Source organism: Armigeres subalbatus, chromosome 2 (genome assembly GCF_024139115.2).
Source record: "Armigeres subalbatus isolate Guangzhou_Male chromosome 2, GZ_Asu_2, whole genome shotgun sequence".
NCBI classification, from domain to species: Eukaryota; Metazoa; Arthropoda; class Insecta; order Diptera; family Culicidae; genus Armigeres; species Armigeres subalbatus.
The window spans coordinates 115246418-115318506 of record NC_085140.1 but is presented as its reverse complement, the minus strand read 5'-3'; the positions used below and the strand labels follow the sequence as shown (position 1 = coordinate 115318506).

At 41.4% G+C, this 72089-nt stretch overlaps 1 protein-coding gene across 1 annotated transcript; it reads left to right on the top strand.

The window, feature by feature from the left end:
• Positions 1–14508: 14508 nt before the first annotated feature.
• On the top strand, positions 14509–69816 carry LOC134210694 (uncharacterized). The gene is made up of 5 exons (XM_062686907.1): positions 14509–14735; positions 42186–42360; positions 52294–52522; positions 68297–68503; positions 68794–69816. Exons 2-5 carry the CDS (start codon positions 42251–42253, stop codon positions 69106–69108), a joined length of 861 nt encoding a protein of 286 aa, XP_062542891.1. The 5' UTR covers positions 14509–14735; positions 42186–42250; the 3' UTR covers positions 69109–69816.
• Positions 69817–72089: the final 2273 nt, after the last annotated feature.

Genomic DNA, 72089 nt, shown 5'->3' with positions numbered 1-72089 from the left:
ATTTTCGACAATGATTAACGATTGTGATTGATGAATAAAACATTTGAAGAATAATTAACGATTACCGATCGTTATTTAATGTTGGCACAACATGTGTATGATTAATGATTAACGATCGATATGATTAATAACCAATGATTATGAATAATAAAATAGAATGAATTGCATAGTGATCAATAATCAAAAAACCTTTCTTCCAAATTGGGTAATTAAAAGGTATAAACATTATATGATTATGATTGAAGATTAATGAATAAAAGCGATGTATGCAATGATTAAAATTGATGATTAATGAATGAACTCAAAACAATTTTGAATATGATTAGTGATTAATAATTAAACATAAAATTCTATGATTAACGATTAGTGAATAATGATTAAATCATATTTTTCTTATAATTATGATTAATGAATAATGATTAAATATCCCATTATTCATTAATCATGATTAAATCTATGATTAATCATTAATGCTCTGGTTGCCATACTCCTAGGTGCAGGGGCCTATGGAGTGTCAATTGGCCCATGATGAATACCAGTGAAGTCCTGATTATGGCATTCTGGCCGCGTGTTAACGGCAAGATATCGCAGTAATAGTAATTGGATTTTATAATATTGTGAAAGCGAAGGATGGCAGTCGGACATTCTACTATTTTAAAGCCGGGTGACTCTGACTTGAATCGGCGAGTGGGCTAATGGCTAGTCTGCCTTCCGCCCGTCCGTGGCGAGCCTTGCAGCACGCTATCTAATTCTGGCACCAAGCTTTTCCTGCTGGGTGGGAGTGTTCTGACTTGCGCTGATATGGCTCTGAACGTGTAAGTATAAACCAATGCATGAACACCTTGCATGATAGGCATGCAAAGATAACGATGGGATCTTTGAGGGCGAGTAGGATTCGACGACAGCCACATGGGGGGCCTAACAATAATGAGTGTTTCCCCAGCAGTGATGGAGTATAGCCCTATAAACACGCTCGGCAAATGACTACGGGATGCGGGTGGTCGCCGAGCATCTCGATAATATCATCGAGAACCTTCGGATGCTTCGCCCGAGTCGCAGGACAAGAACAGGACGCGTTTATCAGGGTGGTGGAAAGAGAGAAGGCCGACAAAAGTGCCCAAACTGATGCTTTCTGCTTCCTAGGAAGAGCGACTATGGCCCAAAAGGCGATTGATTTCGCCCTGACGGCCTCATTGGCCGGCCCGAAACAGCTAAGGCAGCAATCCGGCGAAGGCACTCAGAGCAAAGCCAAACGACGTGCGACCATAAAGGCCAAACGTTGCGTTGTCTGGACAGAACAGATTGGGATACATACGGCATCGACCCAAGAAGGCGACTTCTCGGCCCAAAAAGGCGAAAGGCACCTACCAGATGCAAGTCACCGGGCCAGAAAAGGGTACCAGTCGTCCGGTGCCATCGGCATAAGGGACCGAAAATCCATGGCAGCTGGTCAGTAGGGCAAAGCGGAAGTCGAGCGTATCTCGACCTGCAAAGAAAGCAAAGGATAAAGACGAGGCCTTGTTGGTGAAAATAGATAAGGAAAAGTGCACCGAAGTCCTTGAATCGATGCGGGCGGCAGAAAAGCTTTCGGTGCTAGGTCAGGACGTGCGAAGCGTCAGACGCACCAAGACCGGTGAAATGATCTTGATTCTGAAACGCGGAGCGCAAGCTAGTGGGACGGACTATAGGAAGTTGGCCCAAGAGATCTTGGGTGACGACGTCAATGTGAGGTCGCTGGGGGCGGAAGTGACTCTCCAGTTCAAGCAACTGGACCTGGCTACGAACGCGGACGATGTCGTCTCTGCCATCAGAGAGCAGTGCGGCACAGATGTTGAGAAGACCTCTGCACGCCTAAGAGGTGGCACCTTCGGCACGCAGGTAGCCGACCTTAGATCAGTCACGGAAGCAAAAAAAAAATCATAGAGAATGGAAGTTGAAGATCAGCTAGTCAGTATGCCCAGTAAGCAAACTCTAGCTGCCATCAGTGACCAAGTGCTATTCGTGCTTAGAGTCGGGGCACAAGTCCTACGACTGTATGGACCCAGACCGTAGTAACCTGTGTCATCGTGCGTTGAGGTGAGGAAGAGCACAAGGCGCAGGAATGCAATAAGGCACCAAAGTTCCTCATCTGCGCCAACAAAAAGCAAGCCTGTAACCACGTTTTGTGTGGGCCTTCATGTCCTATCAGAGAGACAAACAAGAAGAGGCCGTGCTAGTAATACAATTGAATTTTAACCACTGTACATCTGTTTAGCAGTTTCTGTGGCAGTCGTCCTCCTGTTCGACCCGTACAACGTTCCTGTCGTCAATTAGGTGACGAACGGATCTAGGATGGCGGCTATTTGCACAACGGGACGGTATCTGGTCCAAGAGGTGGTACACTCTTCCGCTGAGGGTGTCGTGATTGCCAAGATCAACGGTGCTTACCCATACGCTTAAACCTGGTTTAAGCACTAAGCGGAGGGGAAGAAATCGGCCCTAAGACTCATTGGCCAATTTGTAATAGTTTCTGGGTGATCTGCGAAAGTTACATCTGTTCAGGGCCAATCCCAGACCGTTTGGAAATGGCCATATTTCTGCGTATACCTCACGGATTTTTGATCAGCCAGCATTGATCATCAAACTAGTTCTAGTTTCTGGGGAAAGCAGAAAAAATGATGAGAGAAAACGTCACTTAAAATGATAAACAGAAGAAAATATGCATTAACATACCCTCGAAAACCCCGGAACATCTCCGGTGGCCAAGGACCAATCTGAGGTTTTGGATGGGGACAAAATACTAGAAAAGTTTCCAATCCGCCAGTGTGTTGATCGCGTATGCTGCCACAAGAATTGAATCCCCGTAGACTTCTAAGGTCATAGGCGAAGCCGACGATCTTGACATCAGAAGGGAACTTTAGTTTCAGAAGTCCGCCGTACATAATATTCCATAATACCGGGTCCAATAATGAGCCTTGCGGTACTACTGCATTAATTGGAACACTTCTCTGACTGGCATCGGTGTCGTATAATAGTATACGGTTCTGAAAATAGCTTAGAATATATAGAATACCTCGCCTTTTACATTGGATCGCTATCTCAGCGGTCTTTACCACGCTGTCAACGTCAAACGTGGACTTATCCTTACGAAACCCGAACTGATTGCTTGCGAGGCCGCCCGTACCCTCTGAGTACGGGGTCAGCCCGTCATGTTAATTAGACGGTTTCCCGGCTTTCGGTAACAGAACCAACTTCTGCCTTTTCCATCTATCGGGAAAACTACTACAGTCATGAGACATCTCTGCATAGATGTTCGCAATGATTCCTGCCTTGAGAAGGGTGTTCGAAACTCCATAAGGCCCTGGAGCCACCATTTTGGCCTACACGCACCCGAATACTAGAATAGAACGACTAACTCATGTCAAAGACTTGGGCGTAATTTTGGATTTCCAACTAATGTACAAGATGCACATCTCGTACGTTGTAGACAAGGTTTCCAAAAACCTTGGCCTTTTTTTTTTGGCCAGAGAATTTTCTGACATTTACTGTCTGAAGTATCTGTTTTGCTCACTGGTGCGGTCTATACTGGAGTATTGCTGCGCCCCGTTCGGAATCCCAATGAATGGTGCAGAACAAATTGAGTCCGTGCAACGACGTTCCCTACGATTTGCTCTGCGTAGACTACCGTGGAGAGATCCATTACGCCTATCAAGTTATAAAATCTGCTATCGGCTTATCGATCTGGAGCTGCTAAGGAATCGCCGTAACACCGCTTGGGCCGTACTGGTTACAGTTGTTATATTGTAGATATTTTGGAGCAAATTAATATCATCGTACAGCCGAGGGTACTTCAAAATAACGCTATGCTAAGAATGCCATTTCGTCGGACTAACTACAGTATGAACGGTAGTATTGAAGGATTACAGTGGTTATTTATTAGGGTATCAACAATCTTCAACTTCAACTTGCCTTGTCAGACGCTGCGTCGGAGATTCAAAGATTTTTTCTCATCGCGTCAGGTTATGTTTGAACTCAAATTTTTACTGCAGGCACCTCCATGCTGGTCAATGTTTGGACTCAAATTTGCTCTGTAGGCGCCTCTATACTGGTCACGTTTGGACTCAAATTTTAACTGCAGGCGCCTCCGTGCTGATTGATAAATACTTGTATAAACGCCTCGACAGGTTATGTTCGAGCTCAAATGTACACTATGAACGCTTTTTTGATGCGCAGATTGGTATTCAAATATGTTTTTTTCATCACATTCTGTATGTAAACAATTCGTTCATTTGGAATCATCTATAATTTTAATATTCCTCTTTGTGGATCACATCATATCCGGCAACGGAAAGTGCTTCACATCGTCTTGCATAAATTAAGTAAGCTAATGTTACACTGCTCTAGCATTTTAAGAAAATTTAAATTATAATTTTGAAAAAAAAAATTAACTCGAAGCAAAATATAAAGCTTGTTAGTCGCCGACTAACTCCGACCCCCCGCAACTACAGCACTGAAATGTAGACCATGTAATCGTTTTTTCAATGTAGTTGTGCGTTAAAAATCATGCACATAAACAGAGCATGAAATAAGCTGTATAAACACGTCACCTTTCCATTATAATTACACTATATTGAAAACAATACTTTATTTACACTAAAGATCTAAAAACCATTAACATGAAATAATATTAACCGAAACAAAAGATGGCCGCTAGAGTGGGGCATCATGATCATTTTCAAATCAATATTTTTCCGTCACCATTTCCGCATCGCATTTTGAATTTATATGAAAATTAGTATGGAGAAACATACGTTTTTGCATTTTTGTTTTGAAAGGTTTCCACTTATGTTAATCCATGTCACTTATTACGTTAAAATATTGTCTATGCCATGCTGAAAAACTTTGTCGAAGAAGTTACGGTTCTAGAACGTCTTCAAAAAAAATATTACAGTTCGAATATTGATTGTTCGAAGTATATGCGAAAAATCATTTTTTCTGCCAGCATTGCCATGCTACCTATGGGTGCATAACTAAACATTGCAATTGCATCGAAATCATTCGTCTTATCGAGTTGGAATGTTCCCATGAGTAACTTAAAATCTGTTCCACATCTTGAATAGGACAGGGTGATTACTCGATTGCCCGACTTATTGGATGCTATCGCTCGCTTGCCGACATCATGTGGCTGAACTTGTCCTAAAACATTGCTTTGAGTTGGATGGAGATAAGTCTCAGTCAAATAAATTGGACAAATTAAACATTTCCAAGAAGAGAACAACAAAAATCTTCTTTCTGACGCAAATTTAAAAACTAGTAACATTACAACTGTCCCTTTATTGGACAAGTTGACAAATATCATAGCGTTTTGCTTGCAGCAGCTCAACGAACATCAACCAAGAGGAGATTACGTGGAACTTATGGCTTTGGAGCTTGTTTTTCTTTTTTTGGATCCAATACGCAAAAAGGAATCAAATTAAGGAAAGCAGAGCATCAGCAGAGCAATATGGATGACACGTGCAATATATGTATCGAAAATACTGAACTTATACGACGAGTTTGGATATCTCTTCGACGAAAAGCTCATAAGACATTTTGAAAAACTGTGCATTTTTTTTAAATGCTACACCCAGTACTGGTTTAGTCTAAATAATCCGGCTCGAAATGTTTATTATTAAACAGCAGTAATTTTTTTTTTCTACAGATAACTGCCCCTCGTATTGACATTGAATTTGATAATCTAATCTGCTGCTAAGGCGTTTGAAAAACATCTGTGGTATCTATCACCTCGAAATATGGCTCTAGCGTTGTTTGACGATGGCGTAAGCTTTAGTGAGAAGGATCTGACGAAGTCTGAGTATTTTTCAAAAAACCGCAACGATTGGCGAGCAAGCCATCAAAATCAATAATTGCCGAGAAAACGCCAACCAGAGCAGACAGTATCAATTTGGCTAATACGCTATCTTCAATTGTCACAGAAAAAATAAAGGAATTCTCCGAAATCATGAGAGTTTCTGAATGATAACAACAATTATCTTGATGCCAAAAAAACGTGTGGTCGCTTTGGTGGAGGTCAACAACGTGGCAGAATGAAAAGTTAAGTTCATTTCAAATTTCAACAGCAAATCAACGCGAGACCCATTACAACAACAATACTTACTCCAAGTCATAGAACATCACAGAAAGGAACATCCTATGATATCTTAAAAGGAATGAAATCAAACAAGATTTGCAGCTTACGGTCCTAAAAATAACATTTCATTAAAATATCTCACGTGCTCTATATCACTGCAACAAATTCAATCTCTTAAGATAAACTTTTATATTATTCCTGCATATTCTTATTACTATGAAAAGTGGGAAGGGGTGCATAGATTATGCCGTCCCCCACCCCTTTTTTAGGAATCTCATCCGAGTACAGATTGACAGGTATACGCACGTATCAAAAAGAAAACTCAAAATGAAACCTTATATAAAATAAAATGTATATTTCTATCATTTCTTATGCTCCAATTATGTGCCTGATATTTGATGTAAATGTACATGATTCTTTCCAACAGTGTAGGTTCTTATGCAGAATTGTTAAAAAATCTAACAATCGCCGGTTGGGAGTAGTTTATTAAATTAGAACTACCTACTACATTAGCATTGAATTGTATAGCTACAAGACGTTCTACCAAACTCAAAGAAATTCTCCACCAACGCAAACATTAGGAGGCACGTACGTAAAGCGCTTGTGATATCCAAACGACGTTCTTGGAATTGGCGATAAAATCCAACTGACGAGTGGCTTAAGAGATAACAGATAAGCGATGTTCGTCGAACAGCAATTTAAGCATCTAGCATTACACCTAAATCCTTTACTTGTTTTACCGAGTAAAGGATTTAGGTGTCAGCGATACTCCGTAGTGCATTAGTCGAATACAATTGGTGATGCAAATCGATGCAACGTTATCACCACCCATTTGGGGACAAAAAAAATCAATTTTATGACACCCACCTTCAACTTCTGAAAATATTATAACGGTTATAGGGGAACTGTTCGGCACTTCATCACATAGCTCCCATTTCCATCCCATCAAAAAGAAGAAATTTGATTTGTTTTTTATTTTTGAGATTTTTTCAGCAGTGAGCACGCATGTAAGCAAAAAGAAGCGACAAGATTGGTGCTGTATTTCTTTGTCATACGATGAGATGAATATATATTCAGTGAGATTGATAATGGAACAGTTCCCCTGTAAGTATAAGCAAAACTTTGCCAAGTATAGCAACTGGCCTTGAAACAGTAGATCACTCAGCATGGCGGTTAAGATAAGTTATATAATCATAACATTGTTTTAATTAGAGAGTACGAATGCTCTCAGAGTTAACAGAATGTCGCATGAGAGTTATTGTAGATAGCGTGCAACAGTCTTCATTAGAGTAGGCAATATTGTTGGACCCGAGAGAAAAATAGTAAAACAATAGCAAATATTTATAAATAGCATTTTTGTAAATAAACAGTCGAGTAGTATTTTGAACTTGAAGTAACCAAGTCGAAAGTAAATTGTTCGTGTGTTTTGTTATTTCCAACATATGACGATTTTCAGTAACTAGCCGCTTAGTTTAGTGCACATCTGTCTGTATAAATATTTGACGGGTTGTTTCTTTTTTTGACTTGTCAATCGATTACCTAGTTGATTGCAGCGTCGCGCTCTAGATCTATTTCAGTTGGAGCTTCATGGTTTTCTTCAAAACTCATGCCCGCTGGTCCCGACTCACAGAGATACATAACATTGACGGGAGTCATTTTACTGCTCTGGTTCTTTCCGTTTTATCGCAGCCTTTACTTCAATACGCATCTTCCATCAGATTGCATCAGCTATCCTCTGCGCTGTCACCTTCCGGAACATCCACTACCTGAGTTTCAAGTTCTTCAACGATCTCTTCGCAGCAGGATCTTAAAGACTGTGTTGATTTGTCTCCCGAGCCTCCACTCTCACCGCTGAATCCTATCAATGCGGGACGGATCAAGCAGCGTGGGTATATTCTACTGCCGACGAAGGGGAAACCCACAACAATCAGCTATATTAGCCTCCTCCAAGATATCTCATTACGCAAGGATAAATCCGTGAATGCCGGTGAATGACGCAACGTGTCAGCCACTCACTTATCCAACTGATCAGCTGAAACGTTGGCTTAAGCACTTCGAAAAACTACTTTAAGTTTAGACGTCCGACCAACTATCAACATCTCTGCGAGTGCAAGTCCCGAAGAAGCGCGATAAAAACGATGTGTAACGTAATCACTTTACCACAGCACATTACAACATGTTCTGTGCAAAGTTATCCTATGTCTGATACAGGGAAAGACAGAAACGATTCTCCGACGGTAGCAGGCAGGATCCCTCCCGGAATATCATGTAAGGAGGATTGTCACGCTCCGCCTCATCCTGGAGCAGGAGTTCGAATTCCAAGAGTCCCTTTATTAGGTAATCATTGCCTTCGCGTATTATTTATTTACTCAGACTAGGTCGAATTGGCCACTGCAGTACATAAAAGTCGTCTTCAGTTTGCTCGGTCCATGGCTGCATGTCGCCAACCACGCAATCTATGGAGGGTCCCAAATCGTCTTCAATCTGATCGATATACCTTGCTCGCTGCCCATCTCACCTTCTTGTGTCTGCCGAATCGTTGTCGAGAATCATTTTCAACGTGTTACTGCCTGACATTCTGGCTACGTTCGCTGCCCACCGCTGTCGTCTGAATTTCGCCTTGGTTCATTCGATTCCTTCATGTACCGGCTTTTATCTGCACCCCGCCACAGATAGTTCGCAACACTTTTCTTTCGACGCGTTGGATCTCCACGAGCATCGCCCAAGTCTCGGAATACCGGTCTAATGAGCGTTTTGTAGATAGTCAGTTACGGCGACGATCTCTGGTCTCGAGGAGTCCAAAGTACGTACGATTTCTAGCCATGATGCGTCTTCAAATCCCTAGTAACATTTTAGTTTTATACTGGTTTTATAACACTCTTGAAGAGTAAATTATGGTCTTCAAGAGCGTTATAAAACTTAAAATGTTACTTAGGATGTCTGTGTTTTTAGTGTTTCCGGCAGCCATCAGCAAACGCATATATTTATTTATTTATTATCAGACTAAGGCCGAAGTGGCCTGTGCGGTACGTAAGAGTCTCCTGCATTCGGCTCGGTTCAAGGCTACACGTCGCCAACCAGGCAGTCTACGGAGGGTCCGCAAGTCATCTTCCACCTGATCGATCCACCTTGCCCGCTGCGCACCTCGCCTTCTTGTGCCCGTCGGATCGTTGTCGAGAACCATTTTCACAGGGTTGCTGTCCGACATTCTGGCTACGTGCCCGGCCCACCGCAGTGATCCGATTTTAGCGGTGTGAACGATGGATGGTTCTCCCAGCAGCTCATGCAACTCGTGGTTCATTCGCCTCTTCCACGTACCGTCCGCCATCTGCACACCACCATAGATGGTACGCAGCACTTTCCTTTCGAAAACTCCAAGTGCGCGCTGGTCCTCCACGAGCATCGTCCAGGTCTCGTGTCCGTAGAGGACTACCGGTCTAATGAGCGTTTTGTAGATTGTCAGTTTGGTACGGCGGCGAACTCTATTCGATCGGAGCGTCTTGCGGAGTCCAAAGTATGTACGATTTCCAGCCACTATACGTCTCCGAATTTATCTGCTGGTATCATTTTCGGCAGTCACCAGTGGGCCCAAGTACACAAATTCTTCTACCACCTCGATTTCGTCACTACCGATGCCAACTCGCGGTGGGTGGCTCACATTGTCTTCTCTTGAACCTCTTCCTATCATGTACTTCGTCTTCGACGTGTTGATGACTATTCCGATCCGCTTGGCTTCCCTCTTCAGTCTGATGTAGGCTTCCTCCATCTTCTCAAAGTTACGTGCCATAATATCTATGTCGACGGCGAAGCCAAATAGCTGGACGGACTTATTGAAAATTGTACCACTCGTGTTAATCCCTGCTCTTCGTATTACCCCTTCCAATGCGATGTTGAATAGCATACACGAAAGACCATCACCTTGCCGTAACCCTCTGCGGGCTTCGAAGGGACTCGAGAATGCCCCTGAAACACGAACTACGCACATCACCCGATCCATCGTCAGTTTGATCAACCGTGTCAGTTTATCCGGAAATCCGTGTTCGTGCATAAGTTGCCATAGCTGGTCCCGATTGATTGTATCATATGCGGCTTTGAAGTCGATGAATAGATGATGTGTGGGCACGTTGTATTCGCGGCATTACTTGGCGAATGGCGAATACCTGGTCTGTGGTAGAGCGTTCACCCATACATCCCGCCTGGTACTGCCCCACGAACTCCCTTGCAATTGGTGCTAGTCGACGGCATAACATGTTGGAGAGTACCTTGTAGGCGGCGTTCAGCAATGTGATTACTATAATTGCTATAATCCAACTTATCGCCCTTTTTGTAGATGGGACACATGACACCTTCCATCCACTCCTACGGCAGATTCTCATCCTCCCAAACCTTGGTAATTACCCAGTGCAGCGTTCTAGCCAGTGCCTCACCACCGTGTTCAGACCTCTTTCCTGCTAGTTGGTCAACTGCAGGGGCTTTGATTTTCTTCAGCCGGCCGATCTCCTCCTGGATTTCCTGGAGATTCGGAGCCGGAAGTTGCATCCATACCGCCACCGTTGTCTGCCACATCGCCATTCAGGTGCTCTTCGTAGTGCTGCCGCCACCTTTGGATCTCCTGACGCTCGTTTGTAAGAAGGTTCCAGTTTATGTCCTTACACATATCGGGCTGTGGCACGTGGCCTTTACGTGAACGGTTTAACTTCTCATAGAACTTTCGTGCGTTATTAGAGCGGTACAATTGCTCCGTATCTTCATTGTCTCGATCTTCCTGCTGGTGATTATTCCTCCAAAAAATTGAGTTCTGTCTGTTTCGCACCCGTTTGTATCGTGCCTCGTTCGCCCTCGTGCGGTGTTGCAGCAATCTCACCCATGCTGCATTCTTCTCCTCAACTAACTACTCGCATTCGCCGTCATACCAATCGTTTCTCTGATCCGGGAGCACAGTGGCGCTGCAGTGTTTGCGGTGCTTCCAATGGTGGATCGAATATCTCTCTAGCCATATTCAAGAGACCTAGTTGCTCTTTCGTTGGGAGTCCCACTTCCAGCTGCTGCGCCGCTTTATGGGCTAGTCTACCGTCTTGTAGCTCTCCAATGTTTAGCCGCGGCCGACGACTCCGACGCATGTTGTACATTACGAGAATTTTGAGCACAGACATACTGCAACGAGGTAGTGGTCGGATTCAATATTCGCACTGCGGTAAGTGCGGACGTTCGTGATGTCGGAGAAGAATTTACCGTCGATTAGAACGTAGTCGATTTGGTTTTCCGTTACTTGATTAGGTGATTTCCATGTGGCCTTGTGGATATTCTTGCGGGGGAAGAAAGTGCTTCGAACTACCATTCCGCGGGAGGCTGCAAAGTTTATACATCGTTGGCCGTTGTCGATCGATACGGTATGCAGACTATCCGGTCCGATGATCGGTCTATACATTTCCTCCCTTCCTACCTGAGCGTTCATGTCGCCGATGACGATTTTGACGTCCCGCAGTGGGCATCCATCGCATGTCTGCTCCAGCTGTGCATAGAACGCTTCTTTCTCGTCGTCTGGTCTCCCTTCGTGTGGGCTGCGCACGTTGATGATGCTATAGTTGCAGAATCCTCAGCTTGCACATCCTTGCGTTGATTGGCTGCCACCCAATCACGCGTTGGCGCATCTTACCCAGGACTATGAAGCAGGTTCCCAGCTCGTTGGTAGTGCCAAAGCTTTGGTAGAAGGTAGCCGCTCGATGCCCGCTTTTCCACACTTTCTGTCCTGTCCAGCAGATTTCCTGCAGCGCTACGTCGATGAAGTTCCGGGGATGTAATTCATCGTAGATTATCCTGTCGCAACCTGTGAAGCCTAGCGACTTGCAGTTCCATGTTCCAAGCTTCCAATTGTGATCCTTTATTCGTCGCCTAGGTCGTTGACGATTGTATCGAGTCGTATAATCTTCTATGTCGTTCGTAATGGTTGTTTTTAAAGGCGGCATATTGGGCCTGCGCAAACCTCCTGTCTCGTCGGAGGGCCGTCGTGTCAAGTCTGTTTAGCGTCCCACCAGGACTTGGGCTTGTGCGCTTTGAGCGGCCCACGGTCGCTTTGGCGGAGCCTTCTTGCGGATACATGCAGCTTTTTATAGAGGTTTAACAGGGCCCACTGTGAGGGATCGTTAAGCCCTTGGTCCCATAGTCCCTGCTGCCCTGCTTGCAATTGGTGCATCAATTTCGGAGAGTACCTTGTAGGCCTTACCTCCGTGTTTAAATAGTTCTTCTGGTAATTAGTCAACCCAAGGGACCTTGTTGGTTTCGGCCAGCCAATATATTCTACATGTCCTGGGGTACAGTAGCTGGAAAATGTATGCCATGCGCGCGTGTTCCCAGATTCACCATCGCAATCGTTGTCTGCCACATAGCTATTTCAGATGCCATTCGTAGTGCTGCCGCCATCTTTGGATCACGCTCGTTCGTAAGATTGTTCTTGTTTTTGTTCTAACACATGTCATCCCGAGCAGCACACTTGACAAAGTCCAGCTTCTGTGACTTATGTACTACCAAATCCAGTCACATTGGAGTTGCTGCAACCAAATCAGTCAGAACTGTGCTACTAGGGATGCTGTGGCACGTGCCCCTTACGTGAACGGCTCAACCTCTGATAGAACTTTCGTGTGTTATTAGTGCGGCACAGCCTTCGATCGTCTGAACACAGTATGAAAATGTTACAGTATGATTTAACAAAAAGGCGCTATTGGACTCGACTCATTTTCCATAACTTTTTAAATTACAGAGTCTCGTTACTATAGAGCATGTATTCAATATTTCGTAAGTACAAGAAAAAGTTATATGTAAAATTAGAGGCTTCTGAATACAAAAATACAGGTTTAAATATTTTCATGGCGTGTAATTTTCAGATTTTTTAACTGTGAAACATAACAATTTATGGGAGGCCTTTATGTGCAAGGGAGCTCCGGACAAATCGTTGGCCTCGTCAATGTGCAGTACAAAGCAATCACGTGCAGAGTCCTGTTCGACCCCATCTGGGTACCCGGGGGGAAATGATTGATGAATTCAACCTCAAAAACTGTTCGCCACTACCTTGGAGCAACCAAACGACCTCGACCCTGTCAACAATACTGCTCTCAAACGCAACCGCGCTTAACCATACAGAGCAAGCTAAACGACGTGGCCGAACGCTCCTCTCATAAGCGTCATAAAACCAGATTATTCGACGTCAACACGACCAATCCCTCCAACCCCACAGTAGCAAGCACTGAAGATGGACGAAAACTTTCAACATATTTGAAGCCAGCCGGTGTGTAGGAAGGCGGAACCCCAAGCCACTACAAACTAACGATCTCGACTTAAGAGAAGAATGCCTTGGCAACAACTGCCTAAATGACCTCCGTAGGACTAGCCCCTGGATAAGTAGTCTCAACTGTAGCTGTTGTTGTTTAAAACGCCACCCACCCGCAATAAAGCCACAAATCGGTCATTTGGAATCCATATGCTTATTACACCATTTATTGAACAGCACGATTTAAGAGAATTATAACGCGAATATGGATAAAACAATGCAATCGACAAAATTTTCAGAACTGTACGAAAATTATTACGCCAGATTGGGGCTATTGGAAATGGGAATAGTCTACAAAGAATAGAATAGAAAACAGGTGGTGAATTTGAAATTTATCAAGGAATTTAATATATAATCGCCTTTAAAATGCGTTGAAAATCAAGATGAAATAATTTCTTGCTGTTAACTGTCGTTTGCGTTGAGAGATTTGTGTAGTTTGAAAATGTTTTTTTTTTCGAGATTTACTTTAAGTGTTAAACGAGCTTGGGGAGCTGCCATTCAATAAGTGACATGCATAAATATTCTTGAATATATTCAATCATCTATATAACAAATTAAAATGCAACTTGCCCGTTATGCTCCTCAAGTAGACTCTTCTCAAGGTGGAGAAATGTTTGCCTTTCTCGTACACTTCAGCATAAGCAAAGGGAATGAATACATTTGTATGAACTTGGAATAATTGCAATAAAAATTATACTGCTCTCTAATTTTCTGAACCATCTGTTCTATTTCAATAACATGAATTGAGCTGCGACTGTCTCGTCTCGGTGTGCTCAAAACTATTTGTTTTTGCATGCTTTTGTAATCAGTCATCAACCTTCTCTATCTCTCCACAAGAGATCAATTTACCCTACTTGTTCGTAACAAATACAGATCAATGCTTAGAACAGAGAATCCCATGAACCCATTCCAACACACCGACACGATCAGGAATGCGTTGCGCAAATCCCTCAGGCGCACCTCGCTCGCTCGCTAGAATGATGTGGGAAAACGCATGACCGGCAGCACTATTGGTATTGGTACCGGACCGACGGAAAAATCGCGGAGGGAAAACCACTTGATTCATAAAATCGTCTTGCTGCCAAAATCCCACAGTCAGTAGTGATCGAAACACTCGGTTGACCGTTTGGGAGAAAACTCGATCCGTCCGCACCCAGGTGACGAACGCAGAAAGCAGTACAGGTTGTGCCAGCTCAGAGAAGACGAGTCAGAGTCTGTTGAACTTTTGACCTTTCGTCGCGCGAACTCGCTGTTTCAGGATCGATAGTTTGTTCCCGTCCGTTGGGTTCGTGTTTAAACTAGGTAGGTGTTGAAGGCGGTTCTGGATTTATTGGTGATTAGTGCGTGGGAAAGAAAATTGAAAGATTTCTCACGCGATGACAAAAGCACCATGCGTCTCCATTGCTGATGCGATCGTTCGGTGAAGTGGGCCTCAAGAGTGTGTTTATGGATGTGGATCAATTTAATTGGAAAATGCCGTAAAACGTCAGAGGACTAGAAGTGTTCCCCGCAGTTGCGCAACATTCCAGTGTATCGTCAAATTAGAAATTGTTCAACTTTCAAGCAAATTTATAAAATTAGCACCGCCCATATGAGCTAGGAAGCTGGCTGCCGATTTACGATAATCCAGTTTGAATCCAATGGTCAGTAAATCCATCATCGGTCAGCAGCTCATAGGGATGGAGCGAGTGAGTGAATGAATGAGTACGGTTCGGGGAAGAGCTTGTGCACACGAGCGTGCGTTAAGTTAGTGACGGCCGTGGATAAACAAGATGTTCAACAGCTGTGAAAACATTTTCCCAGAGGTTCAAACCATGTGCGGCCAACGGCAATAACCATTCATTACGACAAATGAAGGAACTTGACCGGTGGGCAGAGTGGACACGCACGGAAAGATTGTGCGCGAAGAAACGATCAGAGGTGGAATGAAAATTTGAGATGGAAAATTAAATGTTCACTCGCGAACGTTACCTGGAAATGCGCCATCTCCGGAGCAATAAACAGTTCAAGTGAAAATAAATCAAAGCTGAGGAGAGTGTGCCATAGACCGTCCACAAAATGAAATTTAACGAGTGTTTTTACTAATGTAGATCTGTGTCACTGTGGCGGAGAACTAGATAATTTGCAGCAGGTTTGGGAAAAGTGAAAGAAAGTGCTCATTTCAAAAGTCGGCGAAGGTCACCGAAAACTCTTTAGCGGAGACTAGAGTGCCCAGATGGAGACGCATGGTGTTCAAACATGCGGCGCTTAACAGATATAATATTGAGCTTACTCTTATAATTACTCGTTGAATTTGTTTATTTATTCAAAAATGTGTTTATTTCTTAGAAAATGTGTTTATGTCATGATTTAATGGAATACAAAGCATGGTTTAAAACCTCAAGTCATTTGGATAAACAATGTGTGACCAGCTTAACTTATTTTGATAAACCCGACCTCAATTTGGGTTTATGTTGAACACCCACTTTGTGACACGCGTACCCGTGTTTACAAGAGAGCATTTTTTCCCAACGGTTTCAGTCGTCATCAATAAATTTGAAAGAAATAAATTGTAAATCATGATTTAATAAAGCCAAAAACAACACCTGTCACTTCCTCATAATCCTGGGGTGGTATGAAACTGGGTGATTCCCAGCGGCACATGTAATGGAAGGAGTTCTCGATATGAACTGCTGAGTATAAGACCATTTTTTGGAGAAGTAGGGCGTTTTGTTCGGCCCGTTTTGCTACAGAAGTACTGAAATAAGCGCAGACAGATCCAAACAGATCAATCCATATAAGTAGTCCCTATTAGATGTGTAATGCCGGTAGCGGAATCATGACGACAGCAATCAGTAATCAAAGGCATCGGTCAAAGCTACGTATTATGGCATTATCGAATCAAATAATACTAAAATTTGAGACAATATTTTGCCAAAACTCGATTGGAGCTGCGCAACAACATTAAGCGGATCCCAGAAATAGTTATAAATCAACTAAAGGACCACAAGGAAATAATGATCTAAACGTAGTTCCGCTGAATAAGTTGATCTGTGGAACTGAGAGCCATCTTGTGCTATCGCAGAACGTGTGGATGAGAACTCTCTGTCTTGACTCTGCTTGTCACGAATATCACCAGAAGGTCCTGATGAGGATGTCGAAACGATTAAGAATAGATTCGCGACGGATGAATTGAAAGTCATCAAGCTTTTCGAGAAAATGACTCTTCAAATAGCTCTAACAATCTATCAGAACGAAAGGTGGACATGTACTGTTCGTTGTAAAATAATCTATTTATTGCAGGTCTATCATTCTCAATTTCCTGACACGAAATGACTGATCCTAATTATCCGAATCAATAATTGTTGTTGACTGGTTAATTATAATAATCTCTCATGAAATTCTGACGAAGAATGCAACAGCTACTTGCCACGTAATGCTTCTTCTGAATCTGAGATATTTTAACTAAATCCTTGATCCCATCTGGGTTACGCTTCAGAACTCAAACGGTGGAACTATTTTATGGAATTCGTGAGTGAAATTGTTCCGCCATTTTCTCTTTTAAAAATTGACTCCCGTAAGCCGTTTGCTCTCCGACTAAAACAGACACGAATAAACGGAATATTATGACAGATGATCTGGACAATGTTAACAGCTTCGAGCTTCAAGCGATCTGAGCTTGTAATGTTGAATAATACCATCTTGGCAGTAGACTGGAAAGCAGTATCCAGCCATGAAAGTGCAGATCAAGTTACGGTCTTTTTCAAGACAAGATCATCCCCTAGAAACATTTTGATTTTATACTGGTTTTATAACACTCTTGTAGAGTGAATCATGGTCTTCAAGAGCGTTATAAAACTTAAAATGTTATTTGCATTTTTCCACGTCCATGTTCTGTTTTAAGCTTGTTTCTCCCATGCTGAACATTTTCGTAATACTGTTTGCAAGATAAAAAACCTTTTTTGTCTCTCGAAAATCAGTATAAAGAGCCCCAGTTCGCGCGTATAGCACCTATACCAGTCATATTGAAATTAACCTAAAGCCGAATCCGAAGGTGGGTCATATGTAATAAAAATTAAAGCATAGCATAGCATATGTGATTGTACAAATCGTGAGTGGCTATACAATGCTCAATTGAACAATCTACTGTATATTGTCGCAAATTGGTACTTGGGATTAGTACCTTTTCCTATACAGTAGTGTGTGGCCCTAAATGGCCGGAACGAAGTTATGACGGCGACTCTCCGTACATGCGTGTGCACGCCGCGGAAGTCTGACTGGAAGAGACGAAAAGTCATGGCTTGCTGCTCGCCGATTGACACACTGATGTGTGAATCTTTTAACACACGCTGAAGGCACTTTACTCGAACCCCACATTTCCCTTCTTCTCTCATTAAAAACGCAAAAAAAATATTCCAGCATAGGATGCAATGCTTGTTTTTCTCCTAGGTTATTAAAATGGAACGAAGGTGAACATTGGTTGCAATTGAGCAACCGGTTAACTAAATTGAAAAAAACACACCAAAATAAACTTTACTCAACATCATGGTTTTAATACCAGAACAATGATTCAGAGTGTGGGTTCCCAAACCGTGAGTCGCGAAAGATAAAACGTGATTCATACTTTCGTTGGATACAACAAATTTACGAAGCAAACAGCCTTCTTTTGTTTGTTAAACACATTGACAATTTCTTCCAAAAAACTTTCCAAATCTTACCCAAATACAATCCAGAACTAAGGGGTGTTGAACTTCATTATTAAGAAGATTTAAGAACAACATAATAATGATGAGAGAATCCATGTTAATCCAAATTCAATCCAAATAAAATCCAACGCAAATTCAATCCAAATCTAATTCAAATCCAAATCCTGGGGCCCTCCTTAGCCGTGCGGTAAGACGCGCGGCTACAAAGCAAGACCATGCTGAGGGTGGCTGGGTTCGATTCCCGGTGCCGGGCTAGGCAATTTTCGGATTGGAAATTGTCTCGACTTCCCTGGGCATAAAAGTATCATCGTGCTAGCCTCATGATATACGAATGCAAAAAAATGGTAACCTGGCTTAGAAACCTCGCAGTTAATAACTGTGGAAGTGCATAATGAACACTAAGCTGCGAGGCGGCTCTGTCCCAGTGTGGGGATCCAAATCCAATCCAAATCCAATCCAAATCAAATCCAATCCAAATCCAATCCAAATACAATCCAAATCCAATCCAAATCCAATCCAAATCCAATCCAAATCCAATCCAAATCCAATCCAAATCCAATCCAAATCCAATCCAAACCAACCAAACCAACCAAACCAATCCAAACCAACCAAACCAATCCAAACCAACCAAACCAATCCAAACCAATCCAAACCAATCCAAACCAATCCAAATCCAATCCAAACCAATCCAAACCAATCCAAACCAATCCAAACCAACCAAACCAATCCAAACCAATCCAAACCAATCCAAACCAATCCAAACCAATCCAAACCAATCCAAACCAACCAAACCAATCCAAATCCAATCCAAACCAATCCAACCAATCCAAACCAATCCAAACCAATCCAAACCAATCCAAACCAATCCAAACCAACCAAACCAATCCAAACCAACCAAACCAATCCAAACCAATCCAAACCAACCAAACCAATCCAAACCAACCAAACCAATCCAAACCAATCCAAACCAATCCAAACCAACCAAACCAATCCAAACCAATCCAAACCAACCAAACCAATCCAAACCAATCCAAACCAATCCAAACCCATCCAAACCAATCCAAACCAATCCAAACCAATCCAAACCAATCCAAACCAATCCAAACCAACCAAACCAATCCAAACCAACCAAACCAATCCAAACCAATCCAAACCAATCCAAACCAATCCAAACCAATCCAAACCAATCCAAACCAATCCAAACCAATCCAAACCAACCAAACCAATCCAAACCAATCCAAACCAATCCAAACCAACCAAACCAATCCAAACCAATCCAAACCAATCCAAACCAATCCAAACCAATCCAAACCAATCCAAACCAATCCAAACCAATCCAAACCAACCAAACCAATCCAAACCAATCCAAACCAACCAAACCAATCCAAACCAATCCAAACCAATCCAAACCAATCCAAACCAATCCAACCAATCCAAACCAACCAAACCAATCCAAACCAATCCAAACCAATCCAAATCCAATCCAAATCCAATCCAAATCCAATCCAAATCCAAATCCAATCCAAATCCAATCCAAATCCAATCCAAATCCAATCCAAATCCAATCCAAATCCAATCCAAATCCAATCCAAACCCAATCCAAATCCAACCCAAATCCAATCCAAATCCAACCAAAATCCAATCCAAATCTAATTCTAATGCAAATCCAATTCAATTCTAATGCAAATCCAAACCAAAATCCGATCCAATATAAATCCAATTCAAACCTAATCCAAATCCAATTCCAATCCATTCCAAATCCAATCCAAATCCGTACATTTAGTCCAATTTTTAGTTTCGCAGTACACTATTAACAATTTGGCATCAAGTAGTACTGCTAGCCAATAACTCCAAACTATTCTTACGCATAATAAATTCGAACTTCCGAATAGCCTTGTAAAAACCGGCAACCATATTTATTTTCCAATTTCCAAGATATCTGCTCCTTCAGGTAATCCCGCTATGGCTACTAAGTCAGTACATTCCAAGATAAATTTCTAGATAATATATTTGGCTTTCCGAACAGCTTCGAACAGTACAGCATTGAATATTTCTCCATTTCTCTCAGATTTCGTTATATCATAGCTCAACTGGTAGTCTCATGTACATCGCCAAGTGGCTTCATGAAATCTTAATATGTTTTAATCAAAATCAATGCTCGCTGGACTTTGAAATTTTCTAGATCGTAAACCATTTTCCGTTAGTCTTCCATACGCACCTTGTAGTTTCACAAACTACAAAACATTATTTTCGGTCACCTTTCAGACACGCCTTATAGTTTTCAAACCAGAAACCATTACCACCGATCTTCCAGACGCGCATTATAATTTTGCAAACCACAAACCATTTTCTTACGGTCTTCCACGGCGAGGCTTTGATATTCTTCAAACCACAAATTATTTTTCCAGCGATCTTTCAGACGCGCCACCACAAACCATTTTCCGACGGTCTTCGAGACGCGTCTTGTGATTTAGCAAACCACAAACCATTTTCCGACGGACACGCCTTGTGATTTTGCAAACTGAAATATATCACACGTCACAATTTAACCACTTGAATTCAACTCACTTTTGAAATCAGCAACAGGATCCAAAAAATATACTGCCATGATGGCCAAAATGTGAGGCCCTACATGGCCGGAACGAAGTTATGACGGCGACTCTCCGTGGATGCGTGTGCACGCCGCGGAGGTCTGACTGGAAGAGACGAAAAGTCATGGCTTGCTGCACAGAAGGAAGGGAAGGAATGTTAGTTCAACATCTACTAGTGAAGATGTAGGGAACCCATACTACCTTCATAGATGTCTCGGGAAGGAAAATTTGTGTTAGTGGGTAAGGTGAATAATAGGGAGCTCTATTCGACAATATAGAGCGTTTGTCAATAACAGTATATGCTGAAAAAATATTAAAATATAGTCCAAAGGAGGACAAAGTAACCTGGATTTTACAAATGTTTCGCGTTATATACAAAACACGTTCAACCGCACACTTATTCACCGAACATTAAAATCAGAACCAAAAACTCGGATTTTACGAATGCTCTAAATCCTACCTGAAACACGTCCGACCTTTTTTCCAATACTCAATTAATCGTAATAATATTTCCCGAAACGTGGAATCGCAAGTCCTTGAGTGTTCATGCCGTCGAAAATTATTGTGTATCTCAATACTTTCTAGCATCGCAAAACTGCCGTCATACGCACATTTGTCCTATGTTTGCTGGGATTTCCTATGTACATGGGACAGTTATGCGTTTAACGGCAGAAAAATCTTAGAAGGCCCTACGCTCCGATGATGTTACTTCAAGAAAGACAACTTTCAGTAGTTAATTCGATCACATAGACCAATCAATTGTTTTTAAAAGTCCTCCTAAATTATTAGCTAATTTGAATGTAATTTGAGTGAGCAGTGTTGTATAAACCTGGAAGGATTTATTGAAATCTAAGGAATCACAAACATCCCCAAGCCCGCATAATATCTGGTCCGCAAGGTATTCTGAACTCCTCAAAACGTTCAGACGATCATACGGTTTCCTGGTAGAGTATCGCTACGATTTAAAAAAAAAAGCGTGACCTGTGAGAGCCGTGACTCACAATGATTCTCAGTTAGATGTTGAATAATTTAATACAGATTGTTATGTGAAAACCGCGAGAAGATTAATGCTTGCCCGGCGAAGCTATTAGCATTTCGTTTCTTTTCCCTTTGAAAAGAAATAAATTCACCCATACACCACTCCAGTAAAATCCTAATATCTTTGCCTAATAAGAACTGAATGAGTTTCATGGTTTTTGATCGTAAATGGTGCCGTCCAACTGCAAATCACTGTTTTATAACGTTTCTGCATACATTTTTCCATATAAACTTCCAACGAGTTTAGCAACGCCTAAACGTTAACCGATTTGGCTAAAATTTTGTCCAGAGCATCAGGGCATCAAATAGAACCGAACAAGAGAGCGGCCCATCAAAAAAAAGTTGAAAACGTGTTTTCTGAGCCACCCTATTGTCCATGTTTCATGTCTGTAGAAGAGAACCGGTCTTATTAGCGTCTTGTACATGACACATTTGGTACGGTGGCGAATCTTTTTTGACCGCAGTTTCTTCTGGAGCCCGTAGTAGGCCCAACTTCCACAGATGATGCGCCTTCGTATTTCACGACTAACATTGTTATCAGCCGTTAGCAAGGATCCGAGGTAGACGAATTCCTCGACCACCTCGAAGGTATCCTCGTCTATCGTAACACTGCTTCCCAGGCGGGCCCTGTCGCGCTCGGTTCCGCCCACAAGCATGTACTTTGTCTTCGACGCATTCACCACCAGTCCAACTTTTGTTGCTTCACGTTTCAGGCGGGTGTACAGTTCTGCCACCTTAGCAAATATTCGGCCGACAATTTCCATGGCATCCGCGAAACAAATAAATTGACTGGATCTGTTGAAAATTGTACCCCGGCTGTTACACCCGGCTCTCCGCATGACAACTTCTAGCGCAATTTTGAACAACAGGCACGAAAGTCCATCACCTTGTCTTAGTCCCCGGCGCGATTCGAACGAACTGCAGTGTTCGCCTGAAATCTTCACACACTTCTGCACACCATCCACCGTTGCTTTGATCAGTCTGGTAAGCTTCCCAGGGAAGCTGTTCCCGTCAATTTTTTTTCATAGCTCTACGCGGTCTTTACTGTCGTATGCCGCCTTGAAATCAACGAACAGATGGTGCATTGAGATCTAGGATTCACAGCATTTTTGAAGGATTGACCGTACAGTAAAGTCAACGAAGCCGGCTTGATAACTTCCCACGAACTCATTCACTAATGGTGACAGATAACGGAAGATGATCTGGGATATCACTTTGAAGGCGGCATTAAGGATGGTGATTTCTCGAAAGTTCTCACACTCCAGCTTGTCACCATTCTTGTAGATGGGGCATATAACCCCTTCCTTCCACTCCTCCGGTAGCTGTTAAGTTTTCCAGATTCTGACTATCAGTTTGTGCAGGAAAGTCTCTAGCTTTTCCGGGCCCATCTTGATGAGCTCAGCTCCGATACCATCCTTACCAGCTGCTTTATTGGTCTTTAGCTGTTGTATGGCATCCTTAACTTCCCTCAAGGTGGGGGCTGGTTGGCTTCCATCGTCCGCTGAACTGACGTAGTCATTTCCTCCGCTGTCTTGACTTTCACTGCCTGTACTCTCAGCGCCATTCAAATGTTCCTCGTAGTGCTGCTTCCACCTTTCGATCACCACACGTTCGTCTGTCAAGATGCTCCCATCCTTATTCCGGCACATTTCGACTCGCAGCACGAAGCCTTTGCGGGATGCGTTGAGCTTCTGATAGCACTTGCGTGTTTCTTGAGAACGGCACAGCTGTTCCATCTCATCGTACTTCGCTTCTTCAAGGCGGAGTTTCTTCTCCTGAAAAAGGCGGGTCTACTGTCACCGCTTCCGTCTATAACGTTCGACGTTCTTCCGGGTACCTTGTTGCAGCGCGATCGCCCGCGTCTTTCTCCTCCAGAATCTGTCGGCACTCTTCGTTGAACCAATCGTTCCGTCGACTTTGTCCCACATACCCGACGTTGTTCTCCGCTGCGTCGTTGATGGCTGCTTTAACTGTATTCCAGCAGTCCTCAAGAGGGGCCCCATCGAGCTCACCACCTTCCGGCAACACTGCATCGAGATGCTGCGCGTATGCAGTGGCGACATCAGGTTGCTTCAGTCGCTCTAGGTCGTACCGCGGCGGTCGTCGGTACCGAACATTGTTGATGACGGATAGTTTTGGGCGCAGTTTAACCATCACCAGATAGTGGTCAGAGTCGATGTTAGCGCCACGATATGTCCTGACGTCGATAATGTCCGTCCGATGTCCGATAATCTAAGTGCCGTCCATCAATCAGAACGTTGTTGATTTGTGAATCTGTCTGCAGTGGTGATCTCCAGGTGTATCGATACGGAAGACTGTGTTGGAAGTAGGTGCTGCGAATGGCCGTATGGCGGCGAAATCAATTAGTTGTAGGCCGTTTTCGTTCGTCAGCCGGTGAGCGCTGAACTTCCCAATAGTCGGTCTAAACTCCTCCTCTTGGCCAACCTGAGCGTTCAAATCTCCTATGATGATTTTGACGTTGTGGCTTCGGCAGCTGTCGTACTCACGTTCCAGCTGCGCCTAGAATGCGTCCTTATCATCATCAGTGCTTCCGGAGTGTGGGCTATGGACGTTGATTATGCTGAAGTTGAAGAACCGGCCTTTGATCCTCAACCTGCACATTCTTTCATTGATTAGCCACCACCCGATCACGTGCCTTTACATATCGCCCATCACTACGAAAGCTGTTCCCAGCTCGTGTGTGTTGCCGCAGCTCTGGTAGATGGCATGATTACCTCTAAACGTTCGCACTATTGATCCATTTCAACAAACCTCCTGCAGCGCTACAATGCCGAATCCACGGTCCTTGAGCACATCGACGAGTACGCGTGTGCTCTCGATGAAGTTGAGAGATTTTCAGTTCCACGAACCGAGTTTCCAATCATTAGTCCTTTTTCGTTGCAGTGATCTTCGCCGATGGTTCCGGTCCGTACTCTCTTGTTGATTGTTCGTTGCTTATGTTTTTTCAAGGCTGGCTTGCAGGGCCTGACACCAAACCCCCTAAATTTTCGGAGGACCATTCCTTCTTATTCCCAGTGGAGGAAGGACTTCTGGAGGATAGGCTGTGCTTAATATACGCATCCACACAGGCGCTCACACCCTTTGAGACTTACTTGGATGCTAATTCTAACACTCCACTACCATAACCTACAACTGACTGGGCTACGCTAAGACACTTCAGCATGTGTAGCCTATGCAAAAACTTCAGCCATGCCCCTACTGAAGTAGGGGCACTCCCCGTGAACCACATGTCCCTCACTGTGGGTGTGTGGATTCAACTCACTATCGAATTAATCGTCGATTAGAACATGGTAGACTTGATGTTCCGTTGCTGGTTAAGTGATCTCCATGTAACCTAGAAGATATTCTTGCGGGGACGAAAGTGCTTTGGACTACCATTCCGTGGGAGGCTGCTAAATTAAAGCATCATTGGCCGTAGTCATTCGATACGGTATGTAGACTGTCCGGTCTGATCAATGGTCTGTACAATGTACATTTTCTCCCTGCCTACCTGAGCGTTCATGTCGCCGATGACGATTTCGACGTCCCGCATCCATCTTAATCCATCTTACGTCTGCTCCAGATTTACATAGAACGCTTCTTCCTCGTCGTCGGGTCACCCTTAGTGTGGGCAGTGCACGTTGATGATACTTTAGTTGAAGAAACGGCCTTACTAATTGGCTGTCACCAAATCACGCATTGCCGCATGTTGCCCAGCACAATGAAGCCGGTTCCCAGCTGGTTGGTGGTGCCATAGCTTTGGTAGAAGGTAGCCGCTCGATGCCCGCTTTTCAAAACTTTTTGTTATGACCAGCAAATCTCCTGCAAGGCCACTTTTTCATTTCTTTTGAATACCATAGAAAGCTCATTTGAAAATTAAAAAAAAAAATGTGCCTTAGGAAATCAGACGAATTTCTTTGGATATTTAAAAAATTGGATATTTTTCTCTATCTCCATGGTCCCTTCAATATCGAGATGTGGATAGGCGACTGTAATAAGAATTTACATTGGAAATTTAGATGACTTGTTTTGAAAATTGAGTGGAAAACAATTGAGTGTACTTTCTCTGAACAAGTTGGACTTTTTTTTTCAGAATTCGTACTTACGTTGATTCTCGTCCGTCGCAGCTAAATTTGTTTTCGGCCATAACGACCGCCGGAGCCGAAATAAACGCACAGTTCAGGCGCCACTTATGTTTTGAGTTTCATTCTAATTATCAAATTTGGGCGTTTTGCTTAGTACTTCTTAACTATGCTACCATGCACCCCCATTGATTTAAAGGCGATATTACTAAGGGTATTCGATGACACACTTTTTCCTAACGAAACGAAACGAAATTCAAAATGTCTGTGTTGATTCGAAACGAAACGAAACGAAATATAGATTTACTTTCGAGACTTCGAAACGATACGAAATCAAGCTCCATTAAATCCGAAATTTTACGAAACGAAACGAATTTTTTTTTCCGCGGAATATTTAATTAATTTGCATTATGTACGGAATTCTGATTCCACTTTTCAAAGTCAAGTAACTGTTTTGCAATCAATAGAGTTATAATAACAGAAGAAGCAATTTGTGATGAATCGCCGCGTACCCGTTTATATACCATTGGCGATAAGGCAATACCCCAGCATTTGTGCCACTTTCAAAGGAATGCATTGATTAGTGTGTGATACCAAATCTGATCAATCAGTTCAGTTTTATATTAGTAAGTATATAAAAATATAGAAATTGTGTGATTTTTTGTTTCAATTTCGTTGACAACCTTATCTCACTTAAGAATTATGTGATTATACAAAAGCAACTTCTTATTGTCTTATCAGCGTGAGCTTACTCGAAATTAGAAAATAAATGCATAGATTTTAATTTTTATACAGCGGTATACTCTGCCGTGCATACGCAGGTAGTGAATTGATAATATTATCATTGTACTTGCTTCGGAGTTTCCAATGCATGACCAATAACGATGCCTGTCACGTGCTTGCAGTCAATTAACTCTTAAGCTGTGCTTACCCATGAGAAATCAGTCCTTAATAAGAAAGAGGCGTTAAAAAAGACTTCACAAGGGTCCTTGGAATCCATGCCTCTTTGACAAAGTTATACTGATCTGATTCATATCTGATTACATTTACAAAAATAGGATAGAATAGTTAAAGATACTTTTTGTTTTCTGTTAGATATTTTAAACTAAACTAAATACGTATTTGTCGACTCTGAATGGGGTTATGTAGTAAGCGTCTCATGTAGCCTTGCGAGCAAAGGTGTAGGATTGCCAATCCGGAGATGGCGAGTTCGATTCAGGCCAAGTTGAAAAGCAGGCCAACTTTCAGTTGGAATGTAGAGCCATTGAAGAAGAAGAAAGTATGGTTTTAGTTTGAATTTGTTTCGAAATTCCGCGGATTTCCGTTAAATTTCGTTAGAAGCTAGTTTTTTCAATCGAAAGTTTTGTAATTTTCCTAAACGAAACGAAATGAAGAAATTAGATTTCGCCATGCTCAAATTGCGCGAAATTCCGCAGAATTTCGTTACGAACAACCTGAATCGAATTTTTTTGAAATACCGCATATGCTTCGATATTACAAACATACCATTTTTTTGTCAAATTTTGATCCTAAACAATACTACGACATTCGAAGAGACTTCAATCAAATTTATTGAATGCTTTTGGGTTCCATGAATTGTTCCAGTGGTTCGCAGCATTGAAAATAAAGATACATAAGGGATTTTATAGAGTATTTTACGTTTTTTTTTTTGTTGTGGAGTTCCATTGAGGTGGAATCCATTCGAACATTTTGATTTCTTGGACCACCCTAAAATAATTATCATTTGTACTGAAAAATAACTATACGGAACTATCTATTTTCGGTACAATCGTGTTATGTTTATTAAGCATGCTTGGTGAGATGCTGTTGTACTTTTCACGACAGTGCGAATAACTAAATGTCCACAGCTTGAACATTATGTTTTGGGTTAGAGCGCTGTTCCTTATTATGGTAATCAGCGCAGGCATTTTACATAATCTTTCAAAATCTTTTTTCAGCAACTGTAATAAATTGTAAATAAATTGTAAGATGATGAATTCTATCCAATTTAAAAATTGAATCAATATTCCAATACATAGTATATGTATAATACTAGACAGAAAAAAATCATTTATTTCAAGGATTCATAAAACAATCAGTGATATTAATTAAAATTCTTCAACGATGTGTACTCGAGCGCACTCACCTATCGTATCAAGAATCGATCTAGAATTCTCACAAACAATTTCATTCACAGTCCACCCAAACAGATCAATCCACTTCATCGCCCGTCATTGTTCAACATGCAGAAAACTTACTCACCGGCCAATACGCTGCTGGTCCGAATTTTCCTCCTCGCAAGCGGCATTTCTGCGATCTAATAATAGCCTACCTTTGAATAAATGTATGCGATGTCCCACACCTTGCTGCCCCAACAAATCCCCCCTCCCCTTTACCCCACATCCCATCTGATCCCGTCAAGAGAAGATCACTAGCCCGCCTGCAGTCACTGGCCATCCATCTAAAGTGGCGGCGCCGGTCGCTGGCAACGTACACAGTCGATGTCGTCGCTCAAGTGTATTACACAATGAATTGTACGCTCCCTTTCCGATTACGTGACTATTTCGCCAGTACGGAACGGTTCGCAGCCGTTCGGACTAGCTGAGTAATTTCTAGCCAGTTGATCCTTTATTTTTTTTTTCGAGAGCACAAAACCGCTGCGAATATCATCGCACTTATCTATTTTTGTGCGATTACGAGCGCGGAACGTGACAGCCTCTCGTACAAGAATATTTTCCTGTCGTAAATTTCGTTCCCAAAAACCCAAACAGGCTGGCACTAACTGAGTCAAGGTTTAGAACCACGAGTCATGGTTGGAAGGTGCTGATGCTTGATGTTGATGAGGATTCATCAAATCTGATGGATCTCCGACTGCTTCTGTGTATACAAAGTTGTGAAGTGTTTTTGACTGGGTGATGCGGCACGTCATCAGAGTCGGCTCTGTTTGTAACGGCGTTGAAACTGGTCATTGAACAATCACATGTTTTTAGAAATGTAAATTTAAACTAAAACTAGTACAAGTAAACTGTGGTGCTCCCATATTTTTGGTTTTTCGTTTTCGTTTATCAACACGCTGGAATACCGTGATCATGGGAATATGTTTTTCAAACAGCTGGTTCACAGGCGTATTTTGACCATTTTTCAGAATTCTTTTACGGATGTCTTACCTATCTCATTTGGTTTTACTAACGGGTGGCCACCAAATAACGGGAATTTCAATACTTCAATACTTTTCTATGAGAACATGAATACTTTCAGAGAAATTATACTTTATACCTATGCAAGAATCCTTAGAATATTTAGAAAATTATCGCTCACACACATTTACACCAACATGTGTAGTTGTTTACAACATGCCATCGAAACAGGAAGTACGGCGGCACACATTGTATAATTCTTTCAAGCGAACAAATATTGTGGGAAAAGTACACTATGGACAATTTTAGGCGTGAAAATGTTTTGAAAACTGTTGAAGATTTTTTGGCGTACTGAGCTCCATTGTATACAAATGATCAGAAGCAGCTTCCGGAAATGGCAGCCCCTCCAGCAGTCATGTGAAACCAGCAAGATTAAGCTACGCCGCATGGCTGGCCACTGACCATATACTATTTTTTAATAATCTAAGTTTGAAGGCTAAGGTCTACTCTTTATATAACATATATCAGGTAAACCTGTACTTCTTTGTAGTTTTCTTCCCGAGTCATTCCTCTCGATACCGCCGTAGCCGTAATACTTGTGAGCAATGTTTCTAGTGATGCTCATTTTTTCCCATAGGGACGTGAGCAAATATTTTTTATCATAGTAAATTCCTAAGGGGCCCTCCTTATCCATGCGGTAAGATACAAAGCAAGGCCATACTGAGGGTGGCTGGGTTCGATTCCCGGTGCCGGTCTAGGCAATTTTCGGATTGGAAATCATATTATTTCCTGTGCGATTAACGATATTTAGATGAAATTTTGATGAAATCAGTTTGTTAAAGAAGGCAAGCGTTGTGTGAACGAAATGTGTCTTCTAAACATTCCAGTGACTCCTAAGTGGCTCTATACTGATGACAAATAAAATGTGGTCGTTCAAAAATGACGTCACATGTTTTACGGGAAAAGGGGCTCTAAGATTTTGTGACACATCATTATTGAAACATACTGATTTTTCTATGTGAAAGTCATCACGATATTTAGCCTATTCTTTCTTGCGAAACCTTCCAATATTTTAAGATAGGTAAGATAAGTATGCAGCTGTAAACAATTTTTTTAAATGCATTTAAAAACTCTGTGGGATCTCTTTTGATATTAAAATCATCTCTAAATGATGGGCTTGTTAGTGTTTTTTTTTTTTATTCCTTTCTTTAAACGAAAAACTTTTAAACGTCAAAAGCTGATTGATTTTATGAGTATCTCTACGGTTATGACAAAGAACGTAATAAGTCCTATTTCTATCAAATCCAAAAATTTTGGTCGTGATGTGGTCCAAAGAAAAACCACAATAAGAATATTTACATTGCAAAGGGTTTATAACGGTGTTTAACGAGAGCAACATTTTTCTGATTGAAAACTATGATGGCCATATTGAAAAAGTCGGTGGAATTTACCACGGAAATTCATGATTAGACGGTGTTTTCTTCGCGAAAAACACCTTTTGGCTGTATATTTCAATATTTGGGTGGAATTTTAATGGATTTAGTGAAGATTTATGATATTGCTTTAATAATCGTTTTAAATTTATTGCCCCCAACTATATTATTTTGCGGGCGCGTGGTTTTCAATCTTAATTTTGCACTAGCTTTCACCATGAAATCACCTGAAAAAATATTATTTTGAATGCATCCTCATCATGATTTTCATCATCATTTATTTTGTTATTATTTTTCTACAAATTTTTGTTTCTCTTTTTCAAAGCAACATTTTTGACAGCTGCCGCAGCCAAATTCCCTTTTTTTGCGGGCGGCTTGAAACGGATTTCTATATACTCTTATAACAGGTTTATAGTGGTAATCTAGAGAGGGCCATTTGGCAATATCTTACTCTTATAGTGGTCATCAGAAGGTTGTCCTTTAGTAGTGGGTTTTATTGTCAGCTCCTATAATTTGATCTTGAAAACCATTCATAGAGCGGAATAAAACTTGAAATGTTACTTGGGAATGCATTCAGAGCTCTCTATTTCAAAGCTTACATATTCGTCCAACCAGAAATTAAGTAATAGAATGCAGATGTACTCGTTTCCTATTTTGTTTTTTTTTTTGCAGTCATCAAGAGTGTTGTCAAGTTTAAAGTTTCTAATTAGTGTTCTCTGTACGGCATTATATACAGAGCAATAACCCAACATGAAACAGTCTGCAGTTGAGAACGCCTTCAACGGATCATGAGCTTCACAGTAGGCCACTCGCTTAGGGTGACCATATGGTATCCTAAAGGAGGACATGTCCTCCTTTTTCATTAAAAATCAGATGTCCTCCTTTTGCGCTAAAATGTCCTCCTTTTTCAATATTTTCAAAAAACAGTTGAATAATTAACTTTTTCTAAAGAAATTATAGTTCAATGAACAGTACTGCAACAGAGATCCATTCGCAAATTGATCGTGTTGTACACATTGTGTTTTTTTGCTTTCTAATACAAAATATGTTCCTTTAAGTTTCAGAATAAAATCAATGTTAATATCGAAAATTAAATGCTTGAGTTACAGTAACACAGGTGTCGAAGATAGCAAAAGAATCGGAATTGGGAAAATGGAATGGGAAAAATGCAAATGCTTTTCAATATTTTCTTCGAGTAAACACCCATCGCATCGCACGGTGCATTTCTTGCATATGTGTGGCAAAGAACAGTCGCTATGCCATGCCTAGAATAAGAAAGAAATCTGAACTAATCTGAAAAGTTGAGTTTCTTTAGCTTAAATCTGAACAGTTTTGAATTTCTTCAGTTGAGAATTTGGTGATACAGTTGAGGGTATCATTCTCATTTACATGCTTTAAATTGTGATTCTCAATGGCATTCAAGAAAAAAAATCCAATGCTCTACGAAGCATCTTGTGTTCAGTCCTTATAGAACCTAATGTTCTGTCAGATATCTAGAGCCAAATGTTCAGAATTATTTGCGATGAGCGTTTCTTGTTAAAATTCTGTGGAATATCGCTGAAAATGTCAGCATAATACTTTTCAACATTTGTTCACTGTTGATTTTAAAAATAGTATAAGCTAAAATTCTACCGGTGATTGCAGTTTATACCTGGAAAGTGATTAATATAGATAGTCGACAGTTGGAAATATTACATCTGGAGATGTAATTTTAATAAAGTAGTACAACATTATCTCCCAGCTAAAACAAAGTTGCATATGCTAGTGCATAGCTTCCCAAAGTTGGGGGGTCGCGACCCCCTTCCATAAGATTTACGCAGGCTGGGGGGTCGCGACCCACCACTTTGAGAAACTATGTGCTAGTGAATAAATGAACAAATGAAATGAGGTGGAGGTGATACAGGCACATTTGAGTTTACGCAAAGTGTACGTATGTGGCCTCCACTTTGTGCACTTATTCGCATTGATATTACGATCTCTTGTTTTTGTTTTTAAAATAAAAAATCGATCGATATTTTTTATGTCCTCCTTTTTAACCAAATGTCCTCCTTTTTCGCTACGATTTTGGTGAATTGTCCTCCTTTGGAAAAATTTCATCTGGTCACCCTACACTCGCTGCAAACTGCACGGCCATGACTGCTTGCATCTATTTTTTTACCACGGAATAAAGAACAAGATAGGCTTGTCGGTCAAAGGTTCCGATAGTCGTGGGTGTTCCTATAGTTGGGATAGTGTAGTTTTTAGATAATCTACAAATTAAACGTAGCAACCCACATTGTTGATCAATTAAGTGAACTGTCATTATACGAAACAAGTGGAAATGCTCAGCAATATCCTCTAGAAAGGTAAATTATCCTCAAATACCTTATTTTTCTTTGGACTTTGCACCAATAGTTGGGGTCTTCTTCTTCTTCTTCAATGGCTCTACATTCCAATTGGAACTTGGCCTGCTTTAATTTTATTAGCATTTCCTCAGTTATTAATTGAAAGCTTTTCTATGCCCGCCATTGCATGAGTATGTATCTTGTGTGGCAAGCAGAGCTGTAAATATTCGATTATTTTTTATGAAGCCCATCGGCCTTCTTTGTCACTTCACTTCTAAATATATTCATATTCGGCTCTGCACAGTCAATTTTCAGAATGAATATGGGTCAGTGAGTATTTATTTGATTATTTTATGCTCTGGTGGCAAGTACAATGGATACACTATGCCCAGGGTGTCAAGAATGTTTTCAACACGAAAACATCCTAGACCAGACCGAGAATCGAAATCGCCATCTCCAGATTGGAAATCCTACGCCTTTGCTCGCACTCCACTCCACTGCACCAAGTCCGACGCAGTTGTTCTAGGTTCTTCAAATTGTCCGGTAGTAACCGATAGCAACCAACTGTATTAATATAACTTCCTAGAGTTCTTGTGAATACTTGAGCATTCAAATTAGGTTAACGCAGATGTTCTAGAGTCTTCAAATTGTCCAGGAGTTGAGTTCAATTGGTCTACCAGAACATCTACGCCGGGCATCAAACCGATAGTAACCCAACGTATACATATAAGTCCTTAGAGCTCTTGTGAATGCTTAACTATTCCAATAAGTTCAACGCAGATGCTCTAAGGTCTCCAAATAGTCCGGGAGTTGAGTTCAATTGATCTACCACGTCAACTACGCCTGGCATCAAACCGATAGCAACCCAGCGTGTACATATAAGTCCTTAGAGCCCTTGTGAATGCTTTACCATTCAAATAAACCCAACGTAGATGTTCTAGGGTCTCTAAATTGTTCGAGAGTTGAGTTCAATTGGTCTACCAGGTCAACTACGCCTGGTATCAAACTGATAGCAACCCAACGTGTAGGCGTGCAAGGACTTTAGGGTCTCGCTTGGTTGCTATCGGATTGATACCAGGCGTAGTTGACGTGGTAGACCTGTTGAACTTAGCTAAGGGACAATTTGGAGACCCAAGAACATCTGCATTGGACTTATTTGAATAGCGAAGCATTCACAAGGCCTTTTAGAACTTTTATAGACACTCTGGGTTACTATCGGTTTGATTCCCGGCGTAGTTGACCTGGTAGATCAATTGAACTCAACTTCCGGAAAATTTGGAGGCCTTGAATGATAAAACATTCACAATGGCTCTAAGGACTTATATGGACATGCTATCGGTTTGATGTCAGGCGTATTTGACCAGGTAGATCAATTGAACTCAACTGCCGGATAATTTGGAGACTCTAGAACATATGCGTTGGGCTTTTTTTGACTGGTAAAGCATTCACAAGGGCTCTGGTGACTTATATGGACAAGCTGAGTAGCTATCGGTTTGATGCCAGGCATAGTTGACCTGGTAGATCAATTGTTCTCTACTCCTGGACAATTTGGAGACCCTTGAACATCTGCGTTGGACATATTTGAAAGGTGAAGCATTCACAAGGGCTCTAAAGACTTATATGGACACTCTGGGTTGCTATCGGTTTGGACTGCCCAAGATAAATACACCACTAGGTGTTCCAATCTGCCGAATTCACGGTTCAGCCGGTTTGTTTTCGTTTTGCACTGAAAATGAATTTTTCACCCCGCCTTCTCTCTTCCACAAACTTGGTAGATTGGAGCACCTAGTACTGTACAGCATCCATTCGCTAACTGGGCTAAAACATCAGTCCAGTTAACGAGCGCCGCTTTTTAACTGGGCTGTCGAGGGGATTTACGATGCATTGTTATGATCAATGTTTTACATGGAACGACAACAAAATACCATTTAGACTCCCCTCGCAGCCTAGTGTTTGTTTTTGACGGATAACTGCTTTTTAACTGAGCTTTGGCCCAGTAAGCGAACGCCCAGTTAAAAAGCTCCCAGTTAGCGAACTGTTGCTGTATTCATCTTGGGACTGCCTGCGCTCAAAACACGTTACAATTGCATGACAAAAATTATCTAGGCCACAATGCAGATGGGCGCAGCTGGAATAGCCTTTAAATAACAGATTGGAAGGTAAATATTTACTCAGGGAATGTTTCTGGAAAAGATTTGAAGATGAAACATTCTTTCTTGGTGGATGAGGATACCAAAAGAATATTGTGTTTCCGTTCAAAAATACAGTAAAATTATTTGTCTACCATTAGCTTGGTCGCAGCTGGAATAGCTTTTAAACAACAAATAAGAATGTAAATATTTACTCAGGGAATTTCTGGAGCGGGGAAATGTACTTTCTTGGCGGTTGAAGATAACAAAACTTAGAAGTAAATTGTGTTTACCATTAGCTTGTTCGCAGCTGCAATAGCCTTTAAATGACAGGTAAGAGTGTAGATATTTACCTATGGGATGTTTTTGCAGGGGATTTGAAAAGGAAACATTTTCTCTTGGCGGATGAAAATAATAAAATTAAGAAAAAAAAAGTGCATCCGTTCAACAAACATATTGAAGTTATTTGTTTACATTAGCTTTGTCGTGGACGATCACAGCTGTAATAGCCTTTAAATGGCAGCTGGGAGTGTAAATATTTAATCAGTAAAAGTTTTAAAAGGAAATTTGAAGAAGAATTATTGAAAAATATTTTTTAATTTATAACCTAAGGGGGTGGTGCTCAGAAATAGTTATTTTTCCAATAAGATCCACGCTCTCCCAGACAGTGGCAAGTCGTTCTGGAAATCGACCAATATTGGACAACAATGGTCTACCGATCGTTTGATAACTCCTACAGAGAAAGCTGAAGAACTAGGTCGTCAATTTGTCCGTCCATATGAATCAGACATTAACGAGCATACGAATAACACCCAGCTGACTCCCAAAAATTCCTCGGAGGAGTTGGAGTGTTGAAGAGATCTCAGCTGATGAATAGGCGACCTATATAAAAGCACAAATAACTTGAAGAACTCAGGTTTCGACAGATCGCACAATCAAATGGGTACTTCGAGGGTCATTCTCACCTTTCGATTCATCAACTGAAACGACTTATCAACGTCCTCAGACAGAGTTCGTTTCTGAAACTTCTGCCATGGCTTTACTAGATGTCGGAAAGGCATTAGAGGAAGTTTGACACAGTCCTCGAGACGAGCCAGCCTCGGGCTGAAAGTCTCGATAATAAAGACATCAAAAAAAGGCGCACTGGCCTGGTGTTCCTAGCTACCTGTTTGATCAACAACTATCTGCCGACGAGAACATTCTGGGTCTCAGTCTGTGGAGCGAGTTCCAATGCGCATGTCATCGCAGGCTTCTCAAAGGGTACTACCTGCTCTTCATCCTGTTCACCTCCGACATGCCAGAGCCTCCAGAAGGCGGCATTCTGTCTTTGTTCGCAGATGATGCTTCTCTCGTCTATAAAAGTAGCGTGATCAGATCGCTAGTGGCAAAACTTCAACGAGCCCTGGATACCCTGACAGAATTTCTCACCAACTGAAAGATCCGTATCAAGACGACGGAGAGGTCCTGGGCATCATCTTTCTCCACTCAAAACTCCCCAGGCTTGTTCTGGCTGAGGTTTGTAAAATCATCCTTAATGGCGCGACAGTTGAAAAGTCCAATAAGGCCGACTATATTTGATTGACTGATTTGACGGAAGTAGTTATACAAAACAGCGACGTAGTGCAACGGCAGCCCTTACCTTTTACTATTGAATGTGCAAACACGATCTATAAAAAAAGGAAAAACAATCCGTAACGAATCTGTGACAAAAGATCGAATGGACAAAAAGTCGAAAGGACAAAAGATCTGATACCGTTTCTGGTACGGCCTCTTGCCCTCGAGGAACCGTCGACAGTTCCTAGAAGAGGAACCGTCCTAAGCTCCAGACTACTGGTCTATAGCCAACGGTAGTCAACGGGGTGGGCACGCAAGGCCTCTTTTAGTCCTCGAGTCCCAGGGACGGTGGAGGTAATGGGGAGGTTTTCGGACTTGGTTACCTAAGAAATTCGGGGGTTAGTTTTAGAATTTATATTCACTTACGAAATCTATCTGTAGTTGAATAGTCGGTCGATCCTGCCGGGCGGCAGAGGGAGAAGAATGAACAGCACCAGTCGCGCAGTCGGTCGGTTGGGCCCGAACGGGAAGGGCGGCACGTCGTCGACGTTGGGTGGCGCGATGCGACGGACCGGTGGATGCGGGTCACTGCGACAGTAACGACGATGAATAAGTGGCAGGCAGGTTAGGGGCCTATCACAAATTACGTAACGCTGAAGGGGGAAGAAGGGGGTCAAGCCGAGCGTTACGATCCATACATAAAAATTAAACGTTTCATACAAAAAGTGTTACGAGGGGGAGGGTGGGGGTCCAAAATCACCAAATTTAGCGTTACGTAATTTTAGAAAGCACCCTTAAGATAGTAAAACTCATTCGCGTCTTGTAGGGAGGGGTAATCTTTCACCGATGAAGGGCGTCGCGTGGAAGGTGTTCACACAGAATGGCGATAAGCTGGTCAAACAAGTAGCTGGTTCGTGCTTGCAATCGCCGCTCGAGATAGGAGAACAGCGTAGGCTGCACGGCTATTTGGTAGGGCGATGACTGAACGGGTCCAATCGTAATGGCGGTAACAGCGACCAACACCGTTCCGGCTTCGGTAGCCGACTCGGTTCGGAAACTCGGGCCGGAGCCTTCCTCGTACACAAACTGCTGCACTATCTCGGCACAACCACGTTGTCGGTCCAGTATCGTATGGCTGTTAGCTTATTCGCTTGACTTCAATTACCCGATCTTTTCAGAAACATTTTTTACGATCTGCTTGGGCGTACAGTCTATGATCGAAGACCTCTCTTCCTTCGTTTTTCGCGCGAACCCTCCAGATCGATCCGTTTTCCTCCACGTTCCTTCCGCCATCCCTCGCAGCCATGATTTGTCATCCAGTCGGCTACCAAAATCCATCCACCGGAGGATTTATTTAACTGCCCAACTTTGTAGCAATGCCACACGCGAATGGGGTTCTAAAACCAGCCCTTTTACTCACAACAGGCTCCATTGGTTGATATTGAAAATTGGCCAGATCGAACTACTATGGGATCAGATGTTAGCAAGCAGTGAAAATCGCAAGTAAAATATTTTCTTTTTTACAATGAATAACTTGTAACTTTTATTGTTACAGGTAGAAGGGATAAAAGGTCGAACTACAAAATTTGTTAAAATTGAAAAGCCATAGTATTGAGAACAATACAAAGCAAAACTATGCCGTCATCGAGGGGTAACAATTGGCCAAATAGGGGTCAGATTGGGCCATGTTTTCAACAACTTAGAATGTTTTTATAATGGAATTTATGTATCTGGGCACAAGGAAATTGTAATATGAGATACATTTTTGAGCGATTTAGATAGCCGACCTACAGACTGTTCGTGAGAACAATGGCCCAATCTTGACTTGAACCCACAACCTCTTATTTTTAAACAAAATTCTACCACCAATATGCAATATGCATATGCACAATCATGATTATAAACCGTTCGCGGTCGCGGAACACTCATGCAGGTTCGTTGGTTAGCTGCGAATTATTTCATTATACGACACTGATTCAAAGATACCAAAACTAACGTGTTTCACTAAAACATGCACTCGAAGCGACACGTGTTACAAGAGCACAATCTAACAACTACAAATTATTCAACTTCATCGTCCCGAGAGCTAATAAAAATCATACAATGCTCGCCCTGGCTGCTGTATATTCACTGTGAATTGGTTAAAGAATTGCCCATGGAATGAAGAAGGAGAAATCTCTGGGAAATGTAATAAGCTAGATTTTTCTTCAGAAACATGTTTTCAAACTTGTTGTCGTATATTTTATCTTTTTCGTGTGTACAAAATTATATACTTTTAAATTTTGGGCTTTCAACCTTTTTTCCATTCTACCTTTTGTCCCTTCGACCTTTTGTCCCGTCCACCTTTTATCCCGTCGACCTTTTGCCCCTTAAATTTTTTTGTCCTTCGACTTTCTATTCTGTCCTAAAGCCGTAAATAACACCTAATTCAGTTCAATCAAGTGATTTGACTATGCGTTCAATTTGGGAATCTCGAGCTCGTTCAGTAGCCGCTAGGTTGCGAAGGCCGACGGAGGTCCTTCGTAGCTTAGTTGGTTGAAGCACCAGTCTAGCGTACTGTAGGGTCATGGGTTCGAGTCCCATCGAAGGGAAAGTGGTTACCTCCAATACATTTTCCAAATCAATATCTTCCACATAATGTACATATTCACATATGAGTTTTCACAACATTGTAAAACGCCTAATTGTTCCATAAAAGCAGCATCCATTAAGAATAACATCAAGATCAATAAAAACGCCAAGATATTGCAATTAATTGGACAATATGTTCCGTTAGACATGACAAAGAAAAAAATGATCAAAATCTTGCTTGTATTTGGAAAATGATCTGGAAATGAAAAAAAAACTATAGTTTGATCTAGATCCATATCGTTGCGAAGAAATTTTTTTAAATCATATGGATCATATTACCGAAATTATGGATCATCATCACGTTAAAAAATGCACAATTTTTTTTTGTATCTTTTTCCAAATATTTATGTATGATTTGTCACACGTTCACGGGAAAATAGCAAGATTTCGATTGTTTTCCTAAATCATGTCTAACGGAACATTTTGTTCTATTGATTGCGGATTGAATGTGATTGAACAGAATTCAGTAAATTTTTCAATGATAATTACAAATGGTATTCCGTGGAATGACTTTCCGCGGAATTTCATATCGCGGAAAAGTAAATCGACGGAATGTTTTTCAGCGAAATAGTATACAACGGACCTATTCGGCGGAATGACCTTTCTGGCCATATGAACTTTTTGACCAAATGACCTTTTCCGCGAAATGACTTTTTTGGCCAGATGGCTTTCGGCCTTCCCAAACGACCCTTCCCCTTACGGTACATGAGGTGTTATTTACGGATCGTTTATAATTTTTGTATGGATCATTCATTAATGTAAAAAAATATGTTTTTCCAAGTGCAACGTTGAAATTTCTGTTGAAAATCATTGGCGTGGCTAAGTAGCTGGACGGCTTTGGAACACGCGTGTCGATCCCTGGCCTTTGTATTACCTTCTCAGCAGAAATGTTAAAAAGCAGACATAAACGAACATCACTTTGCTGAAACTCTCTGTACGTTTCAGAACCCTCTGCGGCAGAACATCTTCCTCCCGAATTTGCTAATTACCCAGAGCAGCGCCCTAGCCAGTGTCTCACCATTGTGATGAAGCTTCAAGTTAGCTTCAACCGCCTACAGTTGAGTAGGAACACCTTCATGTTGTTCAGTTTATCTAGTTTCACTTCAATTTTCACTAGCTCGCGTTGGGATATTTCTGCTACTGACCCGTATTTGTATCGTAGCCGCCTTGGGAAGATCATTTTGTCCAATACTTTATCGAATGGTTTTGATGTTAATAATGGATCAATCGCCGCGAAATTGCTGGTGGGGATTCCTTTGGATTGAATCCCCACCATTAAAAAAATACTGTGGGAATAGAAATTAAAAACTAAGTTTTTGAAATATTGGAAAGTAGAACAATTGGAAAGAAGAAAATCAGTTTATCCACACTGATGATCTTGACCCTGGCATACGGATTGCATGTACCGATTCCCAAAAATCACCCTGGATCCAACCCTGCTACTGTTTCTGCCCACAAAAAAGAAATAGTTCATGCTGCTGCAGCAAGCAGCCAAAAATTCCTCACCGGCAAATGTTTTCCTCGGCGCGAATGGTGTCAAACGTGCAGTGCCGCGGCTTGGGACCTACATACCTCTGATATTGTGTCACATGCGCTGTGAAAGTGCACTGCGCCGCGAAAAATAATTAATTAGTCTAGGTGAGTGACAAGTTTATGATGGGGGCATTGCGAAGATGGGCTCTCCTTTTGGCGGTTGAGGTGGGTGGATGGATTGGCAAGGGTGGCGACTTGCAGTGCCAACATAGATCTTCTTCATTGGCATTACGTCCCCCACTGGGATATTGCCGCAGCTTAGTGTTCATTAAGCATTTCTTATTGACTGCGAGGTTTCTAAGCCAAATTACCATTTTTACATTCGTACATCATGAGGCTAACACGATGATACTTTTATGAACAGGGAAGTCGAGAGAATTTCCAAACCAAAAATTTACTAGCCCGTACCGAGAATCGAACCCAGCCACCCTCAGCATGGTATTGTTTTGTAGCCGCGCGTCTTACCGCACGGCTTAGGAAACAAAACCGTTTTTGATCTAGTAAATACCTAACTTCCCACATTTGTAGCCTTCAAGGATTTTTTTTGAGATTTTTTTTGCACATATGTTGCTTTATTGAAAGTCCAACTTGAATCCTTTATGGACTAGGTACAAAATTACTGTTCAAGAAATGCAAAAACAGAAAGAATTATTAATTTATCTTCAAAGTTTAATTTTGCCAACCGATTTTCAAAATTTCAAAAATACCATTTAAAATTAATCTTTTGCTTCCTCCTCGCCATTTAATCCAATGGTGCACAGTGAGTGTGTTGTGCTCTCGTAATTGAGCACTTAATCAGAGCATTTCTCTGTTCGCACCTTCCGGCGCGCCCGTCTACCTGGCCCTGATGACCGTTGGCTCAGGTGAAGCTGAATCCGATAAAGGTGATTCGATTGTGTAATGGGGGTTGTAAATAACCCCAAGCTACCGGGCCATCGCAAGCCAGCTGATCTTTAAATAGCTTCCGTCATGGTGTGCAGCCGGTCCCCCAGACTTTGGGACGTGGGCGTTATCGGGGATAGAATCGTTCCGCCCAAATCTGTTTATTATTCGCCAAATGTTTCGCTCAATGAAGTTAACGAATGATATGCGGGACTGGTTTCGTTCCCGGTAGCAAACAGGAGAGTACGTGTTACGAGAAAATCACAGGATGTTTGCTCATTAAATGGAAAAATATTCTCAAGTTTGATGGCGAACATGATGACAGCTTGACAGACGTTGGAAGAATTTCAAGAATCCACTTGATGATCGTATTAGCAGAGCAGGTTTTTGGATGAAAAGGCAGCCTTATAGAGCCTTCTCATTATTAGAAACATTCTCATAGTAGTCAATCAATATTAAATCATTGATGTCCACTTATTTTAGGCAGCTCGAACTTATTTTCTCAAGGATTTCTTAAACCAAGTCTCCATCATTGAAACTAAGAAAGCAGTTATTCTTATATTCTATTAAAAAACTCTTGGCAAAAGACTAAGATAAAGGAACCACCAGAAAAGAGTGATTATCATTGCATTAAAAAAAAGTTTTTCTCTCGATTGCAGGTGCTATTTGCAATGTGAATGTAATTATATCTTCATTCCACCTAATGAAATCGTCTTCTGTTGTCTAATTTCAGCTCAACTAGCCCCTATCGCCTTCGTTACAAATTATTTCCCACACCGGTGAAAACCCACAGCAAAAATGAGCCGCCGTCCCGGATACCGCAGCCGCGTCTACGCCTCCAACCTGGGCATGGTTGAGAACAACTACAAGGAGGCCCTGGCCCGGCTCGAGAAAAGCCGCAGACCAGCGTAAGTAAAAAAGCATAAGAAAATCCTTCCTATAAAAGCAAAAAAAAATCACGTTATGTCATATGTATTATTATATCGAAGAATTAAAACTTTTGACTTGTTTAGTAAGAATAGTTCATCGTGTTATTATATATCGAGCATTCACTTCTTGTGAAATCATGAAAAATAAAAATTTCATTTTTGATCGAGTCTAATGGAAATGGTCATCTGTTGGCGGGTGACCTCAAATGTCGAAACAATAATCGCCGAACTTGAAACCCATTGGAAGGTGAATTGAAAAAGACGTGTGGCTGCATAAATAAATCGTGATGATTATGGCTGTAGAAGCTGAACACAGATGGACAGACTTGATTTACGTGGATTAGATTTTGTCTTGCTTGGATGTGACGGACAAATGTGAACAAACAACCTCGATTAATCAAGGTTGATGCCGTGTGCGTTTATTGCCCGAATTGTTTTTGCTCGTGCGTCTTTGGTTTATGTGTTTATTCCGTTCGACCCACTGAAATGGTCTCACATATGAGTTTAGTTGTTGAACTAGTCAAGAGCAGCATATACCTGGTATCGCATGTAGTCAATGTATCTCGTAGAATTCAAAGTTTTGTGTTTTGAAATTAATCCTCAAGAATGGAATATAATTTCTGGATCATTTAGTTGATTCAAAAGTATAAGATTACTTTTGTCGCTCCTTTTTGTGTGACCAATATCTAGTTTGCTTGGACCTAGCAGCCAAAGTACCGGTACTTTAGTGTCAAACCGATGTGGGTGCTGGCATTAATCATGCGCTACAAAATGATGCATAATGCACGGGCAAATTAACCCGTTTCGGTCTGACCTAGAAATCAAAATTGAAATAACCCGTGTAGGCTCATTTTTCGTCCGATTGTCATGACATTTTCAGGGAAGAAGCGTCATCATGTCTATTTTTTGGTACATGACTTGATTTGACCATGGTGCCAATCCGGCCGGATTTATTAAGGGGGGCAGTCAAAAACGTGTCATTTTTTTAAAACCATTGATAAACCATTGACGAAAGTGACCAGAATGCTGATGCAAACGTGGTCAATCATCATTAACCAGCATCAGAAGTTAGTTTTGATACATTTGAATCACCAGGACATGGTTCCGGATGTTCCGGGAACCTGGTTCCCTGGGGTATCCCTGGGGTGGTGGACACTTTTCAAGTGGACACAAACCAGTCTTGCGACATATCAAACTTCATGGTTTTGGAAGAGAATCCTAATAGATGAGTTTTGGGAGGTTTTGGACACATTGGCCACATCCGGAAGTGTTCCCGGGAACCTGGTTCCCTCAAGAAAGTGGACAAATCTTGCCTAGCACCAAAACCCATCTTGCGACATATCAAACTCCATGATTTTGAAAGACAAACTCAATAGATGAGTTTTTGAGAGATTTTGGACACATTTTCCACGTTCGGAAGTGTTCCCGGGAACCTGGTTCCCTCGGGGAAGCGGACAAATTCTGGTCATTGGCAGCATTCTGGTCATTTTCGTTCATTTATCAATGGTTTTAAAAAAATGCCTCTTTTTTGACTGCATCTGACCCAGGACCCCCCCCTTAATAAATCCGGTCGAATTGGCACCATGGTCAAATCAAGCCATGTACCAAAAAATAGACATGATGACGCTTCTTCCCTGAAAATTTTATGGCAATCGGACCAAAAGTGACCCTACACGGGTTATTTCAATTTTGATTTCTAGGTCAGACCGAAACGGGTTAAGCTTGCTGAATATATTATTTCATCAAAATACTTAGAATAGATACAGCGCCATTAATCAGGGTTTTGCAGAAATCGCTCTCAACAGATAACGAACAATGATAAAAAAACAAAAACTGTTGCGAATCATAACAAGTCATGATAACGAATTTATCAAGCTTGTATACAAGTGCAGCCCCTACAGCAGCGGTTCTCAACCTTTTTCTTGAGAGGTACCCCTTCGAACTTTTGCATGATTTGAGGTACCCCCTCTCGAAAGTAGGCTTCCAATCAGGGATTGAACTTATCATTTCATTATCATTTAGTATTCAGCCAATAGCTCATTCCAGAGGCGGAATCCCGAAAAGTGTTGTATGGTGGACTTCTAGCGCTGATTCCCCTCTACAACTTTGTCTAAGGGTACATTGCTCTATGTCTAATATTCAGCGCGGGAAACGCTAGTATCATCTTATATACTAAATGATAATAACACGTATTATCATTTAGTATATTGAGTGATCCTAGCGTTTCACGCTGTTTATATTAGATATAGAGCAATGTACCCTTAGACAAAGTTGTAGAGGGGAATCAGCGCTAGAAGTCTGCCATACAACACTTTTCGGGATTCCGCCTCTGGAATGAGCTATTGGCTGAATACTAAATAATAATGAAATGATAAATTCAATCCCTGCTTCCAATCCTCTTGAAAAGATAATTACGAGCCCTTTTGAAGGGAAGCTCCTTTAAGCTTTTTAGTCCCTATAGAGTAGGCTTCCGCGCCTCTTTATTAGAGGCTTCCGAGCCTCTTGAAGGCGGTTTTCGAGCCACTTAAAAGGAAGCTTTCATTGCATTTTGAATAAACGCTTCTGAGCCACTTGATAGTATGCTTCTAAGCCTATTGAAAGAAGAATTCTGCTTTCGAGCCTCTAGAAAGGCTCTTGAAAGGAGGCTTCCGAGCCCCTTGCGAGGAGGCTTCCGAGCCTCTTGAGAGGAGGCTTCCGAGCCTCTTGAGAGGAGGCTTCCGAGCCTCTTGAGAGGAGGCTTCCGAGCCTCTTGAGAGGAGGCTTCCGAACCTCTTTAGAGGAGGCTTCCGTGCCTCTTGAGAGGAGGCTTCCGAGCCTCTTGAGAGGAGGCTTCCGAGCCTCTTGAGAGGAGGCTTCCGAGCCTCTTGAGAGGAGGCTTCCGAGCCTCTTGAGAGGAGGCTTCCGAACCTCTTTAGAGGAGGCTTTCGAGCCTCTTGAGAGGAGGCTTCGAGGCCTCTTGAGAGGAGGCCTGAGCCTCTTGAGAGGAGGCTTCCTGAGCCTCTTGAGAGGAGGCTTGAGGCCTCTTGAGGAGGAGGCTTCTGAGCCTCTTGAGAGGAGGCTTCCAGAGCCTCTTGAGAGGAGGCTTCCGAGCCTCTTGAGAGGAGGCTTCTGAGCCTCTTGATAGGAGGCTTCTGAGCCTCTTGAGAGGAGGCTTCTGAGCCTCTTGAGAGGAGGCTTGAGCCTCTTGAGAGGAGGCTTCCTGAGCCTCTTGAGAGGAGGCTTCTGAGCCTCTTGAGAGGAGGCTTCGAGCCTCTTGAGAGGAGGCTTCTGAGCCTCTTGAGAGGAGGCTTCTGGAGCCTCTTGAGAGGAGGCTTGAACCTCTTTAAAGGAGGCTTCTGAGCCTCTTGAGAGGAGGCTTCCTGAGCCTTTTTGAGAGGAGGCTTGAACCTCTTGAAAGGAGGCTTCAGAACCTCTTGAAAGGAGGTTTGAACCTCTTGAAAGGAGGCTTCCGAGCCTCTTGAAAGGAGGCTTCCGAGCCTCTTGAAAGGAGGCTTCCGAATCTCTTGAAATGAGGCTTCCGAACCTCTTCAAAGGAGGCTTCCGAACCTCTTGAAAGGAAGCTTCCGAGCCTCTTGAAAGGAGGCCTTCAAACCTCTTGAAAGGAGGCTTCCGAACCTCTTGAAAGTAGGCTTCCGAACCTCTTGAAAGAAGACAGCCTAACCACTTGGAAGGAGGCATCCGAGCTTTTTGAAAGGAGCCTTCGAGCTGCTTGGAAAAAAAACTTCCGAGAGGCGTAAAAGGATGCTTCTAATCCTCTTGCAACGAAGTAACCAAGTTTTAGTGAAAAAAAAATCATTTTTCTCATTCGACGTTTTGTTCGTTTGATGTTTTATTCCGCAGCCCTTCATACATTGTGCTGGTTGTGTCAATTGGGATTTATTGATCGCATTACATATTATGTACAAAATAAATTTTTGAAATAGAAAATACACAATTATCAAAACTTTATCAATGAATTTTGATTGAAATTTTAATATGTCCGCCATTACGCATTTTTGTCCCAGGTACCCCCTAGGGCCAGCGAAGGTACCCCCAGGGGTACATGTACCCCAGGTTGGGAACCGCTGCCCTACAGGATTGGCAGCCCCCACAGAAAAGTAATGATTTTCGCTTTGTTCTCGCTCATTTTGTGTGTGGGAGGAACCGCACAGCTGTGTAGAACAAGTTGAAATGCATCATCAGAACCAGTGCTCCCCTGCGTTTGGAGCTTTAAAAAAAAATATCAGCTTCCCGAATCAGATTCTTATCATGACAATTGACAGCTTGCGAAAAACGTCTCTCGCGGTATGCTACATATCGTATATTTTGAATTCAATCCCTGCCACTAATATTCTAGCACTTAAGTTTCTACTGTGTATACCCAGGTAAAAGGTGAGAGATTTTTCATCTTATATTTAACAATTTTATGGATTAGTTCTTTCGTTTTATTGCTCTTTTACCAAAGGATAATGCGACAAATTTCTATTGCCTATGTTAAAAATAGCGCAAATTTGTTCTTTACGGATAAAACTACGATCATTTTTCGAAGATTTATGGATCGTTCAATACCTACATACTTGTGAGATATTTCAGTTTTTTGACGTAGGACTAGGTCTGTCTTTTCTATATTGGGGTTTTCGAGTTTGGTTGCAGTTAGTTATTGGAAAAAGGCATTGGGGAAAGAAAATTGGATCTTCTCAGGACCAGCATTTTCTGGACAGAAATGGTTGATTGCAAAAATGGCCTGTTTCGGTGGCATCGCCGTAGTAGCTTGGTTGCTGTTAGTGATTTTATCCATTCGAACAAATTTAGTGCCTTATCTCCCACCGATGTGCTCTAGTGATTCTGCTACCGAAGGGCAACTTTCTATCGTCGCCAAACGATTAAGCAATAATCTTTCTGTTCTGGCTTTTCTGGTCATAGAATTTATAAAGCGGAGTGATTCTACTACCTCCGACGTTTCGACCCTTGGTTTGGGCCTTCTTCAGGGAGGTCTACAAGATTTTTATTTTAATATATAATTTTATGTTGGCACACATTTTTAAAATAGAAAAATCTTCTTATAGGGCTGCCGCTATATGTCTATCGCCTATTGTTGGACGATTAATTGTCGGGGAAATGGTGAATTACACCCACAAACCATACCCACAAATATGCATCACAACCCGGGCAGAAGCTATGAACAGAATAACAAAACATGATATGGACTTGATTGATATAAGAGATAAAAGAACAGGCCACAATATCAAAATTTTTCACCGAAATATCATTTAAATATCAAGATATGCTATGGATAAGAACAAACTAATGGCACTTGATATCGATCACTTATTACAAATAACATATCTTGATATCCTCATGATATTTAAGTGCAAAATATTGATATTGTCGCCTGATCTTTTATCTCTTATATCAATCATGTCCATATCTCATTTTGCTATCTTATCAACATTTGATATTATTGAGCTATTTTCCTCTACTCGTGAAGCTATTTACAAAAAATGATAACCCATATGTTTCCAACACACAAAATAACAGACACATATTACAGCTCTAGCTCTAAAACTATTTAAACGTCCAGCAATAGGAGATAGACATAAAGCGGCACTTCTACAGTAAGATTTTTTTATTTAAAAATGAATGTATGCCAACATGAATTCAAATATTAAAATAAAAATCTTGTAGACCTCTCTGAAGAAGGCCCAAACCAAGGGTCGAAACGTCGGATGTAGTAGACGATCGATCCATCTTGCCGGCTGTGCACCTCGTCTTCTTATTCCCGTCGTTCGATCGTTGTCGAGAACCATTTTCACCGTATTACTGTCCGACATTCTGGTTACGTGCCCGGCCCACCGCAGTCTTCCGATTTTCGCGGTGTGAACGATGGATGGTTCTCCCAACAGCTGATGCAACTCGTGGTTTACCCCACCATAGATGGAACGCAGCACTTTCCTTTCAAAAACTTCCAGTGCGCGTTGGTCCTCCACGAGCATCGTCCAGCTCTCGTGTCCGTAGAGAACTACCGGTCTAATGAGCGTCTTGTAGATTGTCAGTTTGGTACCGCGGCGAACTCTATTCGATCGGAGCGTTTTGCGGAGTCCAAAGTACGTACGATTTCCTGTCGTGTTGATGGCTAGTCCAATCCGTTTAGCTTTAGAATGCCCCTGAAACTCGAACTACGCACATCATCCGATCCATCGTCGCCTTGATCAACCGTATCAGTTTATCAGGAAATCCGTTTTCGTGCAATAGCTGTCTTAGCTGGTCCCGATCGATTGTATCAAATGCGGCTTTGAAGTCGATAAATAGATGATGCGTGGGCACGATGTATTCGCGGCATTTCTGCAATACCTTATGTTCGCCGAACACCTGGTCTGTGGTAGAGCGTTCACCCATAAATCCCACCTGGTACTGCCTCACGAACTCTCTCGCAATTGGTGTTAGTCGACGGCATAAAATTTAGAAGAGTAACTTGTAGGCGGCGTTCAGCAATGTGATTGCGCGGTAGTTGCTACAATCCAGCTTATCGCCCTTTTTGTAGATGGGACACTTTACACCTTCCATCCACTCCTGCGGCAGAACCTCATCCTCCCAAACCTTGGTAATCACTTAGTGCAGTGCTCTAGCCAGTGCCTTACCACCGAGTTTAAACAGCTTTCCTGGTAGTTGGTTAACTCCAGGGACTTTGTTGTTTTCAGTTGGCCGATCTCCTCCTGGATTTTCTGGAGATTCGGAGCCGGAAGTCGTATGTCGTATGCGGCGTGCTTCCAGGTTCCATACCGCCACCCTTGTCTGCCACATCGCCATTTAGGTGCTCTTCGTAGTGTTGCCGCCACCTTTGGATCACCTCACGCTCGTTTGTAAGAAGATTCCCGTTTATGTTCTTACACATATCAGGCTGTGACACGTGGCCCTTACGTGAACGGTTCAACTTCTCATAGAACTTTCGTGTGTTATTAGCGCGGTACAGTTGCTCCGTCTCTTCACGGTCTCGATCTTCCTGCTGGCGCTTTTTCCTCCGAAAAATCGAGTTTTGTCTGTTCCGCGCCCGTTTGTATCGTGCCTCGTTCGCTCTCGTGCGGTGTTGCAGCAACCTCGCCCATGCTGCTCGTATGTCTGCTCCAGCTGTGCATAGAACGCTTCTTTCTCGTCGTCGGGTCTCCCTTCGTGTGGACTGTGCACGTTGATGATGCTATAGTTGAAGAATCGGCCTTTTTTCCTCAGCTTGCACATCCTTGCGTTGATTGGCTGCCACCAAATCACGCGTTGGCGCATCTTATCCAGCAATATGAAGCCGGTTCCCAGCTCGTTGGTGGTGCCACAGATTTGGTAGAAGGTAGCCGTTCGATGCCCGCTTTTCCACACTTTCTGTCCTGTCCAGCAGATTTCCTGCAGCGCTACGAAGTCGAAATTGCGGGGAAATAATTCATCGTAGATTATCCTGTCGCAAGCCTAGCGACTTGCAGTTCCATGTTCCAAGCTTCCAATCGTGATCCTTTATTCGTCGCCTAGGTCGTTGCCGATTGTATCGAGTCTCATTATCTTCTATGTCGTAATGATTGGTTTCAAAGGCGGCTTATTGGGCCTGCGCGAACCTCCTGTCTAGTCGGAGGGCCATCGTGTCAGGGCTGTTTAGCGTCCCACCTAACACCAGGACTTGGGCTTGTGCGATTTGAGCGGCACACGGTCGCTTCGGATGCATGCAGCTTATTATAGAGATTTAAGGGCCCACTGTCAAACCCCACCACATCCTAGGCAGGTGCCACAACTCGCAGATGGCTTGGGGAGGGATCGTCAAGCCCTTGGACATAGTCGCTGCTGCCCCCAAAAAATTAAACAGGATGCTTTGAATCTTCAGTCTCTCCCAGGCTTCGAAACCGCTCTCTGTAGAATCTCGATCAAAATGCCTCGCGTCGAAAAGCAGCTTTCTTGAATCTTACGAAGTAATCTCATTAGCCCCGCCCTTTCATTAATCGTAATGAGTGCACATAATATTTACACCCATGTATCAGATCACAAAGGGGCGGGACTGAAGGACTTACTTTATTGAATACAAGAAAGCTGCTTTCTGACGAGCGTGAGTCATTTTGATCTGGATTCCACAGAGAGCGGTCGAACAAGATTTCAAGCAGAGCAGTCTCAGCAGCACGAAGACGCTGGTAGCAGTTTCGAGTGCTGGTGATTCTGCTATCGAAGGGTAACTTTCTGTCGTCGCCAAACGATTGAGTTGTGCACTATGAAGAAAATTTAACTCAGATTCAAACGGGCTTGGTAGTCATATGGCTACTGCTTCTGCCTCATACGCAGGAGGTCGTCCCAAGCAGCACAAATTGTTTCACTACTGAAAATTGTGCTGCAACTATTCAGAAAGAAACATTCTTTGCGTATGTGCCATCAAACATAACTCTCTTGCAATCTAAAAAACGGAAACTGCCTTCGATTGCAGAAAAATTGCAATAATGTTGCAAAAGACTACAGCGGAAAAAATAAAATAAAAATATAAAACTGGATTCTGTTTATGGATCTTATGATTGATAGTCTATCACTCTACCACAGCACCATTCAACACTTCGAAGGTACTGCATGTTGGCTCACCATAAAAACCATACGATTATGAAATTTTGTACTCTGGTTTCCTGTTACTTGATTGCACCATCACAGGAAAAAAATGTAAGTTGTCAAAAAGTTGAACGATGCTAAATTAAACATGAAGACACATTCAACTTATCTGCAACTTAATTTAAACAAACAATTACATTTTAAAATGCGCATTGAAGTTACATGGTAAAAAATATGCAACTTAATGATTTTGTTTCGTGTTTGCAACATGAAGTGTAGTATTCTTTGTTGGTTGGTTTCCAAATGTCAAACACGTACTGCATTGCAATTTAAATGAAACATTGATCACAATTCGAACGTTTTTGACATATTGATACAACTTTTTCGTGCTTTGACCGTTATAATGAAACTGAATAGAAAGAAGGTGCTTTTAGGAAGATGTCGCATGTGCTACTTGGGGTGGGTTCAATCCCAGGTCCGTTCCATTTTCTCCTCCTTTGTATCTTTCTCTGTATTTCTCATGTTCTAGCAATCGCTAGAACTGGAAATGGACTTCCATACCGTTTCCATTTCTATGCTATACCTTTAACTTGGCCATTCTAGTAGTAAATGCTAGAATTGGAAATGATCGGAAAAGCTTGTTTCCTACATCCAATAAGAAATTCTATCAGTTGCTTTCTCCTATCTGTCACATTAGCAGCTCGTTAAGCAAGACGAACCTCTGCCCCTCGACCCTAACCCAAAAATTCCAACAAATTCCACGTGAACTTGTGGCAAGTGCATAGGTATATTCGGCTTGCAGTGGGCGAGTCATTGCATCATCATTTTCTCCCACTTTCCTACATTGTCTTGCATTCTGACGTGGCAGGCGCCAAATATGACCTAACAAATGAGATCTCCAGTACTTGTACATTGAAGATGTGTGCTAGTCCCAATCAAAGATCTGTTGATTCTCTGTGCAATAACAGCTGATCTGGTTATAATGAAGTAGCAACAATCAGGTGAGCTTGAAGAAAATTTAACTCAAATTCACCTGATTTTGTATAAAATCGATTTCAATTCCAATGACCAACAGGAACAAAACCAAATAATCTCGCCAGAAAATTTTCACTTCCACCGACGACAGCCAAATCGATGAAGACGCCATCTTCAGCTGCTTTAGTGTTTGAAATGGCGCATCATTAAAAATAAAGGATGTTTTCAGAATTGTCATTGTCGTTTATACGAATAATCTTGAAACTGAATTTTAAAATATTTTACATAAAGAAACCTTGATAAGAAAATGCATTTTAGCCTTCATTTTTCTCCAAGTCATCCAAAAACGTTAATAATAGAAAAAACTCGAGACTAAATTCTAATTCCCCAAATTTCCAGGTCGGTCGACCGCGAGCAAACCAGCCTGGGCCGTGCCTCGCCCCTGTCCAGCAAGCCACTGTTCGACTTCAACGGAGACGAGTTCGACGAGGAGCTGTCGCAGGCCCGTTCCCGTGCCTCCAAGGTCATCCATGAGAAGTCGGTCATCGATTCGCGCTCGGAGCGGCTACGCAGCCACAGCCTGGCCCCGGTCACCAGCGTCGCCCTGGAGAACGACTTCGACGAGCAGGTGGGTTCAAGTTACAGACGTTTTCTGCTGAGACGCTCGAGCGTCAACCGGGACAACTCGGTCATTTATGTGATCCCTCTGCCGAGCGATTCGCACTACATCCCACGATCCTACTACGACTATTACGACTACTACAACAGCGTTGGCTGCGGATGTGGTTGCTCCTAAACGATAAGCGTGAACCGGAAAATATGTTTTGATGTTTAACCAACTTATCTACCTGTTTTGAGTATAACTCTACTGTTTACTAATCACACCACTCCCAGTTTTGATTACAATATGTTTCCAAAATTTTCTGTACAACGGAAAAGTCTATTACGCGAGCAAACTACTATCTCTTAATGCTAAATTCCATTTTTTGCACGATTTTGTAGCAACTGCCTTGCCAATTCCAGGAATGTTGATTTGTAGTGTGCACACACGAAAAGTATGTAGTTAGAAAATTTAATTTCCTAGGGCCGAAACACCTTACAAATATCCACGCGAACGAAAATTTATTTCCTAATCATGAGTCGAAATCGATATGTTTTTTTTTGTGTAACAAGCGCTTGTTATTATTGGTAACATTATTTAGAAAAGTAAACCTTCGATCAAGTACTTCTATATGAAATGTGATTGAAAACAAACGAAATCTGCGCAGCTCTATCTGTGCTCTACTCTGTATGAAAGGTTGTATACAACTAATATATAACGTAATTAGTATTTACACTTTCTTATTGTAAGCCTATAATCCAGTTATGCAACAATACTCATTGTAACTAAGAAATATTTACAGGAATGATGATAATAAAATGTGATATTTCTAGAGAGGAAAAGTCTCAGTCCAGTTGTTCTTTTTTCTAACTTATCAATCAATTCACTGAGCACTTCATAATCGTTCACACACAATAATCAGGCATGCTTTTCGTTCGCTGTCACACAGTCTATGTTATGTAGATGTTCTAGTTTCGGTAGTTCACTGGTTGTTGAGAGGAAACATATTTGATCAAAATGTATGTCCAAAATCCAGATCTATAGATAGATGGTTGTGGCTGTTCCCCATTATTAGTGTCCCCATATTGATAACATTCATTGGAACTAACTACTAACACTTCTAGCTACAATATGTGTTGATGACAAATATTAAAACGAGTTGTAGTATGACTTCGAAAAAAAATGTTTTTTTTTGCCAGAATACGTATTTTTGGACGAGGATTCAGAATATATAAAAATCTCATGTTGGCCAAAAATGTTACATATGTAGTTTCTCAAACAAACGGTTCATTTAGTTCCTCTGGTTCTTGCCCGCTCTATCGCGGCCATTGACTCTCGGCTAAAATAAAAACTTCCCCTAAAAAATGAATACTTTCCATAAAAAAAAATGAAATTACCAATGAAGAAATCAGGGTATGAGCAATAAATAAATATAAAATTTCCATGATAAATAAAGCAAAATTTCCATAAACAATCAACAATTTTTCTACAAAACAAAAATAAAAATAAATTAACACTTTTAAAAGCAAAACTGCATTTATATTAGAAGAATTTTCCATAAAGAAATCAATGGTTCTGGTACGGCCACATCGAACTTAATATCGTATGTGAGTTTTATTTCAAAAGAGCAGTCTGGGGAGTTTTTATAATTCAAGACGAAGAAATCAATAAATTAAATTAAAATGTTTCACGAAAAAAAAATACAAAATTTTCATAAATATAACAGTAAACAATTGCAAAATTATCCACAAAATAATATATTTTTATCACAAAAATTAAAAACATTCCCCAAAAAAAAAACAATAAAGAGCCATGGAAAAACATAAATTTTTTATTTTATCAATTTTTATCCTTTTTTTATTTTTTTTATTTAAAATAAATTAGTGCTTTTTATTGATTATGTATTTTGTAGAAAGCTTTTGATGTTTTATGGAAAAATATATTTATTTTAAGAAAAATGTTGAAATTATTTATTGCTAATATTGCTTTATTTATGGAAATTTGTATTTTGATTTCTTTATGGATTCTTCTTTTATAATTGCAATTTTTGCTTTTAAAGTGTTAATTTATTATTGTTTTGTGGAAAATTCTTGATAGTTAATGGAAATTTTGCATTATTTGTGGAAATTTTATATTTATTTATTGCTCATACTCCGATTTCTTTATTGGCAATTTTCAAATTTTTCATGAAGAATTTCTAATTCTTCATTGATTTTTTACTGCCGTTGATTCTTCTCTTCAATCTTCCGACAGGTAGTATTGGTCGGTAATCCATTCGTTCCGCGAGGTGCGTAGCTTACCTATGTTGTTCTCGCTGGTTTCGCTAAAGACCACCCATCTACGCTGCCACCTTTCTGAACATCCGATGCTCGAGTTCTACCCAAGCAGTATAAGTCAAGTGAATCTGGTTGTTGCAACCTAATTGTGAGTGAATTTGGTCACATATAATTAATGTGATCTCTTTTCTACGAACAATCTCTTCACAGCTAAATCTTCTAGCCAGCTTGTGTTTAGTCGTCGTTCGTGTGCCTAGTGCCACCGCTGAATCTAAGCAATGCGTAATCGAATCCTGCCAATTTAAAGGTGATGGTCAAATGCGGTGTCACGTCAATTATTCTTAAGATGAAAGTTACATCACGTGGCTAGGTAGCGCAGTCCTTGTCATACCGAAAAACAAACATTCAATCCCGAAAAACGTAATCAAAAATGCAAGTGCTGCAAGAAACGAGCAGGGAATTTTAGAGATAGACAATGTTGGAATTGGGGAGGTGTGACAACCGCCTCCACCGCCCCCCTTTAACTTTGTTCGAATCCGTAAACAAGGTTTATAAGAGGCTTAAGTCTCCCGAGTTGCCTGGTTCGGGAAAAGGGGGGCTCACGACCTTTTGAAAATCTAATAAGATGTGCTTGTATAGCCCTCATGCTTAAGGAAGAGGACGAGGGCAGTGATGCTGACAGCATCGTCTGAAACCATCGTCCGAAATCCTTGATGCTTGCAGGTATTCCATAAGTTTCCCTGAGAACATGGAATTTGTGACATCGGCATACGTAGTGCTGCACAGTATTGTGAGATCCGCATGTGGCCGGTTCAGAGTCGAGAGACAATTAGCTGATTCTTTAGGTTGCTTAGAGACAATAGGTTTGCAAAGGCCCAATAAACCGCCTTTAAAAACTACCATTACGAATGACATAGAAGATAATAAGACTAGATACAATGGGCAACGAACTAGGCGACGAATAAAGGATCACGATTGGAAGCTTGGAACATGAAACTGCAAGTAACTCGGCTTCGCAGGTTACGACAGGATAATCTACGATGAATTACATCCCCGCAACTTTGACGTCGGTCGTAGTGCTGCAGGAAATCTGCTGGATAGGACAGAAAGTATTGAAAAGTGGCATCGAGCCAAAGCTGTGGCACCAACAACGAGCTGGAAACCGGCTTCATAGTTTTGGTCAAGATGCGATGACGCACGTTTTGGTGGCAGCCAATCAAAACGCCCACACGAAGGAAAACCCGACGACGAGAAAGAAGCATTCTGGACAGCTGGAGCAGACTTACGATGGATGCACACTGCGGGACGTCAAAATCGCCAACGCCGGCATGAACGCACAGGTAGGCAGGGAGGAAATGTATAGACTGGTCATTGGACGGCAACGGCCACCGATGCATTTTGCAGCCTCACGCGGTATGGCAATCCGAAGCACTTTCTTCCCCCGTAATAATATCCACAAGGCTACATAGAATTCACCTAATCAAGAAACGGAAAACCAAATCGACCACGTTCTAATCGACAGAAAATTCTTCTCCGACATCACGAACGTCCGAACTTACCGCAGCGCGAATATTGAATTCGACCACTACTTCGTTGCAGTATGTCTGTGCTCAGAACTCTGGACGGTGTACAACACGCGTCGGAGTCGTCCACCGCGGCTAAACGTTGGGTGGCTACAAGACGGTAGACTAGCACAAGACTACGCCATTGGAAGCACCGCAACCACGGCACTAGGCACGGTGCCCCCGGATCAAAGAACCGACTGGTATGACGGCGAAAGTGAGCAGTTAGTTGAGGAGAAGAACGCAGCATGGGCGAGATTGCTGCAACACCGCACGAGGGCGAACGAGGCACGATACAAACGGAGGAAAAGCGCCAACAGGAAGATCGAGACCGTGAAGTGACGGATCAACTGTACCGCGCTGATAACGCACGAAAGTTCTATGAGTAGTTGAACCGTTCACATAAACGGGATCTTTCTGACGAACGAGCGTGAGGTGATCCAAAGGTGGTGGCAGCACTACGAAGCGCACCTGAATGTCGATGTGCCATACGAAGGTGGCGCTATGGTAATGAACCTAGGAGCACGCGCTCTGGACATACGACTTCCAGCCCTGAATCTCCAGGAAATCCAGGAGGAGATCTGCTGGCTGAAAAACAACAAAGCTCCTGGAGTTGACCAACTACCAGGAGAGCTGTTTAAACACGTTGGTGAGGCACTGACGAGTGCGCTGCATTTTTTGATTACCAAAGTTTGTGAGGATGATATTCTGCCGCAGGAGGTGAAGGTGAAGGTGAAGGTGAAGTATGTTCTTTCTACAAAAAGAGCGATAAGCTGGATTGTAGCAACTACCGAGCAATCACATTGCTGAATGCCGCCTACAAGGTACTCTCTCAAATTTTATACCGCCGACTAACATCAATTGCAAGAGATTTCGTGGGGCAGTACCCGGCGGGATCTATGGGTGAACGCTACCACGGAGCAGGTGTTCGCCGTACGTCAGGTATTGCAAACATGCCATGAATACAACATCCCCACAAATCATCTATTTATTGACTTCATAGCCGCATATGATACAATTGATCGGGGCCAGCTATGGCAGCTAATGCACGGAAACGGTTTTCCGTATAAACTGATAGAGATGATCAAGGCGACGATGGATCGGGTGATGTGTGTACTTCGAGTTTCAGGGGCATTCTCGAATCCCTTTGAAACGCGCAGAGGGTTACTTCAAGGTGGTAGTCTTTCGTTTCTGCTATTCAACATCACTTTGGAGGGGGTAATGGATGGAACATAGTCCCTGCTGCCCCCTGCGGTACTGTCTCCCTTCTCTAGGTTTTAACGTCCCTCAAAAGGACAATTGACGGAAATTGCTGGTTCTGATACGGGGCTGTCCATGAACCACGTAGACTCTTGAGGGGGAGGGAGGGGTTTCGAAAAAGTCTACGTTAGTCTACGAAGGGGGACGGGGGGGGGTATACTAAAAGTCTACGTAGACCTTTTTTATTTTTATTTTTTTTTGAAAAACAATTTATACAGAAGCTATGTGCAAAGTTCACTTGTTCGATTTCACTTAGGATCTTCCCAAAAGTTGTTGCAAGACTTCATCGAAATAATCTAATGAATTTCACTGAAGTATTAGTCTGAACTACGGCCTAAAACTATATGGATATTCCCAGGAAATTCTTCTGTGCTGAGCAGGAAAATTCTACGGAGTATTCTATAAAAATTTTCGAGAAAATTTCAAAATTTCATTTTGGATTTTATTGCATTCTTTTTTTTAAATTTCCTCGTGATTCTTTATAATTTTCAAAATTTCCGCGAGAAACCCTTCACTGGAGATTTTCTGGGAGGTCCCCGGGAATTTTTTCTTAATTGCGGAAATTCTTCGGAATTTTCGCGAGGAATTCTTCGGATATATAAGCGAAATTCTTCGAAATTTCCATAGGAAATTCTTCGTATATTTTAGGGCAATTTCTTCGGGAGTACTAATGCAAATTCTTTGGAATGATCGATGGAAAATCTTAGGAATTTCCAAAGAAACTGTTGAAAATTTCCACGAGAAATTATTTGAATATCCCACCAAAAACTCTTTGAGTTTCCGTAAAAAAATGTTTGCCATTTTTGTAAGAAAGCTTTTGTAATTTTCTTGAAAAATTATTCGAAATTTTTACGAGAAATTCACCAAAATTTCAACTGAAAATTCTCTATAATTTCCACCGCAAATTATTCGGAAAATTCTTTGGAATGTCTTTAAATAAAAAAAAAACTCCTCAGGAAATTGCTCCAAATCTGCAAGCAAGAAACGTAGGAAACCATTCCAAAATTCCAAGGTAAATGTTTCGGAATGTCCATTTAAACATAAAATTACCTTGGAAAATAATTCTAACTTTCACGGAAATTCTAAAAATTCTTCGGTTTTATACAAATTTGAACCGGCGTGAATAATTGTAGGTCAGATGTGTGACATATTTTAAGCAGTAGCGCGCCGATGCAAAAGTGTCGGCAGCGGTGGTGCACACCTCTAGGAGGAATCAAATTCAACAGAAATTGAATTAAATGACTTGGAGTTTTGGTTTCAGGAGCAGAGGACAGAGGATTAAATTTGATTTCGATTTTGATTGTCCAATCACATATGATATTTTGTAAAATTACGTGGTTTGTGGACAGCCCCTACCCTACTGCCCCTACTCCGGAGGTCACCCGTGTTGTTGCCAGGTACTCTACAGTGGCCGGGACCCAAGTTAAGGTTAAATTCGGTCAAAACGTGTTGGATCCAGAGGTGCTTGGGCGTTTCTCTTTGAAGTGCGGATATGACACTGGCAGACGAAGATAGGCTTCCTGGACAGGTAGGTGCCCAAGTAGCATAGATGCTTATGGTCAAATGCTGCATATGTGACTGCATTCGGTCACAATCAAGCTCCAATCAAGTTTGATTGAAATGTGCTATCTGGGTGGCGGTAAGCTTTAAGCTATGCCACACTTATTTGAAAAATCTCAAAATCTTTTTTCAAGACATATATTTCCTGAAAACAAAGATTTTCATTCCCAGGGGATAAAATAAAGTTTTTTTCATTGATGAAGTTTAAATAAAACACAATCGAACGCACACTAGTTAATCGACTCATCGACCGCACTTAGCAGAACAAAATATATCGATGATCGCGCGATCGCTCTGCGTACTAATAAAAACACGATAGAACACGCACTAAATTTTTATTTGTCATTAATTTAATTACCCGTACAACGCAGAACCAAATATATAAATGATCGCGCGATTGTTCTGCTTATTAGAGGAAACACGATCGGACGCGCACTTATATTTGATTTGCTAATTAATTTATTCACCCATACAAAACAGAACAAAATTTATCGAAGATCGCGTGATCGTTATGTATTTGTTAATTAATTTATTGTATATTCGCACAACGTAGAACAATACATTTTGGTGATCGTGGGATCGTTCTGCGCGCAAGAAAAGAAAAGAAAAACTGGCCTGTAATATTTTCAACATATATCATACCGTGATGAAAACGTATACTTGATTTTTTGTAGCATGGAAAAGTAGTGAGACGCCATATTTGTCATTACATGTTCTACTATGTTTCTCACAAAACAATTTGATATATAGGTTTAATAGTGAAAATTGTTTAAAGAATCTTAATAAAGAAAACTAGCATCGAAATTGATTTCAATTATTTCTATATAGGGAACAACTGATCTGTTAATGTATAGATTTGTAGAATTGCCTATGGAATTCACAGGAATTCACTCCACAGACGAGCCGAGGCGAAGGCGAGAGTAGCCAAACAAACTGTCAGTTGGTCTGGGTTCAGCCAAACGGCACCAAGCGGCTTTTTAACTGACTTGTAAAATTTTGTTCGCACAAGGAAAACGGGAATCATTTCATATCAGTGCGTACGTATATTTTTGATGAATGATGTCCTCAGTTATGAGGTTGGGGGATGATCGATACGATTTGCGATCAATTAAATCCAATAAACGAAAGCTTGAGCAGAAAAATAGGTGATTTTTTGTTGGCGCTTGGTGTGTTTTGGCAGAACCCCGACCAGTTAGTGTAGCCAAACGAGTATGTGGTCACGAATGCAATTTAAATCACGGATGTCATATCCGCGTGATACACTGTGAGAAAATGGAAAAACACAGTAAATCGAAATGACTCAACCGTGTCTCCGCTCGTCCTTGGAATCCACAGCGTCTACACTATCAAGTGATGGTACAAAATGCGAGAAAAAGATGTAGGAATTTTAGGATGAAACAAACTCACCGCGTATCAACCGGTAGAACTTTCTTAAACAAGCTTTCATATAAAATAAATATAACTCAATAACTTTTTGGGAGTAGAAATCACTTAAAAAACAGAAAAAAAATTTTAAATACGTAATCGAATTTTTAAGAAATCCATGTTACACAAACTACGACTCCCGTGGCTAGATCAGATCGGTTTCCTGTCTATATGGTCCCCGATTATGACCCCAAACGCACTGGTCATCTTTCGTACGGATCGCGATATAACGTCACGCAATGCGAAAATCAACCGAAAAAAACGCCGTATTTCCTTCAGTCCAAAAATGGCCAGAATGCTGAAATGGAGCATTTTCTTTTCATTTTTAGAAGAAACTGCACAAAATCCGCCAAGTGGTCCTAACGAAGAAAAAAATCACGGGAGCAAAAATTTTAACGTCAATACTCGCGCGCGGCACACTGCGATCCCTCTCCCGGTTTTCGGGTGCCTTTTCGTAATAATAACGTAAAGCTTGTAAATGCCACTAATGAGCGAGATTGAATGACTACAGTACAGAGCCACCTAGAGGTAAAATAGTGGAAAGTTTGAATTTTCCCATAGATTTAGTTGATTTTTCCCATATTAACTTCATGATTGTTGAACACCCACTTAGACTTGACGCATCCAACTAAAATATTTCCAGTAGCCGCAACTGCTTCAGCAGAAGTTTTAGTACAGGTGTGCGGGAGTCTATCCGATAAAATCATCTTGGTTCCGGTGACTCAGACGCCTAGCCCACGACCTGAAAAGGATCCATGCGCCACCGATCGAGTTGTCACCTCTTCGGAAGTTGTGCGCTATGGAGTTGTTAATATTGGCTTTGAAAGGGTGCCAGCTTCTCGCTCCATGCCAGGGATGCAACATGTCTGCCTCACCAGTTCCCGGAACAAGTCGGTTGCAGCAACTTGATTGTGACTATATCTAGTCACATACCAGCTGTAGTAACCTATGTGGAACATGTGTGCTGCTAGGGAGAAATGACTTAAGTACCATTCCCGAAGGAGACAATCTTCTACGTTTGTGGGATGCCCGACCTGTGAGACCCTTTTAGGGAGGGTTCAAGTTTTCTCAAAAGATGGGAGGGAAACGAGTTGGCTGGCAGGGGAGCGTAGGGACTTCCCGACTGGAAGGTCGTGCAAAGAAAAACATCGGTATTCAGTGCTGATTTCCACCAACGACGCCACTGTTTCCTTGGTGACCATTATCATCATCGATCGCGTTCGAATAGAAAGCCATTCATTATTGTTACAGGGCCAACCTCGCCAGTAAATCCACCTGTGAAAAAGTGATAAACATTTTCAACATTTGCCACAAATCTGTCAACAATCATCCGGTCACAAGACGGTTACAATTTGCACACCAAGCACACTTATTTCACCCAGAATTACCTTTGGCCTCCAATGTCAGTGCACTACTACTTTAAGCTTATGACACACGTTAGGCTCAATCGCTAACTTACCTGGTTGAGTGAAATTTAGGAAAAACTAAGTTAGTATCCACACCTGAACTTCACACCACGGCGCGTGAATTAACTAGTTCCGCTCGTCCATAGACCAGAGCTATATGAAAGAGTCAAGTTTAAGGTTCCTCAGATCAAGGCGCGAGATTTCAGATCTCCATCGCCGGAGATTACGCGAAAATCATAAAGTTGATTTTTTGTGAAAAGAGGAAACATATCCATTTCGATCACTAATCTTTTCATTCGTTAGAAAAGCAAATTCAATCGTGGTACTGCCATAGCAACTCGCGTCACGGGAGAAGGATACCGATGCCGGCCATCGTGTGCAGCATCTGGTCCCCTTAGAGAAGGAAGGGATCCTAAATTCTTCTAAAGTTTTAGCGGCGTAATAGGCGGCTTGCCAGCATATGACCGCAGTAGCAAGGAAAAGCTCTGATAGACACTATAAGAATCTTGACGATTTTTTTGTTGGGAATGGGATGTCCTCCATTTTGACACTAGGCCCAAACAGCTGTTGTCTCCATCTCCATGCTCCAATGCACGTTCTGGCGTTCATAGTGAAACCCACTGAGCTGGCCCAGCGAAGAACGACACTGACGGCAGATTACGTTCATATCCGCGTGCGCATAATATCGTTGGCATTAGCATTAGCATTAGCGTTGAGCAATTCGCACAAATTCGTAGGTGGTACAAGCCAAGACTAAAGCTTGATCCACTTAGTATTTGGCCGTTTCATTCCAATTACTGCCCGTACCGAGAAGTAAAATACATCACTTCGTTGCGGGAGGTTTGTTTAATTTATGGTGAATGTTTCATCAGTATTGATGCTCACGTTCAGAAGTTATTGGAAATGGAACGCGAGAGATGGGAACAAATTTTGCACATTCACGTTGGAAATCCAACATGGTCAGGAGGAATGATTTCAAAGTATTTAAAATTACTAAAATTGACTGTAACAACTGTCAAACGTTATCGAGAAACACTATTGCTGGATCGCGTGGAACAAAACAACCGTAGAAATGGAACATACGGCTAGAAACTACAAGTGAAAGTCTGAAGAGCAGTTCGGAACAATTCTGGGATTTCCTTCGTGATTTAGCGAAAAAGGTTCACTGCGCGTATAGCACAGCTCAAATAATCTGCTGGCGCGAAGTTTTCAAGTCGTATGATGTCAATAACAGGACCCTGAAACAGAACCTGGTTGCTAAACATCGTGCAAGCATGTTGGTCGGGCAATTTCTGACGAAATACAATTGATGTATTTTGATGGGCGATGAAATTAAGATTAAAATGGACTTTCAATACCCAGGGCACAAGTTTTACCTTGCTTAACGGAAGGGTAATGCCCCAGGAAAATTCAAATATGTCTATGCAGGCAAAATTGCCCACAAATTGATGGTATGTCAAAGCATCCACAGTTGTGGAAAGAAAACTAAAGTTTTCATCACTGGAGCGACCGTAAATGGGCAATCATACAAGGAGGAGTATCTTTAGATCGATTTTTGCCATCCATTCAATCACACGACTGTCCGGTATTGCTTTGGCCTTACTTAACAAACTGCCATTACGGGATGTAATGGAATGGTATGAACCGAATGATAATGACGTTATTGAAAAAACTATCAACCCACAAAAATGCCCAAATTTTCGTCCAAACGAAAAATATTAGGTTATTATCAGAGGGTTACTTAAGAAATGGTGCAAAACAATCAGAAAACCATCTCATATGAAGATGTGGTGTGAAAAAATGGCAGATCAAGTTGACCGTTCTGCTGTGCAAAAAATAACAAGTGGTATTGAGAGAAAAGTCCGAGAATCCATCTGAAATGCCAATAAATAATTTTTCGATATTTTTTCCTTCAAAGTTTACTAAATTCCATGTATAATAAAACCTAAATCACCTTTTTATGTGCTTTTTCGGCAAAGAAATGTCTAATTTCGTGCCGCCAAATACTAAGTGAATCAAGCTTTATTGTATGAAAGTAATATCACCTTCATCCGTTACCACAGATATTGATTTGGGACTAACCACTATCTCTTAGATGGAAGCAATGTACTCTCCAATAGTCGAGATCTGTCCTGGCCACGTCCTTGCGAATGCTGAGGAAAGGGAAGGATGGTTTGTTGGACATCTACTTTAAGAAAGATGCAGAGAACTCTACGACCTCTCATAGATGCCGCGGGAGGTTTTTGGGTTTGTGTGGAAGGTTATAACAGTAGGAATCGTTTTGGTAGAACGTGAAACACAGAAATAACTAAGATAGAAATACAAAGTAGGAAAGGGACGAGCCTGGAATTGAACCCACGACCTCCTGCTTATAAGGCAGAAGCGATAGCCACTAGACCATCGAGCTCGTCGTGCTCAAAATATCGTTGGCACTGCCAAAAATGTAAATGTTGCGGGAAGTGAACGAAACACCCAGTTTGTAGCGGCAAGGAACAGCGTTGAAGCTACAAAAGTCCGATGGCGAGGAACAAATAAACGGGAATTCCGCGCAGTAGACTCAAATGCGGTTACCTCATTCAAGTATCACATCTACTACAGTAGCGCCAAAACGGCGGAACATGGAGTTGGTCTCAAAGTGCTCGGTAGCGTCAGGTTCTTCAACTATAGCTTGAACAATGTATTCGCACCATCCAACTACAAACCCGATTATTTGAAGATGTTCTTTGAGCCGATTATGTTTTAGTGGACGGTCGGCATTTTTCAGATGTCATTGATGTGAGGACCTTCGTGTTTTAAGCGCGTTTATTTAATAGTACCTTTATTACCTATGTGATTTAGCGTAATTTCGTTTTTTTGAAGATTTATTGCTTTTTATGTAAACAAGCTTCAAACATGTTCGATCCGGGAATCATTTTTTTTAATGCACATGCGAAACAAGCTACAAAAGTGAACCAACAACAAAGCTTTGTCTCACTTCTCACTCCTCATTTCTCACTTCTCACTGTGAAAATGAGTAGTGCGAAGTGGGTAGTGAGGCGTCACTACTCATTTCGCGCTTCTCGCTTTTTACAGTGAAAAGAGAAAAATGAAGAAGTAGGGTAACGGTACCAATAGTGGAGGTATTAGTAGATCCTCAAAAGAAAATATTTTTAAAAAATTAATATTTATGGGAAATTTACTGCTTTATTATCTTAGTCAATAGATAAACTATTAAATTTGCTAACAAAAATGAGATAGATGTCATTTAACATCAACAATTACCAAATATTGCTTGCACCACTATGGGTACATTGTTCTTTTAGTGGAGGTAAAAATTAATTTTGGTTCCTATAGTGGTGCTATCCATTGGTTTCTTATGAGACTCGCCACTATTGGTACAGTTACACCACTATAGGTGCAAGGGAGTCAATTTTGTTAAGGAAAATCATTGTTTTCAATCGTTTTTCAAGCGAAATCTTAAAGTAAGTTGCATTTAACAGGATATTTAAAGCATCAACTGAAACCATCGTAAAGCCTATAAATATGATAAATCTCATTAAAACCCCACTACCTCCACTATTGGTGCTACCTCCACTATTGGTGCTACCTCCACTAAGGGTACGGTTACCTTAGAAGTGAGACGTTTCTCTTCTCATTATTAATTCCTCACTTTTCAAATGAACTATTCGGCTGAATGACCTATTCTGCCAAACGTCCTTTACGGCCAAATTACCCTTTACGCCAAATTACCCTTTAAGCCAAAGAACCCTTCCGGCAAATGACCCTTTCGGCTAAATGACCCTTTCGGCCTGATGACCCTTTCGGCCAAATGACCCTTTTGGCTAAATTATCCTTTCGGCCAAACGACCCTTTCGCCCAAACGACCATTTCGGCCTAATGACCCTTTCGGCTAAATGACCCTTTCGGCCAAATGACCCTTTCAGCCAAACGACCTTTTCGGTCAAACGATCCTTTCGGCCAAACGACCCTTTCGGCCAAATGACCCTTCCGGCCTTATGACCCTTTCGGCCAAATATCCCATTCGGACAAACGAACTTTTCGGCCAAATGACCTATTCGGCCTAATGGTATGTTCGGCCTAGTGGCATTCGGCCAAATGGCTTTCGGCCGAATGGGGTTCGGCCAAACGACCCTTCCCCCTCCTCAATACCACCTACAAGGTTCTCTTTCGATTTTCGTTTAACAGACTGCGCCCGATTGCAGACACCTTTGTCAGATAATACCATAGCGATTTTCGAGATGAACGATCATCAACGAATCAGATGTATACTTTGCAACAAACCCTTGATAAATTCCAGGAGTAAGACTTGCGGACGCATCATTTGTTTGTGGGCTTAAATGCAGCGTACGACTCAAAGAAACGGAACGAACTGTGGCTGCTGGAACATGGCTGTCCGGCTGATCGTACGACGCTTAATGGGTTCAAATCGAGAGTCAGAATATCTGATTAGACATCAAATGCGTTCGTAACGCTAGATGGACTGGAGCAGGGCGACACGCTCTCTTACTGCTATTCAACATAGCTCTGAAAAGTCTCCTATGCAAAGAAACGGAACCATCGTCAACCAGTCTTACATGCTCCTTGGTTTTGCGGAAGACATCGACATCATTGGTATAGATCGCAGAGCAGTGGAGGAGGTCTTTCTTCCTTTAGAATGGAAGACTGAAATAACAGGTTTGATAATAAACTAAGTATCTGATGGATGGCAGTTATTAAGGCAAACGGTTTTGGTCCCGAGATGGAAATGGATGGGATGCATTTGAGGTTGTGAACGAATCATATATATTATATGTGATAATGATGTCAGCGGCTAATTGAAAAGACGTGTTGCTGCTGCAAGTCGGGCTTCTTACGGTTTGCGTAGCCAGCTAAAGTCTCACGGCTTACAGACATGGACAAAATTAGCTCTGTACGCATCGTTGATTTATCCAGTCCTATACGGTCATGAAGCATGGACGTGAAGAGATGCAGAATATCGAACTCTCAGAGCGAAAAATATTGCGTTCAATGCTTGGCGGCTGTGTGGGTCAAAACAATGAATGGTGCAGACGCTTTGAATCACGAGTTGTACCAAGTGTACAAAAATGCAGACATTTATTGGCGAGCGGATGAAATATGACTCGTTACAGTTGTCTAATGCCAGCAAAAGTTAATCAAAATATTTTTTTTTTGGAACATTTTTTCATGCAATTGGCTGGCATAAAAAGACAACCTGAAATAGCGTTTTGTTTATGCGGTCAAAAATATGATCAATCTGTTGTTGCTCAATGCTTTTTTTGGTAGATAGGTAATATTGGAATCCTGTTTCCAGCTAATCCTTCCATATTCAATAATAAAACAAATTAAAGAGTGAAAGGAAAGAAACCTGAAATATTTAATATTCTTGTACAGGGTCCGGCAATTGATTTGCGTAAGTAAAAATGAGTGAGTAAAAATAATATAATACAAAATATGTAGGAAACTTGTTTCCTCAAAACGTTGTCGAATCGCGGGCACGTCGTTATTTTGATACCAGGGGACGACAAGATTAGACGCCGGCTCAAAAAGTGAAGAAAACCTAACTAAGAGGTTTTCAGGGTTCATTTTGAGCTAAGAGCGGCCAGCAAAACCCTTTGGATTTCACTGTCTGGAGTACGGTGGAGGTTGCGTCTGCTCTAAAACATCATGTTTTTTGTGCAAGTCCTAAAGCGACATCTAGAAGTGGCATCTGGTAGAATAACACAAGAGCATCTGCGGGCCTTGTTCGATGCGTTCCTCGATCCTCTATGACGAGTGGTTAAGCTCATGGACGAAAAAGTTGATGTTGACGTTCAAAAAGTTATATGTTTTCTTGTGAAATTGAATGAAATTGAAATGAAATATTTTTGTTTTGATCAATTTATCTGTTTATTCTAATGTGGCACTTCAATCGCTGGACCCCGTAATATATTACTTGAGAATCATCCCGTCAGAATCTGATTTCAAAATTACCTTAGCATGAAAGCACAAATCATTCTATATTTTTGTTTCAATTCTAGTGGTATTTCCACATTTTGAGATCGCGCTAGAATGGATGCAATGCGGTACTTTATACTTGATTATATTTAATTATTTGGCTTTGATCACGATTCGACATTCTTCGCGGACATTCTTTACTCATGCCAACAGTTGAACGCAACACAAAAACACAACTCATCGAGTTCAATCACCAGATCTAATGCGGGATAGCGAACGATGCTAAAACCATCTGCCCACACAAACCGTCGGTTATTCGCACCGACAAACTTTTATTTTTAAATGCACAACTGATTCGTAACTGCTCGCTCTTTGCAGGTCCAAGCCACGTTGAACCGAATCCGCGCAAGCAAGAACATTCTGAATCAGCTCCAGAGCGACGATACACTGGAACAGGTTCGCAATGAAACCCGATCTAAGCTGAGCGAACAAACCGCCAAGAAACTGGCGGAAAAGTTGTCCAGCTATGACGATTCCAGCGATCTCGCTTCCACCGAAAAGCAATCCGTGAGGAAAACTCTCAAGGTAAAGTACTGCTTAGCTAAAGTCTAATACAAAGATCCGTACTAATTTTCTAAGTCGTCGTCTCCGTGCTTTGGCTGCTAATAACCACTAATTTTTACGCTTATCTATTCCGCCACCTGCCTCACTCAATCGCCTTAAAAAATATGCCACTCCAGCTGAAATATCAATCAGTGCTTCAGAATCGGCAAGCTTTGGGAACCTACCAGTAGCTTTTTCCCGATCCGCCTCACTGATCCTCAAAAATCGAACCTGCCCGCCTTGAAACACCTTTTCCCCCCTGTCCACCGTAGATTAGAGCAGTAACCGATAGCAGCTCTTCGCTGGACTCCAAGAGTGCCCTCAAGTGGAAGGACGAAACGGCGGAATCGTTCGCGGCGAAGCGAGCCAACGCCACCAGGGCCCGGCTGGCCGATCTGGACCAGGAGATGCTGGATTTCGAGGAGAAACAGGCGGCCCGCGCTCGCCGGTCGGCCCATCTGAAGAAGGTTCTCGCGGAAACGTCCTGCGATGATCTGATCCCGGCCACCACCACCGATCAGGCGGGAACCAAGGTGACCACCGGAATGGTTCGATTCAAGACACAGAAGAAGGTGGTTTCGTTCTAAGAGGATTTTTTTTCTAGTGGTAGTAAAAATAAATTGACTTATCATTTTTTCTGAGAATTCCTACTTTTTAAGTTATCGTTTACTATAATGTATAAATTTTTGAACATATTTTTTAGGATGTAAGCCCTTCACATGATAGAAATCTTACAAGTGGCACTGAGCACTGTTATACCCTGTCAAAAGCAACAAGCTTAGAATAATGTTAGAGATGAGAATGAAGAACAGATGATATGAAGCGTTATTTATAAATAGAACAGTGTTACTCGAGAAAAAATTAACAAGGCATAACATTTTTAACCAAGGTAAACCGTGGCGGACGATAACAATAATCTATTTTAATGAAGCAACTGTCCTTGCATTGCGAGATTGTTGAACTCTCTGAATCACAGCACGTGTTCTTAGCTTTTTTTCTTTCGAGTAGACAGGCTGAATCTGAAATAAATTACGAAAAACTAAATATTAATTGCCAGCTATTTCGTTTTTATCAAAACACATCTCGACAACGCGGAAAACAGTCCACAACAAGAGTTATCATTTATAATGTATTTATACTTACCTTCTGTCGGGCATTATAATCAATACTCAGCTCAAAACCGCAGTTTAGGCAATACAATAGCTACTACAAATATTACTTATTCGTTGTTTTCTACTTTGTACTCCTTTTATTTATATTTGCACCCTTAAATAAAGATTCAAAAATACATCACAGAGCATTTATTTGAATAAATTATTGATCCGGTGAAAAGGTTTCAGCAGCGGAGTGATATTTTTGAATTTCAAATAAAATTTTCAGGCCACGCATGCAAATATTTTATTAACCACAAAGCTGAGTAGGGTTGACACGTGAAGCGTGAAGCCAGTGCGTTACATAGTCGACATAAACCTTGTACGCTAGTAATACGTAGAGCGATCTAGGAAAAATTGCTTCAAATACCAAAGTAAATCATTTCATGTCTTTTACACCATTTGATCAGTAGGGGAAACTGGACACACATGATCCCCACTTTTTGTTTAGGATATTTCTCGATGTAACATGCACAGATTTGCACGCTTCTTGATGGACTTGCTAAAGAATTTAATAAGCTATTCAAAAACGTCATTGGAAGCAATTATTTGTTCATGAAAGTTACCGAAAAATCCATTTTGCCGAAAGATAGAAAATTTGGCATTTTCAAAACTTGCGGGAGACTTGATCCCCATATAGGGGGAAATTGATCCCTTTATGAGCTGAACATGTTTAGGTTCTTCCAAATCTAATGAAAGGTTGAATTGGTCTAACCTCAAATACTAATAATTCTTAATAGTCTGCCGTAACATCAATCGTGCGAAAATAAAATATTGTTGGTATTAAGCAAGGCTAGTATTTTAGTTCTCGAATAGAGTAATAGTGACAGATAGAATGTCTGCTATAGCAACAAAATTGGTCATTTTCTCCAATAACTCCACTTTTCTTTCTAACCATTCACTCCACTGACAGTGATCATACCACGACAACCATGATGTTCCCAAGAGGATCTCTCTTTGTGATTGATACAGTTATGATACCAAAAATGGTTGATCGATACATAAATATATCTTTGTAATTTTAGAATCTAATTATTCTATTTAATCTCTGAAAATTGGCCACATTGCAAATGCCATTGCCATCCCTGAGTATCTGTTTTGGGACCAATGAAAAAAGACTGTGATACCGCCATCGGGGGTGAAAATGGGCCTGGGGGTGAGAATGGGTCATCGTTCTCACCGGCAGTCTTGAGGTAGTAGAGCAAAATTGTTCCAAAAGGTCTCCTATATTTTGGTCTTCTTGCCCTCAGATGCATTCAATCTATTCTACATATTCTACATGCATCTATATCTATTCTAAGTAGCTGAAAAAGTGACCCATTCTCACCCCTATGTGACCCATTGCCTCCCCCTTGAGATCGCCAGACTACTACCAATACCACAACCGTGATCATACCAGGATGATGGCTTCATACATCAATATGGTACTATCACGCATCATCATTTTTGTAATGCGTGTTATTATTAAACTAATGCGAATTCTCTTAAACGACTGGCCAAAAGATGTTGAATGAGCCTATTATTTAAAATTCTTTAAGAAGATTTACAAATAAATGGTGATTGTAAGCAAACTTCTCCTAGTTCAAACGGAAAAAAAATTAATACCGGATCGAACAATACTGATTTTAAGCCCTGTGATTTGTTGAGTATTTTCAAAGCTTAATTTACACTCTTTTTCATTGAAAATAATGTTCAAATGCATTTAATAAAACTAATCAAAACTAAGTGTGTTCAACTACACTTTGTTCTGGTTAATGAAATAAAGCTTTTGAAAAATTCAAATTGCGCGTGCATTGTCTGATTGACAAAATTAAAGAGAATTAAAATGTATTTATACTTTTTAACTAGAAAAGAATTTTAACAGATCAATTAGTTATAGACAATACAATAATATGCGACGGTAGACAACAAACGCCTTAATATATGCAATATCGGGATCAAGTGTGTCCAAACTGTGGGGGATCAAGTCTGTCCATGTTGAGTATTTATCTTGTTTTGTTTTTTGTATTCAATGGAAAATAAGCAATAGTTAATTGAATGAATTTATTCAATTCTACAATAATAAAACTTTGTCTAGTAGAAATTTGGTACGTTTTGGTTGGACATATTCAAAGTTATTAAACTTTTCTCCTTTGAAGAAAAAAAGGATTGAGAATGCTTAAATAATAAAACCTCTCTAAAACCCATTTACATCAAGTAACTAATATCAAATGTTACTCAGATTCAATAATCTATCTAACGGATTCGTTTGCACATATCACTGGTATAAAAATGTGATTAGTTTTCGAGAAAACAGGGGGGGATCATGTGTCCCCGGGGATCATGTGTGTCCAGTTTCCCCTAATTTTGGAATAGTAGTTTTTGCAAGTCGTTGCTAAAAAGATGAAAAATTAATAATATAATAATTTTGACCGATA

Bases quoted from the DNA above. Each gene is read 5' to 3' on its own strand.
- LOC134210694 (XM_062686907.1), top strand. From the start codon at position 42,251: ATGAGCCGCCGTCCCGGATACCGCAGCCGCGTCTACGCCTCCAACCTG. The intron at 52,523-68,296 runs GTGGGTTCAAGT...CGCTCTTTGCAG, and splicing joins AGAACGACTTCGACGAGCAG to GTCCAAGCCACGTTGAACCG. The intron at 68,504-68,793 runs GTAAAGTACTGC...TGTCCACCGTAG, and splicing joins CCGTGAGGAAAACTCTCAAG to ATTAGAGCAGTAACCGATAG.